Source organism: Panicum virgatum, chromosome 3K, assembly GCF_016808335.1.
Source record: "Panicum virgatum strain AP13 chromosome 3K, P.virgatum_v5, whole genome shotgun sequence".
Taxonomy (NCBI): Eukaryota; Viridiplantae; Streptophyta; class Magnoliopsida; order Poales; family Poaceae; genus Panicum; species Panicum virgatum.
In genome coordinates, this window is record NC_053138.1 from 33133313 (window position 1) to 33203754 (window position 70442).

At 46.1% G+C, this 70442-nt stretch overlaps 5 protein-coding genes across 13 annotated transcripts; 4 read left to right on the forward strand and 1 right to left on the reverse strand.

Moving 5' to 3' along the window:
• The first annotated feature begins 19560 nt into the window (after positions 1-19560).
• LOC120699046 (cactin-like) lies at positions 19561-28347 on the forward strand. Of its 6 annotated transcripts, none has more exons than XR_005685175.1 (9): positions 19561-20173; positions 23830-23963; positions 24029-24097; positions 24208-24355; positions 25486-25610; positions 25778-26051; positions 26236-26323; positions 26402-26469; positions 26574-26720. XR_005685175.1 is itself a non-coding variant. In XM_039982911.1 (7 exons), exons 3-7 carry the CDS (start codon positions 23849-23851, stop codon positions 28270-28272), a joined length of 723 nt encoding a protein of 240 aa, XP_039838845.1. In that variant the 5' UTR covers positions 19601-19843; positions 19877-20173; positions 23830-23848; the 3' UTR covers positions 28273-28347. The 6 variants fall into 6 exon arrangements, 1 of the variants encoding a protein (XP_039838845.1); XR_005685172.1 differs by having other exon boundaries at positions 19563-20173; positions 25759-26051; XR_005685173.1 differs by having other exon boundaries at positions 19563-20173; positions 25500-25610; positions 25759-26051.
• A 667-nt stretch (positions 28348-29014) lies between these two features.
• On the forward strand, positions 29015-31918 carry LOC120700860. Its single transcript, XM_039985069.1, has 5 exons — positions 29015-29084; positions 29554-29860; positions 29951-30190; positions 30376-30491; positions 30642-31918. Exons 1-5 carry the CDS (start codon positions 29015-29017, stop codon positions 31916-31918), a joined length of 2010 nt encoding a protein of 669 aa, XP_039841003.1.
• A 255-nt stretch (positions 31919-32173) lies between these two features.
• Positions 32174-34010, forward strand: LOC120700861 (ATP-dependent DNA helicase PIF1-like). Its single transcript, XM_039985070.1, has 2 exons — positions 32174-33520; positions 33573-34010. Exons 1-2 carry the CDS (start codon positions 32174-32176, stop codon positions 34008-34010), a joined length of 1785 nt encoding a protein of 594 aa, XP_039841004.1.
• Positions 34011-37512: 3502 nt separating this feature from the next.
• Positions 37513-42396, reverse strand: LOC120699047 (SAGA-associated factor 11-like). The gene is made up of 3 exons (XM_039982912.1): positions 42255-42396; positions 41827-42168; positions 37513-38137 (listed from the first exon to the last, which is right to left on the reverse strand). The coding sequence occupies exons 1-3, from the start codon at positions 42294-42296 to the stop codon at positions 37949-37951; spliced, it is 573 nt and encodes a 190-aa protein (XP_039838846.1). The 5' UTR covers positions 42297-42396; the 3' UTR covers positions 37513-37948.
• Positions 42397-45047: 2651 nt separating this feature from the next.
• On the forward strand, positions 45048-48505 carry LOC120699048 (TATA box-binding protein-associated factor RNA polymerase I subunit B-like). Of its 4 annotated transcripts, none has more exons than XM_039982913.1 (6): positions 45048-45738; positions 45828-46438; positions 46525-46681; positions 46848-46994; positions 47424-47548; positions 47933-48505. In XM_039982913.1, exons 1-6 carry the CDS (start codon positions 45114-45116, stop codon positions 48392-48394), a joined length of 2127 nt encoding a protein of 708 aa, XP_039838847.1. In that variant the 5' UTR covers positions 45048-45113; the 3' UTR covers positions 48395-48505. The 4 variants fall into 4 exon arrangements, with proteins under 4 accessions (XP_039838847.1, XP_039838848.1, XP_039838849.1 ...); XM_039982914.1 differs by having other exon boundaries at positions 46528-46681; XM_039982915.1 differs by lacking the exon at positions 46848-46994.
• Positions 48506-70442: the final 21937 nt, after the last annotated feature.

Below are 70442 nucleotides of genomic sequence, written 5' to 3' on the forward strand. Positions count from 1 at the left end.
GTTCTGTGCCAGTCAGAGTGCTATTTGTCTCACCAAAGATCAGATGTTCTATGAGAGAACAAAATATATTGATGTCAAGTACCATTATGTTCGTGATGTCATCTCATAAGGTAAATTAAAGGTATGCAAGATTAGTACTCATGATAATCCTGCTGATATGATGACAAAGCCAGTTCATGTTGCTAAGTTTGAGCTTTACTCAAGCTTAGTTGGTTTGACAGCTTAGCCCAAGAGGCTATTTGGCGCCAGAAGTTTTGTTCTTTGTTGTGTTCCGGTGATGGTTTGATTTGTGCTACAACAGAGAATTTGTCTCAAGGTGGAGTATGTTATATTGTGATCCAAATTCATTACACAAGAAAAGGCTCTCTAAATGGGCATTTGAGATCTGGTGAGAGATTGTTGGAATTTGGGTTTGGCCGATTAAGTATTTCAGTTATTCTAAATAAATCCCTAAGGCCCATGTGGTGCAAACTTTTAATTCCACATTGCTAGTGGAAGTTGAGGAGACCATGTGACTCTCCTATATATCGAACCCATAGGCTGCACTAGAGAATATCAATCCGATTTATATACCCTTTAGGGCTTGCACCTTATTTGTCGCTAGGCGTTGTAAACACACACCCGATATATTGAAGATTTGCTGGCTGGCGCCCGTGTCTCTTGTGATTTGATCTTGTTGTTCTTCGCCATTTCTTCGTCGTCATTTATAACAATATATGACGTAATTCCGCCATTGCGAAAGGGCCTCTAGCCTAGCGGTTTGAGCATCCGAGTAGCACTAGCAGGTTCGGGGTCAAATTCTAGATGGGGTGAATTTACGGGACTGGTGTTAAAAAAATCCCTTGCTGGCAAAAGTCAGGGTTCAAAGATTTTCTTGATCCGCAATCAAGATTGTCTTCTATCTTAATTACAATACTTTCAGGGTGGTCTTCTCCTGGCTGATCAAGTTTTTTTAGGTGCTTCCTCCATCCATGCAAGAAACATTTTATTTTGAAAATAAAGCCCAACCTTACACAATTTAACCAACGATAATTATATGCATTTCAGTGTACAAATTTTGCCTAATTAATAGTATTTGAACTACTATTATGGATGGTTATGTTGATTCTATAGCAATTGACATATAATGAAGATAAAATTAATAGTCAAAATCTAACTTCGGAAAGCTCTCTTTTAGACAAATTAGCAAGGACTCTGCTTTTCAATTAAGATAGCAAATAGAGAGAGCCATCGACCACATGCCAAAGATCGGGATGAAAGAAGTTCCACAATAGTGGTAGGCGACGTTCCCGTCGACAGCGAGGCGCATGTGGTGACTTCGTTAATCTTGAGGATTTTATTTGTCGGCTTAGTCTTTGAAGATACTCATACAATAGGATTTGCGTACGCCTGTTCATAAAGGTGAGTGTGTGCGCGTTGTGAGTGTATTAATTGTATTGTGTAATCTAAAAAAAGACGACTGCTAAGCAACAATAGCCGATTTACAAGAATATCATTCTCGGTCCCCGCTAGAAAATCAAAAGAAAAAAGTTCAATTTAGTCCCCTCAACTATAGCTAAAGTCTGGATAACTCTCTAAACTATAACTTGATTCAATTTACCCTCTAAACTATACCATTTAGTTTATTTTATCCCCTAATACAATTTATCTTTTTTGTTTCTCCATACACAAATTGAATTTTAATTTTAAATTTTGCAGAGTAGTAGTGGACTTCGCAATGCATATTTAGAAATTTTTTTATAATTTTCCCTATTAGTTTTCATATAATTTTATACTCCAATGATTAATTTATTATTAAATATTGTAGCCTATCAAAATAAGAATAAAAATTATGATCTATTTTTTCTAACATGTGTTATAGTGCGTACTATTATGCTATAAAATTTAAACTCAAAACTCCACCTATACATGGAGAAATGAAAAAAATAAATTATAGTAGGGGGTAATTTGAACCAAATGGTATAGTTTAGGGGTAAAATGAACCAAACAATAGTTTAGGGGGTTATCCAGACTTTGGCTATAGTCTAAGGGGTAATTTAGACTTTTTCCAAATCAAAATGACAACATGGCACATCTTCTTTGCATAATGCAATCTTAGGTTCAGTTAGAGTTCCCCGAATGCATTTTGCTTTTTATGCTACCACTTTTGTAATATTCTAGAATGCCCTTATTGACAGTGGCGGAGCACTCGATATGGCAAGGTGTGGCCACTGCCATACCTTGATTTTTGTGAGAGTATGTTCTCCTCTTTTTCATCCTTGTTTTCTCCTATGTTTTTCAACTAGTAGACTGAGGGAGAAATGGAGTGTTGCTTTATCATCACAATGCACCAAACCTTAATTTCAATCCGTCCTCCGCTACTGTTCGATCCAACAAGCCCGATGGGCAGAGCTTCCTTTGTAAGACTGACTCCAACAGCAGAGATGCATTTTGGAGAGGCAAACCGAGTTTGCCTCATGTGAACAGTAACGAGAAGAAGCAAATTTTGTAGACGACTCCAACAGCCGTGCCAATTCGGAGAGGCAAATCGACCTCCGCCACCAGCGCCGCTCGCCCTCCGCCTCGACTTGGCCTCCGTGCGCGTCGGCCCGCCTCCATCCGCGCCGGCCCCGCCTCCCTCCTGCGCGCGCAGGGCTCGGGCTCTGCCTCCGTCGCCGGGAGGCCCCGTCGTCGCAGGGCTCGGCCTCCGCCGCCGCCCCTGGGAGGCCCGCGCAGGCGGCCTCGCCCCCCGCCGTCGGGAGGCCGCGCCACCACCTCTCCTGCTTCCCCACTGGTGAGCCGCGGCCCACGTCGCCCCATCCCCTGCATCCCCCGCCGGCGAGCCGCGGGCCGCACCGCCTCCTCCCATGCATCCCATCGCGTGCGTGGCGGCAGCGTCGGGCGAGCACGCGTGGCGGTGGCTGTGGCAGTGTCGAGCGCACGCGTGGTGATGGCGGCGAGCGCGCGGGCGGGCCGGAGACGCGCGGAGGAGGAGGCAGAGGACCGCGCGGTGCACGGGGCGGGCGGAGCAGCGTGGACCGCGGCGGGGCAGCCAGACGTGGGGTGGGCGGGGCGGCGCGGACGCGGGCGGGGAGTTCCAGGTGACGGTCGCGCGGCAAGGCACGCGGCGGAGGCCATGGCCGAGCTCGGGCTCGGATCTGGTCGGAGCCGCGCCCTCCCTTCCCCTGCTCGGAGGCGGTGGAGGGGCGGCGGGTGCGGGAGGAGACGTCAGCGGAGCCCCGTCCTCCTCCAGCGCTCTCCTCTGCCGGAGCTCCCCGGACCCCTCTCCTCCACTCCCCTCCCGCCGCCGGCGGCGCATCGAGCGGCTCGGCGAACGCTGGACCAGGCCGGCGGTGCTCAACCTGTGTGCCGCCGCCCCCGCCTCCGTCCATTTGCATTCGAGGAGAGATGGAGTGTATATTTGCACCTTCTCTCTCCAGCGACGGCATTCTGCCTTCGTTTTTGCCTCGCCTGTTGGAGAAAGTGTAGGACATGCACAGTAGCTACCAAAGATATATTTTGCTTTTGCCTCGCGTGTTGCCTCGCTTGTTGGGGTTAGTCTAATACCAATTGCCAAGGACGCGAGATAGAGAGAAGCAATAAAAAACGGGAGAGTACATGACGACGACAAGCAAGCATGGCCCTGACTTGCTCCCTTGCAACCGGTCACGTGAAGCAACGGGTTAGTACGGTTACCGATACGTGGCTACCTTTACGGCAAACTCCGCTTTGGAAGCGTACGCCGGGTCATCATATTCAAAGCAGAAAGATACTCTAGCGGCATTGTGCAAACTGAGAAGTTGAGAAGAAAGCACATGCCCCTGGTGTTGGCCTTTGGATCAGGTCCCTGTGCCTCATGCATCATGCATGACAAGCAACCGGTCATGTGCGCGTATTTTTTAAGGGTTAATTTGTTTCGTGCCATTACAAATATTCAAGTTCGGAGTTCTACCATTACAATTCAGCTATTTGGAACCGTGCCATTATAATTCACGGATACATCGAGTACTGCCATTTTCTACGTCTTATGGGTGCCTAGGCCCACTGCCAGGCTACTGTATGCATACGCATCTTCCGTATGGACTAAAACACCCCTACTGTTTCTGTTCCTCCACTCGCTAACATGTGGACCCCACACGTCAGTTTCTCCTTCAACCTCTAGCCATCCTCCAGTTCTCCACCGCGAGCTCGGCCCCTGCGCGGCAGCCCTCTGTGGACGGGCCGCAGGCCGCCGGCGCCGGATCGACCGAGCCGCCAGCGTCTCCTCCTCTCTCTCGCCTTCGGCCCTCTCTGCTTCCTCCTCTGGACAGAGCGCATCCGCTCGAGCAGAGCCTCCACCCTCCAGTCCCCGGCCAAATTAACCGGCTACACCCCGATGCGCCTCAATTCCTCCCACGACCACCTTCCCAAACCCCAGCCGAGATCCGGACTGGCCGAATCGACGGGAATCAGCCCAGCCAACCACCAGCCGCCATTAACACCGCTCGAAGCTTCGGCCTTCCTGTCGAACTCCACCCTCTGGCCACCATTCCGCCCACCCAACGGCTCAAATCGAACGTAAGCAACCTCCTAAAGCTCGTGCTCTCCTTGTTCCGTCCCATTCATGTCGTTTCCGCGGCCGTTCCCAAGCCACGCCGCCGCCGTCATGCAGTGGCACGCCTTGGCGAACGTCGGCCAACGCAGCGAGGTCCTCAAGCGCGTCGTGCAGGCGGCACCGACGTGGGCCTCGCAGGCGCGGCGCGCGCGGAGCATGGGCAGAGGCGTGGCACGTCGACGCCGGCGCGGGCTCGCAGGCGTGGCGCAGAGCGCGTCCTGGTGGCGCGCACGCGGAGCAGTGGCGGAAGTGAGGCATGTCGTTGCACGTGCGGAGCAGGGGTGGCGGCGCGTTCGGTCCCCGGCAGTTCGGTCGCGGAGCAGGGGCGGCGGCAGCGAGCTCCGCTCCAAGCGGCATGCCCACGGCGGTGCGGCGAGGCTCCCCGCGCCGGCGGGCAGCACCGACGCAAGCAACGGCCGCGACTCCCTGCGCGCCTGCGGTGGGCGAGGCTCGGCGCGGCCCTGCGTGCACCCGGCAGGTGCGGCTCCCCGCGGCGGCGAGCTGGCTCCCGGGAGGCGGTGAGCGGCTCCAGGCGGCGGCGGCGGCGCGGCTCCAGTGGCCGGCGGCGGCGGGTTTCTGGGCTAGGATTACGGGATGGAGCTCATGGAGATGCGGCCGCCTGTATGTGCGCGAGATCGAGAAGGAAGAGGAGTACTGCGCAGGGATGAATGGATGGACAGACGTAGGGGATGACATGTGGGACCGACTGTCTGAGTGGAGTGAGAGATTCATAGTAGAGGCAATTTGGTCTGTACGGTAATATGGACACCTGCACGTGGGTCCGAGGGCATCAAATACGTATAAAATGGCATGACTCAGAGAAGCGAAGAATTGTAATGGCATCATTCGAAATAGGTGAATTGTAATGACAGATCACAAAACTTGAAAAATTGTAATGGCATGGATACAATTAACCCTTCTTTTAAGGATTCAGGTTATATACTATCTGATTCGTGTTGGTGAATTCGCAGCCAGGACTATCTTGCTGGGAACTGGCGGACATCTTCAGAGAGTAGTACCGCCGCCGCGAGCATGGACACAGAAATGAGATACGGAATGCATAGTGTTAGTTAGTCATAAATGTAGCGATCACATCCAACGATTCTAAAATATAAGTTGTTTAAGTTTTACCTTAAGTCAACTTTTCTAATTTTAACAAATTTATTACTAAAAATATATTAACAACTACAATTCTGAATAAATGCACTTTAAATATATATTTTTGATGGATTTAAAAAAACTAATTTGATTTCAACAAAATTATAGAAATTTGGCTTTAACCTATGAGATAGTTGTGGATGAACTTTCAAAGCCACTTCGTGAGCAACTTGCCTGCCATCAAACCCCACCAACCACTAGCTTGAATGCTGCTCTAGCCCACATATATAGGTCCTGTTTGGTAGGGCTCCACGAGCGGCTCCGCGAGCGGCTCCGGCCGGAGCCTTGCCAAATGGGTGGGCGCGCGTCGGCTCCGTCCGTGAAGCAGCACGTGAAGCCAAAAACGGCTTTCACTTGGGAGGCGAAGCCACGGGAACGTGGCTCCGCGCGGCTCCTCCTCGCTCTTCCTACCTCTGCCCCTGGGCGCGCGGCCGCGTGGCCGATGGCTGCAGCAGGGGCGCGGCCCATCCGGGAGGAGCAGGCGCGGGCTGCCGCCGCCGCCGCCGCCGGGAGGAGCAGGCGCGGGCCGCCGCCGGGAGGAGCAGGCGCGAGCTGCCGCCGCCGCCGCCGGGAGGAGCAGATGCAGGCCGCCGCCGCAGGGCGAAGGAGATGCGGGCCGCCGCTGCAGTCGTGAGGAGCGGAGGAGGCCGGCGGCAGCCGCGGGCAGCAACAGGGAGGAGGCTGAGGCGGCCGACCACGGCGGAGATGGCTGGCCGGCGGCCGGTAGGGGACGCAGGGAGGAGGTGGCCGGCCGGCGACCGCGGCCCGCGGGGAGGACGGGGGCGAGGTGGCCGACGGCGCTGGGGATTGGGGAGGAGGAGGAGCGAGCGGGATTGGGGAGGAGAAGGAACGAGCGACGGGAGAAAGGAGATGAGGAGGAAAGAGAAAGAGAGAAAGAAAAATAAAAGAAATGAAAAAAAGAAAAAAAGAAAATGGAAAAGGAAGGGTGTTATGGACATTTCACCTTTCCTATGTATTTTAAACAAACTAGAGAAGCCGTTTTTCCAAATGTTTTCCAAAACGGCTCCAACTCCACCAGAGAAGCCGCTTCACCAGAGAAGCCGGATCTAAAGCTATTTTTGAAGGAGCCGGAGCCCTGCCAAACACGCCCATACTACCGGACCTAGCTAGCTACCATCCCCGCTCCTAAATCTTTGCTTCCTTTAACCCAAGGTATCTATTCTTTGAAGATGGTCCTGGTTCTCTTCTCGTCTCTTCTTCCTCTGCTACGGTTGAGAGAAGGAGAAAAGAGGGCGACTAGCCTCCGGAGTGGATTTCCTTCGTTCCCCCTCGCCCCTCCCGCGGCCAGATTGGTGTCGGAGAGGGTGAGGAATGGGGATTGAAGCTGCTAGTGTACATATCTCATCCTAGTCTAAATCTACACAGGGTAGATTGTGCTCTCCTCGGCATGTTTGTTCTCTGTTCCTCCAGCTGTGGCGGTGACCTCGACGTCATGTCCGGTGGTGGTAGAAGCGGAAGGTTAATTATGCTCTTGTGCTTCGTCGCGGTGGGGATTGGTTACTGGGTCGTGGATTTTCTCACCGGCTTTGGTTTTGGTTTCCGGTTGGCTTGCTTGCGTTTCCACGGCAAGCCGGCGCAAATTTGTAGTTTGTTGCGGTGCTCCGACTAGATTTGGTGTCAACAGCTCACTGCAGAGGGATGGCTAGCTGGTGGGTTGGTGCTCATCTAGAGGGTGGACTCGCGCTCCGTTCTTGCCACTTGCCAGCATAGTGTGCAGGTCCACGGCCGCCGAAGTATGGGGTGCGTCTACCGATGTTCCTCATGAAGGGAATCGGGTAGGCTACGCTAGCATGACTACCGCATATATCCAAAATATTTGCGAGTAGAAGATCATAGATCGTTACAACTAGACGCGCAGCGCAGCGGAAGAAATCGCGCGTCGATGTAGAGGAAGTAGTCGATCACGTCCCACGAACCGAACTCCTCTTACTTGATCCCAGCAGCCGATCAGCGCAGCAGTCGCAGCAGCGCCTCCACGGAGTCCACACGTACGTGGATGAAACGCCGGGCGTCGGTGTGCTAGCACCGCACGCACGGCATGGGCGGCGGCCGAGAGAGAGGGAGGGGAGGTGGCGCAGCTCTCAGGTCGTCGCCCCCTTAGCCCCTCCCTCGTATATATAGGGCGTACTAATGAGCTTCTATCTCATAGGCCCATTAGTAACTCTAATCCCTCTTGGATCAATATCCTCTTGGGCCTTTAAACCGTATTGTGATGATGAGCTCTTGGGCATATCACCAACACCTCATCTGTATGTTTCCTTTGCGGCTCATTTCAAAGCCTATGTGCGATGATACTTCGCCTGGTTTAGATGGTCTTGCTATTCTTCTCCTGCTCCGGTGGTGGCTTCGACGACAAGAGCGGTGGGAGACAAGCAGTGTGCATGGCAAGCACAAAATATCCTACAGGCCTCATAGTAATTTTTCCTCTTTCTAGGGTCTTTTGTGTAAGTTTGGTTGGACAACTGTCGGATCGGATGTGTATGTTCCTTTATCATATTAATGCAGATATGTTTTAAAAAAATATTGATTCTTTTATATAAATTGCTAAATCGACTGCAGAACTCAGGTTCCCAGGCTCCCATACGAGCCGTCTCCACCTCCGCACAATCTCGAATGGGAACCTCATGTTTTAATTGAATGGTTTGGAACAAGTTGATCCGCACAATCTTGATCCGCTCACATCCCATTCCATGTTTCATGACACACTTGTAAGCTGCTTTTGTAACTACCCAGTCACGGAGTAGCGTTTAGCAGCCCCAAGATGCACCACTACACACAGTGAGAAACAATGGCGATCTCAGGTCTAAGGATCCAGTAGGTATAACACTCAAGAACAACTGATGGCACATACAAAATAACAATCCCAATATTGTCTTGGAGTGGGTCAATCCAACACCATGTTCACCAACATGTGTCCACATCATTAATCCGATATCTCCATATCCATGATCCGTGAAACATGATCATCAATTAATGCATGTGCTAGTCTCAACGTCGTTGTTGTCCCACACAACGACATAAACTAGGGATAATTTAGAATCATATCATTGTCAACATAGAGTTTCATGAACAAGTCACATACTTCATAATCAATGTAAAAAATAATCATCCATGGAACAAATAATAATTATTTATCATTACATAAACATACTCATGACACAAAAATCTCCCACGCACACCAGAATCACTGATGTAAGTATCTAATACCCATAGATCTCATGTGCACCTCATGCTTTGGTTGTGGGAGAGGCTTCGTCAACGGATCAGCAACGTTTGAATCCGTGTGCACCTTGCAAACCTTCACATCACCTCTCTCAACAAAGTTACGGATGAGGTGATACTTCCGCAGTATATGTCTGGACTTCTTAGTTGTTCTAGGCTCCTTTGCTAATGCAACGACACCACTATTATCACAATAGAGATCCACTGGACTGGACGCACTAGGAACAACACCCAAGTCAGAAACAAACTTTCTGATCTAAACAGCTTCTTTTGCAGCTTCGGAAGCTGCAATATACTCGGCCTCTGTCGTCGAATCAGCCACCGTATCTTGCTTGGAACTCTTCCAGCTCACTGCCCCACCATTGAGGCAGAAAACAAAACCGGATTGCGATTTGGAGTCATCTTTGTCTGTTTTAAAACTAGCATCGGTGTAACCCTTTACAAGGAGCTCATCTTCACCTCCAAATATTAGGAACATATCCTTAGTTCTTCTCAAGTACTTAAGGATACTCTTTACAATTGTCCAGTGAGGTTCACCGAAATCTGACTGATACCTGCTCGTCACACTTAGAGCAAAGGAACATCTGGGCGCGTGCAAAGTATAGCATACATGATCGACCATATGGCTGAAGTATAAGGAATCGTACTCATCCTCTTTTGCTCATCAGGTGTCATAGCACACTGACTCTTGCTAAGAGTATTGCCATGTGACATTGGCAAGAAACCTTTCTTGGAATCTTGCATATTGAACCGATTCAATATCTTGTCAATGTACGTGTCTTGGCTTAATCCAATTAGCCTTTTTTGATCTATCTCTATATATCCTAATACCCAGAATATAAGCCGTCTCTCCTAAATCCTTCATCGAAAAACTCTTTTTCAATGAGGTTTTAACGCCTTCAAGCATTGGAATATCATTTCCGATCAGTAATATGTCATCCACATATAGGACCAGAAACACAAGTGCGCTCCCACTAGCCTTTTTATAAACACAAGGCTCATCTTCATTCTTGATGAAGCCAAACCCTTTGACTATTTCATCAAAACGAATATTCCAAATCCGAGATGTTTGCTTCAATTCATAGATGAACCTCTGAAGCTTACATATTTTCCCAGCATTTTTAGGATCGACAAAACCTTCAGGCTGTGTCATATACACATCCTCACTTAGATGTCCATTAAGGAAAGCGGTTTTGACATTCATTTGCCATATCTCATAGTCATAATATGCGGCAATTGCTAGGAGAATCCGAACAGACTTTAGCATTGCGACGGGCGAAAAGGTTTCCTCATAGTCAACACCTTGAATTTGTCGGAAACCTTTAGCCACCAATCGTGCCTTATAGATGTGAACATTTCCATCCATGTCTAATTTTTTCTTAAAAATTCACTTACAGTCGACAGGTCTTACACTGTCAATCTGATCGACCAAGTTCCAAACTTGATTATCATGCATGGATTTTAACTCGGATTCCATGGCTTCAAGCCATTTGTCGGAGTCGGGTCCCATCATTGCTTCTTTGTAGGTCAAGGGCTCATCATTTTCCATCAATAATACATGGCGCTCCTCCGTAATAAGGAGGTTGAGCTTGTCAGTAGCGCGACGTGCCTTTATAGACCTTCGTGGGGTTGGTGCCTCAACTATGGGTTGTGCAACATCTTGCACATCCCGTGGATCTTCAGTGGGTGCTGAAACAGTTTCGGATGTTTCCTGAATTTCTTCAAGTTGCACCTTGGTCCCACTAAATACTTTTAAGGGAAACTCCTTTTCTAAGAAAACACCATTGCGAGCGACAAACATTTTGCCTTCCGCCTTATTGTAAAAATAATATCCTTTGGTTTCCCTAGGATACCCCACAAAGAAACATTTGTCTGACTTTGGAGTGAGCTTATCTGACATCAAACGTTTGACATAAGCCTCACATCCCCAAATTTTGAGAAAAGATAATCCGGGACGCTTCCCAGTCCATATCTCATATGGTGTCTTCTCAACAGACTTACTTGGAACCCTATTCAGTGTGAACGCAGCAGTTTCAAGAGCATAACCCCAAAATGACAATGGAAGATCAGCTTGGCTCATCATGGACCTAACCATGTCCAACAAGGTTCGGTTCCTCCGTTCGGATACCCCATTCCATTGAGGTGTTCCGGGCGGAGTTAGCTGCGAAATAATTCCACATTGCTTCAAATGATCACCAAATTCAAGGCTTAAATATTCTCCTCCACGATTAGATCGCAGAAATTTAACTGTCTTGCCTAATTGATTTTGTACTTCATTCTGAAATTCTTTGAACTTTTCAAACGATTCAGATTTGTGCCTCATTAAGTAGATATAGCCATATCTACTAAATTCATTAGTGAAAGTAATGAAGTACTGAAAACCACCTCTGGCTATTGAGCTCATTGGTCCACATACATCGGTATGTACAAGTCCCAATAAGTCACTCGCCCTCTCACTATGACCAGTGAAAGGCGCTTTGGTCATCTTTCCAAACAAACAAGACTCACATGTGTCAAATGATTTAAAATCAAATGAGCTTAACAATCCATCTTTATGGAGTTGTTCAATGCGTTTCTCATTTATATGACCTAAGCGACAATGCCAAATAAAAGTGGGATTCAAATCATTTGGTCTAAGCCTCTTAGTATTAATGTTACAGACAGATTTATCCTCAAGATCAAGAACATATAATCCATTCACCAATGGACAATGAGCATAAAAAATACCATTGCAAAAGATAAAACAGCGTTTGTTCTCTATTACAATCTTAAAATCACCAACTTCTTCCAAACATGAAGAAGAAATAATGTTCTTGCTCAAAGCAGGAATGCAATAACAATTATTTAATTCCAAAACTAATCCGGAGGGTAGAGACAAGTGGTAGGTGCCGACCGCCAACACCGCAACCTTTGCGCCATTGCCGACACGAACGTCCAACTCGCCTCTTGCAAATCTTCTAGTCTCACTTAGACCCTGCAACGATTTGCAAGTGTGAATCATCGATCCAGTATCAAATACTCATGATTCACTAGAAGATAATGCAATATTTATTTCTAGTTCTTGCAGTTTATACCTGAAGTGGAAGTCTCACTTCCCTTCTTCTTTTCTTCCAAGTACTTTTTGCAGTTCCTAGACCAATGTCCCTTTTCATGACAGTGGAAGCATTCATCTTCAGAAGTAGGGCCAGATTTGGCCTTGGATGCTGGCTTTAGCTTAGAGCCCGAGGACTCACCACCGGAACTCTTTTCCTTGCCTTTACCTTTGGGATTAGGAGGCGTCCAACGCTTTCTCTTTTTGTTCCCCTTCTGAATCATCATCGCATGATTGGGATTCTTCTTAATGCTCTCCTCTGCTGTCTTTAGCATCCCATGCAACTCACTCAATGTTTTATCCAAGCCATTCATCTGAAAGTTCATGATAAAAGGCTCATAGCTCGCCAGGAGCGACTAGAGAATAACATCAGTAGCCAAGTCTTGGTGAAGTTCAGAACCAAGTCTGTCCAAAGTCTCAATGTAACCAATCATTTTGATCACATGAGGACTGACTGGGCTACCTTCTGCCAGCTTGCACGCAAACAAGGACTTTGAGATATTGAACCTCTCAGTCCTGGCTTGGTTCTGAAACATCCCACGCAGCCCCTCGATCATGGTATGAACATCCGCATGCTCATACTACTTCTGCAGATCAGGGGACATGGTGGCGAGCATCAGACAGCTGACATCAAGTGAGTCATTGCAGTGCTTCTCATAAGCTCTGCGGTCAGCATCAGTTGCATTGTTAGGGAGATCATCAGGATATGGCTGCTCAAGAACATACTCCTTTTTCTCTTGCCTGAGAACAATTCTCAGGTTGCGGTACCAATCAATAAAGTTTGTTCCATTCAATTTTTCTTTCTCAAGAACAGAACGCAAATTGAAAGCGGAATTGTTACTGGCAGACATGATCTACAACATTAAAGTAAAGCAAGATTTCAGCACTAAGTTTATGTAAAGACTTTCATTAACTGATTTAACAAAAGACAACCTACTATATCAAAGTCATCTTCCCTCTAATGACATATAGTGGTTCAAGATCCATAATCACTAAAATTCTAGTGAGCTTTAGCATCACGGCTAGAAAAGTAGTGATACAGGTAAGTAACAAATTACTAATCACATCTCTATGTGACTCTTGTTTGTTGGGTGGCATCCAATGCCCCGGCCCCAACCCTATGCCTTAAAGCCCAAAATTGTTTTGATAGCTTTGCTGAGTAAACCAATACTATGCTTGTGAATGTCCGACATCCACCCTATACAAAAGTGATAGCTGAGGGTACTCTATTTTGGTAAACCTACCACACAACGATCAAAATTTATAGGTGCAGCTATTGGTAAAAGGCATCAAAAATTCAACCTTTTCTGAGGGAAGCTATTCTATCATGATTAAAGCATCCACCATATGTAAAAGCATGAAAGAATAGTATGACAGGAAAATAAACATCACAGGCATATAATCATATTATATTGTGAATAGTATGGCCTCTTGCATCACAATGGGCTCCATCGCCATGGCTCCAAGGTGACCTCCATTGCCATCCGTCCTGTCTTGTGGTGATCATCATCACCATTATGATTGAAGCCTTCATGAAAAAATACTAAGCTACTACATCTAATAGCTAGTGAAATAATTACATGAGGATTCAAACATCACAAGTCGACGCGCAGGTCGTTATACAATAATGGTGCAACCTCAACCCGGTTGTGTTAACTTGCGACACGCAGGCCGCACAAATCATCACATAGATCATCACATGACATTGAGGTCATACCATTCCCATCACACCCTGCAAAAACAAGTTAGGTGTACGACGTGTTCTACCAAAGTAGCGCTTAGGAAGCCGCTACAGCGAGAAAGCAACGGCGGTCCCGGGTCTCAGGGCAGCGCCCTGAAAACCTCACGGAATTACACAGATCGCATCTATGGAATCCCTATGAAAATCTCATCAAAGTGATCGCATCACCTCAAATCCGAGCCATTCATAATGCCTCAATTTTCACTAGGACAATCACATTGACCGTGCAAACTTTGCACTTGAGAAGACTGCATCTACACATGACCTCGATCTGTTGGTCCAATCTGCTGATTTATGCACACAGTTAGTCCCGATGGTGATTCCAGCCGGTAGGGACATGTCGTATGCATAACAGAGAAAGAACACAAACTAATCTTTTGTCACATGCCGCGCAATCAACTCGCTCCAGTTTTAACCCTTTATGACCAATTGATCTAATCAAACCGTGCAAAAGTAATAGATCCAATCTACTACAACAACATATCACCTATATGCAAATGATCCAGATCAAAAACTACGCAAGGGAATCGGGTAGGCTACGCTAGCATCACTACCGCATATACCCAAGATACTTGCGAGTAGAAGATCATAAATCGTTACCACTAGACGCGCAGCGCAGCGGAAGAAGTCGCGCGTCGATGTAGAGGAAGTAGTCGATCACGTCCCACGAACCGAGCTCCTCTTACTTGATCCCAGCAGCCGATCAGCGCAGCAGTCGCAGCAGCGCCTCCACGGAGTCCCCACGTACGGGGATGAAACGCCGGGCGTCGGTGTGCTAGCACCGCACGCACGGCATGGGCGGCGACCGAGAGAGAGGGAGGGGCGGCGGCTAGGAGATGGCGCAGCTCTCAGGTCGTCGCCCCCTTAGCCCCTCCCTCGTATATATAGGGCGTACTAATGGGCTTCTATCTCATAGGCCCATTAGTAATCATAATCCCTCTTGGATAAATATCCTCTTGGGCCTTTAAACCGTATTGTGATGATGGGCTCTTGGGCATATCACCAACACCTCATCTGTATGTTTCCTTTGCGGCTCATTTCAAAGCCTATGTGCGATGATACTTCGCCTGGTTTAGATGGTCTTGCTATTCTTCTCCTGCTCCGGTGGTGGCTTCGACGACAAGAGCGGTGGGAGACAAGCAGTGTGCATGGCAAGCACAAAATATCCTACAGGCCTCATAGTAATTTTTCCTTTTTCTAGGGTCTTTTGTGTAAGTTTGGTTGGACAACTGTTCTCTCTGTATCCATCTAGAATGTGCCTGTATTCCGGATCGGATGTGTATGTTCCTTTATCATATTAATGCAGATATGTTTTAAAAAAATATTGATTATTTTATATAAGTTGCTAAATCGACTGCAGAACTCAGGTTCCCAGGCTCCCATACGAGCCGTCTCCACCTCCGCACAATCTCGAATGGGAACCTCATGTTTTAATTGAATGGTTTGGAACAAGTCCTCTCTAATCTCCACGTTGGATGCACAGGTTTAGTGCTTTCTAAATTCTAAAATCTAGAAGACGAACAATGAAATCTACATCCTAAAATGTGCATCCTAGTATATTACACTATCTTTTAATTTTTGCTTAGTTTATAAAAAAGAAGTGCATCACATGGATATTCTGAGGTACATCCCATATGTTCAATAATTTTGATGATTTTATTTGCACAAAAATATGTGCATGTCATTCCTCAAATATTTGTAATACTTTTATTACTTAACAAAATATGTTCATGTCATTCATTATTATAAAGCTTCAATCCGGATGAATTTATGTGCATCTTGAATAATAAATAGTTTTGCAATTGTAGGACCGTCCCGCGTTCTTAAAAAAATGTGCATTACTATGGATTTATTATCCTTTTATGTGAATGCATCTTGAACATTGAAAAGAAATATATGTACATTGGTAATATTTTTGTGCATCCTACTCTCTTACTATCGCTCCCGGAAATGGGCGACTCCTAATCTACTCGACTGTGTATTATCGTGCGTCTGATCGGATCTAGCCTAGCACACAATGACTCGAGATTTATACTGGTTCAGGCTTGAATGCCCTACGTCCAGTGGGGGGTTTTGCTACTTATATATATTGCTCGAGCCCAGGTGCTCAAGAGAGGGAGAGAGATGGGAAGTTACAACTGAGTGAGATGAACTAGAGTGCTAGAGCATGGAGTGAAAGAACTCCCTTTCCTATGTGAAGGACCCTCCCTTTTATAATCCAAGGGAGACCATGGTAAAGTAAAGCTATCATGTTGCCGAAGAAAGGGTGGAATGCAGTCTTTGTCGGTCAGGGTTTCCTATTCTCTCAGTCGGGGGCGTCGTTCTTGTCAGTCGGGGCGTATAGGTGGCGCTCGACCGGGTCCTTTATAATCAGTTCTTGTCCCTGTTCGTCGAGCCTCGTCAGTCGGAGCGGTCTCCCTGCAGGTGGATATAGCATGGCGGTCACACAAGGAGTGCCTTGTCACCTCACCTTGGTGATGGCATGCTGGTGGTATGGCATTGAGCTGACAGTTCCATGTGCCATCAATTTGTAAGCACGGGTGGATAGAATAGTATCCCCTTCTAGTGGTGTCAGTGAAAGGACGTCGGATGTCGCCTAGAGGGGGGTAAATAGGTGTTTCAACAAATTCTGCAAATTACCACACTTAAACACAGTATCAGCACACTAACTGGTCAGACCGGTCTAACACTTAGAATGGCTAACAAACCAGACAACCGATTAGACCGATGGGAGTGACCGGTCAGACTGGTCACAAACAGAACATGCACAAATCAGAGTAATTTTCCCTCCTCAAGCTCAGCACAGATACAACCTGGTGTGAAGCTTCAGCAGGTGATATCTAGTGCATTACAAGTCCCTGCACACACAGAAACAACACACCAAAGTAGATCGATGCGGAAATACAAATAAAATGCTAGAGCATAAGTTGTGAGGCAAACCACAAAGAAGACACGAGGATTTGTTTCCCGAAGTTCAGATTCACTAAAGTGAATCCTACATCTCCGTTGAGAAACTCGTTGGGCGTGAGTCTCTTTCAACTCGATCCTATGAGTTGGATCTCTTGCAACCACTTCTCGTTTTCACTATCTTGATTTTTTCCACCAAGAGGGCAAGATCACATCCGCACAGACTTGCCGCTGCTCACCACACCATTGGGAGCTAGCCGGCAATGCCTAGCCATCTAGGAGGCTCACCTCCAAAAGTAACAAATGCAAATTGAAACTTTGACGGAAAGAGTACTCAAGCTATGGTTGCTTACTGTAGCTCGAAATGGAGCTCTCACAATGCTCAACAATGTTACACACACTCCTCTCTCAAACCAACCAAAGAATAGGCAATCTAGTTAGCACAACTCACAAAGAGTGTTGGGGAGAGCTTGTTGGTCAAGAAAAATCTTTAGGAAGCACGAGAGAAGCTAGAAAACCAGCAGCCCACGCAATAGGGGGCTAAGGGGTATAAATACCTCGAATCCAAAAACTAGCAGTTGCTCCTGTTAGTACAGACCGGTCTCCCAGACTGGTCAGACCGGTATGTTCAAGAAACTAGCTGTTACACCCTGGACCGGTCAGACCGGTCCTCCCTGAAAACTATCTATTGGGGAGGACACCCGGATACTCCGAGTTCCGGTCCGAATACTCCGTAGAAAAGTTCGGACACCCAATCCCCCAGCCCGGATACTCCGGGATTAGGTCCGGATACTCTGGACTTCAGTTTGGACACTCGGTCCCTTGCACCGGTCAGATCAGTACCCCTAACAGGTCAGACCGGTCGAGGCCAGAGGACCCCAAACCCAAGTTTAGGTGATCCACTTGGTCCACCAAGTTTTCACTTGATCATCCAAGTAGCACAAGATTAGTTCTCAGGGGTTTTCTCTCAGGATTCTTACTTGGTGACCTATGAGCACTTTTGACCATGTCAAACAACCAATGTCGCATCTCTCTTGATAGTACGACACACCTACAATCAAGATAAAATGTAAATCACTACACAACTACTTGAGCTCTGAAAAACTTCAGCTTTGCCATAGTTTGACTTTGTCAACCTTAGGATTTCAACATTGCATAGTCTTTTTTTGAGCAAATCTATACTTGAGCTAGTGACTTAGAATTTCCTACGTGTTTACAAAACTGTCCTTAGAACCTTAAGTCACTCCAAAAATTATTTGATGCATTGCATTACTTTTTCTAACAAGACTTAGATATGATACTTCGAAAATCCCATGGATACTAGCAACTTCACCTTAACAACTCGCACATGTTAAGCCGTTGCTTCACTAAAGCTTTGCTTAATCTCTTGCACTAGTCGTCTCGGTTGGTTTCTTCACCACTTTCCCTTGCTACATTGAGTTAAGCTTTTCACATCAACAATGAATTCCATTTGAAGTTTTACTTTGATTGCTTTGAGCTTGATCTCTTAAGTGATATTCTATATCTCAAGCTTCCAACAAGATCAATGACTTGAATAAGAATATGCCCATATACTAATTGTTGTTATTGTATGAACACATGTTCCTTATTTCTCTTCACAATATACTTGACATTCGATAATAAACTCTCTTTTATTTGATCCCTTGATACATGAGTCAATACATAAATTGATACACACATAAATTTCTGCTCATGATGTCATTCAATTCACCAAAATCCATTAGAGACCTAGATGCACTTTCAGTGAGAGTGTACTATTACTCTCGGGGGGTGGAGTTACTGGTATGCATGACGGTTTTGACTAGGGTGCTCGTCGTTATCCACTCGTGCCTTCTCGAGTGGTCTTTGCCAAAGCTTTATGTGTGTGTAAAGTCTATCTTCCTTAGTTTTGACTGGTTGGGGCAGGTACGACCCTTCAAACTAGTTGGTTGGTGGGTTCTCATGGGCTCATGTGAGGTTTGGTGGGACGGAGGCTGTGTGCCATGTTCATTACTTATCTTGATTATGTTACGCTGATTATTTAAGTGGGCTTGCTGGGGACCCCAGGTTCCTAGACCCGTCACTTACACTACCACTTTATTTAGTTCTTAGTTTATAAAAGGAAAGTGCATCACAGTGTTGTTGGATATTCTTAGGTTTATCTGCATAAAAATATTTGCACACTATTCTAAAATATTCTTTATTCTTTAAAAAATATATTTATATTATTATTTGTAGTGCACCATTCATGATAAATATATGTGCATCGTTAATGATAACAACTTTGAAATTTTATTATCTACTATACAATTATAAGTTCATCGGATGGTCTTGGATAAAAATAGGCTTATGTGCATCATTCTTTTTCATATACATTACATTTTGACGTGTCAGCCTCTCTCTCTTCCAATGGTACAACAAGCTTCGGTTTCTATGAATGAGCTGATTCAGTTTCCGTGCCATCTCTATTCTGACATCCCACGAGCTTCTCTTCCCCCACCCCACCACTTGTCACAAATCTATCGTTCGAAAACTGCCCATCTGATGGTCGTCCACATGGGAGCCGCAGAATCCGAGTTCCACGTTGCCCCTTCCTATGGCCCTGTTTGGGACGGAGGGTGAGAAATGCGCGGCGCGTATACGCATAAGCGGCTCGGAGGCCGCTTTTGCGATTCTAGGTTGCGTAGTTGTTTTTCCTGCGTTTTGCGTTATGGGCGGCCGGCGGACGCGCGTTCGTCGCGAGGCGTTCGGCAGGATTTTTCCGCATTTCTCGCTCATGCGCGACGCAACGCGGTCCCAAACACGTCCTATATCAACCCAAATCTCGTACTAACTAAAAAGAACGAAGTGAGTCTACCTCTCCCGTGGGTCTGCCTCCGCCATGAGTCTGCCTGCACTCTGTGGGTCTTCCCCCTCCGTGCGTCGGTCCACCACTCCCGAGCGCGCAGAGCAGTTTCCACGGATCCGCTGCCCTCTACACCCCCGCCCACCACGCCCGACGGTTCCCCGTCGCCGCTCCCCCGCTCGACGGCTCATCCTCCTCCCCTGCGAATCCCTCAGACGCACGGTGTCCGTGGCCGCCGCCCTCCACGCCGCCGCCGCCCACGAAGCCACGCCGCCATCTCTATCCGCCCGCTCGTCGCCGTGCGCCACGCATTCGTCGGCCCCTTCCTCTGCGGCCGGGGCGCCCCTCCTCTCTTCAAGCCTGGTGCCGCCCTCCACACCGGCGGAGAGGAAGGCCGTCCCCCTCGCGCATCACCTTCCCCCCACCCGATGCGGCCTCCCTCCCCCAACTGAAGCTCGGACCCCTTCGCGCCTCCCTCCCGCCACTCGACGCCGGCTCCGGCGCGAGACCCCACGGCCTGCCGGCTCCGAGATCGCGGCGCCTCCAAGGATCGTCGGGCTCGGCGCCTTCCAGCTCGTGCTCGCCGTCAAGGATCGCTGCAACGGCATCCGCGAGGTACGTGTCCGCAAGATGGGTGTGCGCATTTGACACTGGTTCCGATTGTTTGGTTTGCCCTCTAATCTGTATGGGAATTTCGCGTTGCTCGATCTGCAGCCTGTATAGACGAATTTCGTAGTCAAGGTAATTCCACCTTCTGATGCTAATCTGTAGCCGCCTCCAATTCCACGTTCTGATGCTGATCTAACCGCCTCCAATTCCAATTGTTTGGTGAGCATGGTGTATGCTGTGGGTCTGTGTTGCAGTGTTGATCCACAGCCTGTATTGATGAATTGTGGTTTAACCGAGCAGATTCTATGGTTTGATGCCGATCTGTATCACAAATGCGTAGATGTAATTTACTTGAATAGCAGATCATCTTGTCATCAAAAAAATAAAACAGATTTAGTTAGCTTATGATATGCAGTAAGAAATTGATTTGTTTAGAGTTCAGGTGCGAACATGGTCATTGTTCAAATTTGTTTAAATTAATTTCTGCACTAGAAAAGTTTCAATTATTGGAGGTCTGTATCTGACATAATAGTATATCAACAACTTGGTCGTTGTTCAAATTTGTTTTCAGTGGTATCTGAGGGAATGTTGGCATGGCGTCACTGTCAGTTAACATGCATTATATAGAATTTGCAGTTGGGTCCATGTATGCTTGGAATGTAATTTCCTAATGGTCATTGTTGTATTTTATGAAATGAAAATAAAAGTTCAGACCTCAAATTGGTTCTAGGAATGCTTTTACAAGTACTGTAGGAGAAATAGGGTACTTTGGGTGAATTATGAGTAAAACATGAATCCATTATTAGCTTATTTATAAATTGCATTAATCTTATACCACAGCCCAGGAAGTGTAGAACGCTCTATAAGACAACAGAGGGTTACTTCAATGATTTTTTCAAAGACTTGAAATGCTGGCATTGCCCTGCTCCTGTATGGGCCCATTCAGCCATCTCCTATGCCCACGTTTTTTCATATTCAACATTGTAATTATTTTTGGAGTTGAGATCTTTGTAATTCAACATTGTAATTATTTTTGGAGTTAAGATCTTTGTAACACGCTGACGCATTCAGGCCCTTGAGCATCTGGATGAAGGCCACATAAATATATAAGTATGCTGTGAGGCCAAACCTGAAATATATAAGCATCTGGTTGTGTGCTTTAGACTATGATTGCAGTTTCTTGAAAGCAAAGGAGAGTATAACCTTGCTGTATTAAAATCTAGGCTGCACCGTTTTGTGATGATCGGAATGAAATTGAGTAGTCCATGATGGCCAGCATTGTTGCTATAAAACAAACAAATAATTCATTCTGGATGTTTTCTGGTGTGCAACCTGTATTCAGTACCCCACAGTTCTGCACCTGTTATCATCCCCATAGGCTTAAATTTTGGTAACACATTTCACAGTGAGTGTGAGTAGGGGAGGCAAATAGGAGGGGAAAGACACCTGGTGGTGCAACAATGAGGTGCAAAGGGCTATTAAGGAGAAGAAGGAGTGTTTCAAGCGCCTCCACCTTGACAAGAGTGCAGCCAACATCGAGGGCTATAAATTAGCGAAGAGGGTTGCAAAGCGAGCTGTGAGTGTAGCAAAGGATAAGGCGTATGATGACCTGTATCAGCGGCTAGGCACGAAAGAAGGGGAGAAGGACATTTATAGGATGGCTAGGATCCGCGAGCGGAAGACAAGGGACATCAACCAAATCAAATGCATTAAGGATGGGACAGATCGACTGCTAGTGAAGGATGAGGAGATCATGGATAGATGGAGAGAGTACTTCGACAAGTTGTTTAATGGGAAGAGTGAGAGCCCTACCCTTGAGTTAGATGACTCTTTTGACGATACCAACAGACGTTTTGTGAGGAGAATTCAGGAGGTAGAGATCGGGGAGGCTTTGAAGAGGATGAAGGGAGGTAAAGCGATGGGCCCTGATGATATTCCCATTGATATTCCCATAGGGAGCAGAAGAAGGACTTGCACATGGTCTTCATTGACCTTGAGAAGGCATATGACAAAGTACCGAGAAATGTCATGTGGTGAGCTTTGGAGAAGCACAAAGTCCCAACCAAGTACATTACCCTCATTAAGGATATGTACAAGGATGCGACGACGTTTGTCCGGACATGTGATGGCAACACCACTGACTTTCCTATTAACATAGGCCTACACTAGGGGTCAGCATTGAGCCCTTATTTATTTGCTTTAGTGATGGATGAGGTCACAAGGGATATACAAGATGAGATCCCTTGGTGTATGCTCTTTGCTGATGATGTGGTGCTAGTTGACGAGAGTAGGGCAGGGGTTAATAGGAAGTTAGAGCTGTGGAGACGCACGTTAGAGTCGAAAGGGTTCAGACTTAGTAGGACCAAGACCGAATACATGATGTGCGATTTCAGCGCGACTAGGCATGAGGGGGGAGACATTAGTCTAGATGGGCAAGTGGTGGTCCAGAAGGATACTTTTCGGTATTTAGGATCGGTGCTACAAAAGGATTGCGACATTGATTAAGATGTTAGACATAGAATTTCAGCTGGCTAGTTGAAATGACGGCAAGCTTCTGGCATCCTTTGTGACAAGAGGGTGCCACAAAAGCTAAAAGGCAAATTCTATATGACAGCAATTCGTCCGGCGCTGTTATACGGTGCTGAATGTTGGCCTACAAAAAGACGACATGTCCAGCAACTGAGTGTAGCAGAGATGCGGATGTTGCGGTGGTTTTGCAGGCACACAAGGAGGGATAGAGTCCGGATCGAAGTTATTCGGGATAGGGTCGGGGTGGCACCAATTGAGGAGAAACTTACCCAGCATCGGCTGAGATGGTTTGGACATGTCCAACGAAGGTCTCCTGAGGCGCCGGTGCGTAATGGGGTTCTTGAGCGGGTCGATAATGTAAAGAGGGGTAGAGGTAGATCTAAACTGACGTGGGATGAGTCGGTTAAGAGAGACCTTAAGGATTGGAATATCTCTAAAGAGATAGCTTTGGATAGAAGCGCTTGGAGACTAGCTATCAATGTGCCTGAATCTTGAACTTATTTCTTTCGGGTTTCATCTCTAGCCTACCCCAACTTGCTTGGGAAAAAATGCTATGTTGTTGTTGTTGTTGTTGTTTTTCACAGTGAGCAGTTATACTCGACCTGTATTGCTTTAAAAAGAGTATGATAATGTTTTCCACTAATATGAATCATTTGGAAGTTATGGGGTAAAAAGTGAGCTGTGTCAATGTTGTACTGCCCACCAGTAATGCAGCAAGGAGAACTGAGGTCATGATAGTTATTTTCTGATGGTGTAACCTGTGTGCATGGTTATTTAGACCTGCAACTACAACATAACAAAAATGTGTTATTGGCATGGAAGGAATATTAATTTTGAGTTGTTTTTAGAGTTCTGGCCTTCTGGTCTGCTGCCTCTTGATGGCTCTCATGATTTCACTCTGAGGCCATGGTTTTGTATGTGTTATTGCCGCGTACGCCGAAATACCTATCAAACTTGATGTATGAAAAACCCATCAGGATAACAGAAAAACTGAAATGAGCAGTAAGACATGCAATTGGAAAATTAGTAAAGAGTAGTCCATTTCCTCAAGATGCTCTTGCACAGCATGACCATTTTTTGTGTAGCAGTTCCTCTTTCTTCCCAAACCATCATGGTGACCACGATTTTTATAGGTATCAAAACAAGAGTGACATGACTGGACAACCAGCTGGACTTGATCTTGATGAGAATAGTGATTGGTTGCATACTAATGACTCCTACGTATGGGGAACTCCCCGACATGAGGGTATTGCATCGACGCCGACAGGTAAACAGTAGGTGATGTTGCATTTATTAGATATCACACTACACGCTAATCAAACTTTGTTGCAGTGCTTTCTCGAGATTGTGCTGCCTATGGAGATTCCGTATTGACCAATGCGGACTCACAAGATGTTCCAGGTTAGTGATTAGGTTAAACTTTACATATTCGTAATAAAATGATATTATAGATTGATTGCATTAGAAAAACAGATGCACTGAGTATATAGGTTGTGTTATTTATAACGTAGGGGCTGAGAGTGTACCCAATTCATCGTCAGCAAGCCATAATAATAAACAATGTAAGCGGGAAAGGGAAAGAGCAAGGTATGCAGCGATGTCTCAGGAAGAGAAAAATGCAAGAAATCTGAGGAAACGTGAAGCGCGTCAGAAAAAAAGGTGCTGCATAACAAGCTTTTGTTCGTTTCCTTTTTGCTGATTACCAATTCTGTAGTATGATAGTAATAAATGGCTCATATGCATGAACTGTGTATATGTTCTGTTACTATGGTTGTGTTATCAATATAATGGCTTCTTTTGACTTCCAGCGGATTAAGTTCATCCCTGCTTCCATCTTATGCGCGCTTCATCGATTTTACTGCTTTGAATTTCTGTTCAGCAATAAAATGACTTCTTTGCCTTGCACTATGTTTTGGTTGCATGCTAATTCGTGGGGAATCTCATGATGCCGATCATAAGCCCCTTGCAGCAATTTAACCTCCAAATTTAGGGTGTGTTGTGCTATAGGCCTTTGTTTCAGTTTGGATATCATTCATGTATTTCTACTTGTATTTACTATCGTATCTCTTACTACGATTCACGCACCAAAAGGTGGCACCACATCGTGCCACGTCATCAAAAAAATCGTGGCCGTCGATCCGGCGACCAACGGCCAGCGGCTGAGCGAGCCCCTCCTCTCCGCGGCCCGCTCCTCACGGCCGCTGGCCGAGGCCACCCCTGCATGCGCCGGCCGCCGCCTCCCGCCGGCCTCCGCCGCACGCCCCGCGGGCGCCTGCAGCTCGCAGCCGCCCTCCGCAGCCGGCCTCGCACGCCGCCGGCTGTCCTCGGCTCCGCCGCCAGGAGAGCGCAGGGGAATGGGGAGCGCCCCCACGAGCCGGCCGCCGCCGCCCGCGCGCCGCGGGGCCTCGCCCGCCGCCAGCCCGAGCTCCTGTTGCCTGCTCTCGGCTTGCTCCCCCCGGATCCGACCGGCGCAGGAGAGAGAGGGAGGGAGAGAGAGAGTGTGTGTGGGGAGGGACGGAACGAAGGGAGAGGCACAGGGCAGCACGGCGCCGCGCGCAGCCTTCGCCCCCGCTCCGCTGCCCTCTGCCCAGCTCTGCTGCTGCAGCGTGCGCATCACTGGAAAGATGGGCCTGTGGGGGATGGGCTCCCTCCTTCCTGCGCTGCGCCATGAATGAGTGATGCGCCTTTTCTTCCTCCCTTCCATCTGGCGCAGCTCACCTCCTTCCTTTCCGCGCTCCTCTATCCATTCCCTGCTGCCGGCCTCCTGCTTCTTGCTAACGGAGTAGTAGGTGTTCTTGGCTAGCGAGCAGCGCCGGCGTCGGCGGCGATGACGAAGGAGACGGAGTACTACGACGTGCTCGGCGTCTGTCCCGCCGCATCTGACGACGAGATCTGCAAGGCCTACTACATCAAGGTCCCCACTTAATCCTTTCCAACCGTCTTATCTTGCTCGTCTGATGCTGCTGCTGCTCAGCTTCTCCCATCAGAAACAGCAAATGCCTTTTGGTTCCTGCTTGTTTGGGAAATTTTCTTATGTGTTTAGATTCTGTTTCTATGTTCAGGCGAGGCAGGTGCATCCAGAATTCCAGACAAGAATCCCAACGACCCGCAGGCGGCCGAGAAGTTCCAAGTCCTCACTGCAGCTTGATTCAGTCCATGTTCTTGCTGGACAACGACTTGATTTAGCGGAGTGAATGTGTAGTGTGCTGACAAGCTGATGGTTCCCCTCTCGATGATGGTTCCCCTCTCGAAGTCTCGATGATGGTTCCCAGGCTCTTGGAGAGGCCTACCAGGTTCTGAGTGACCCTCTGCAGAGGAAGGCCTATGACGGCTATGGCAAGAACAGCATATCCAGGTAGGTACTACTACTAGGTACCAACTTGACATTTGATATTTTCCATAAAGAAAAATGAAAAATGAGAGGATGGTATAAAACAGCAGCAATTGGAACTTTAGAACTCCGAGAGTCGAGTAAATTGAGCTAATGTCTCTAGAATGGTCATATACAATGGATCAATCTCGGTTGTCAAATATTTCAGGGACAACATACTGGATGGCACTGTTGTTTTCACCCTCCTTTTCAGGAGCGAGCTGTTCGAGGACTACATTGGTCATCTTGCATTATGAGTAGTTTTCTATTCCAGATTCATCTGTTGAAACTATCTGCACATCGAGCTTATTTTATTTCATGGGGTTTTTATTTAGGTGCTTTACGAAAACAATGTCAATAAAGAGGATCTGAAGGCCCGAGCAACGGCCTTGAAAAATTTCAGGTAAACTATTTATATCGCGATGTGCTGCACCGCTGCATCTAGAGTTTAACCAGTGAAACTGACATTTACAAAATTCAATATTTGATCAAATGGAACATGAATAGAGGGACAAGGAGGCATTACCTGGGCCAGGGCCAGGGCCGTCAGGGCCATCAAAACGAACAGTTCTTGATGATGACAGCAGTTCAGATGACAGTTCAGATGATGACATAGCTCGGACGGTGCCATATCGAACTCCTGCATTTACTCAGGCAATTGTTCAATCACCACGCATATTTGTTTCATATCAATGATTTATGAATTGAAATCTTCAGTAAGAAATCAGTACATTTGCGGTGCAGGGAATCTGAAGGCTGTTCAGATGCTTATGCAACCCCGCTTATGATGTTGACGATGATTTTGAGCCCCCCAAATGAGTTCTAGAACCAAACACCAATAGATGTGTTCAAATGTTCGTGACTTTTTTTTCCAAGTATATGATTCAGAGCCATGTGAGTTCAGATCATACGTCGCCATCCTTTATCTTAAGGATACGCACGCAGATGCTACTTCAGCTCTGGTGAGCACAATGACAGTTCAGATTTCAGGGTTCCCTTTTTCTCTCCCAAGAACAGTAGCACTTCTATTCCCCCCTTTTTTTTGAAATAGATTCAGCTCGGTTGTGTTGTGCCTATGTAATTTGTTGTTATTGATGTTGTCGAAAAAAGAAAAAAGAACAAGATTATGTAAAAATCCATTTTCTGATCCTAAAGTGATATGGTAAATTCAGGTATGTTAACTTTTATTTAATACTGTTGTTGGCGCATCATATTCTATATCTGCAAACATTATGTAACTTCATATCGACAGTCTCATAGTCACTCTTGTCATTCCCAGAAACAGAAGATAGCGCATTGCTGTCTTACTCCTCTTTTTTGGTTGAGAATTAGAGAATGATGGCTTAACTTCTCCCTTCAAACATGGATGAAGATGGAAGTCATGCACAGAGCGAAATGCTGAAATGTTCACCAAGTGCCAAAGTGACCAATCAGAGATAGGCTGAACAGGTTACATGATTTTGGATGCAAAACAATGCAGATCAGATCATCAGGTAGCCCAATGCGCTGACGCCCTCAACAAAGCAGTCTGCAGCCTGCATTGCACAGAACCACTAGTCTGGTAGAGGCTTCTTATGAACTATACAACCACAGCTGTCACATGCATCAAACAAAGTTTCATATAATACAAATAAAAGGAAAAAAAATCAGGTCACGCGCAGCAAGGCTGCGCGGCCTTTCTAGTAAGACTAAATTTGGTTTTTGTTTATGTGTGGTTTACAGAATATCAGAGTCCCATGGAAATAAACGGTTCTCAAGATCGTGCTCCATTTAGCGATTTGACAAACTGCACTAATGGAGGTAACTAATGAATACACATGACAGAAGGTGTTACTTTAGTTAAAAATATAGATGCACTAACTACATATATGTTCTGCTATTTAAAACCGCAGGGGCTGAAGGTGAATCCAGGTTACAGATAGCAAACAATAGTACTGAGCAACGAAAGAGGGAAAGGGAAAGAACAAGATATGCAACAATGTCTCAGGAAGAGAAGAATGCAAGAAATCTGAGGAAACGTGAAGTGCGTCAAAAAAAAGAGAGGTGCTGCATGCATTTGGTTTTTGCGGTGTTACACAAATATATTACATGTAATCTGGATGTATCAATATTTCAGGATTGTTACAAATTAGTTGGATCTTTTAATACTTCGTACCATTTACTCATGTATATCTACTTTGGTTTTGTGCTTGTGTGGTCCTCATAATATCATGAAAAGAATATGATGCCAATTAGAGTTTCTGAAATTGCATTTGACAGTGCAGTTTTAGTTTGATTTTTACTACCTTTTGTTCTTATATTTGTACAAACTATTTGTAGAGGAGGCCGGTGCATTGAACGATGAAAATGTTGATCCTAATAAAAGTAATGACCGCCTCCAAATAAAAAATGAATATCAACCCTGCGATGTCGCCACTCAGGACCAATCCTTCCAATCTCCAAAGCTAGGTGACAAGTGTGCAGCTGGGGTGTCTCCTGAAGTCTCTAACAAGACCATAAGCAACCTTGATTTTGTATCCCATAAAATGACAAAAAAGTCAAAGAGCATGTACAGTAGGGAGTGGTACAAAAACTTGACTCCAGAGCAAAGGAAAGCTAGAATTGAGCGCAATAATATGGCATGGTTGGAGGGGAAGAGAGTGTGCAAATGAGCAAAAACAAAGTTGAGAAATAATATACGGCACCCTCACTCCATCGCCATGGAGAATCCACATTATGTCCCTGAACTTTTGGATCCAGCTAAGGATGGTGCAAAAGTAAGTGCAGCCGATGTGACTATACCCCAATTTGACTGGACGCCATTCTACGTACCACCATCACGTGAAGAACAATCACCTGATCTTGAGGCCCCAGAAATGCTTGCTGGCCGCTTAAATCATAGGCATCATGTTACACACGGAGAAAGACATTCATTATTAATACATCGGAATCAACATTTTGCGTCAAACATGGCAAGAAAATCTTGTCGAACAGTATATGGAGATCAAAGCATTTATGAAGATAATGAGGATGAAGTCGGTATACCGCAAACCCCGACTCAATCGACTGATACTATGGAAGGTAGTTACAATTACTACATTTTCATCCTCATACATCTATTATAACTTAAAACCTATCTTAACAAAAATCGTGTTATATGTTTTATAGATAGTCTTGGTCAAAGCCAACCAAAATATATGGGGGATCCAACATGTACAATTGTATAGATGATGGTAATTTCTTTATTTTCTTAGATTAAAATTATTATTTCTTTCGCACATGACAACATCCATTTCATTAACCCGTGTGCCTAATTCATAGCCGAGGATGATTGCGCCGAGGATGATTGCGATGAGGACGTGATATTCGAGGAGGACGACGAGGAGTTTGAAGGATACCGCTTTGCAGGACAAGATACTTATATTTCGGTATGAAGACAAATTCCAAGATGCTTTAATAGCATCGCTAAATATGTCTAACACATTACTGCTTAAATACTTCACTTTAGATGACGACACTGAAGAGGAAGTCCTACTCAATGATGCGGATGATGTATCAGATCCGTACGATGCAGTGTATGCCAATATGCCTGAGGATACCCATATGTTGGAGCCTGTTGAGAACTGCCCAGAATGCAACCCGAAGAAGTTTGAGTTCGAGCCCCCCGGATTCTGCTGCCGTAGTGGGAAGATTAAGCTATCCACACCTGATACACCACCCGAGCTCATGAGGCTGTGGTCAAGTTCAGATGCTGATGCTAGGCACTTTCGTGCGAATATCAGATTTTTCAATGGGCATTTCTCATTCACTTCACTGTATTGTCAGCTTGATCATATCACCACCAATATGAGGACTGCTGGGGTATACACATTTCATGCGCATGGCCAAATTTACCATAACGTTAGGTCGTTTGGTAAAGAAGATGGTAAGGAACCTAGACACCTGGAACTTTACTTCTATGATGACGACCCGAGCCTTGAGTATCGTTTCCAGAAGTGCCGGCAGAAGTGCATAGAGATGGACAAGGAGGTGATTCGGAAGTTGGTCGACATCATGAGTGGCATTCCGTACTCTGAACATCTCAGGAGTTTCGGGCAGAATGAAAATCTTGATGACTATCACATGGAATTGAACCTTGATCAGCGGTTAGACCAGAGAACATATAACACACCGCTCACATCCGAAGTGGCTGCTGTATGGGTAGAAGGGAGCGAGCATCGAGGTCAATTTGAGCATAGTGTTCTCCTGCAAGGGAAGAATAGGTCTATACATGGCATCCGGTCATATCATGGGTGCTACGACGCACTCTCGTACCCTCTGTTTTTCCAAGAGGTGAACTGGGGTGGCACTTCATGATTCCAAAGGCAGGTGTTACTATGGAAGAAGTGAATGACGCTCATGAGATACGCAGACAACGTGGGCAGGGTAATGGTGATGATGATCTAGGTAATTTTTTTTGACATAACTCATGCAGTGTATCTCATAGGACGTGCAATCATGGTCACTAATATAATATTCTTGTATGTGCAGATTCTGCCAGAAATTTATGTGTGTCTGTGCGTGATTACTACTGCTACAAGTTTTAGATGTGGCCAGGAATATTTAACCCAATATTGCATGGCAAGCGTCTTTTTCAGCAGTTTGCTGTGGACACATACGTCAAGATCGAGAGCTCTCGTTTAGATTACTTCCATAATAACCAGGATCAGATAAAGGCTGATCTATACCAAGGTCTTGTTGACAGTCTTCATGCTGGCGAGGGTCGAGCAGATGCAGTTGGCAAGAGTACTGTGCTGGGTACGTCATTCATCGGAGGGCCTCGGGATATGAGGCGGCGGTACATGGATGCTATGGCATTGGTGCGAAAGTATGGTAGACCTGATATATTTCTCACGATGACCTGCAATCCTGATTGGGATGAGATTAGGAGTTCACTTTACCCGGGCCAGACACCACAGGATCGTCCAGATCTCGTTGCCCGGGTCTTCAGGGCAAAACTTGAGGAGTTGAAGAAAAGTTTGCTCGAAGATCACATCCTTGGAGAGGTCCAGACCTATGTATATGTCATTGAATTCCAGAAGAGGGGATTGCCGCATGCCCATTGGTTGCTTATAATGCGCAACAAGTTCAAACTCATGTGTCCCGAGCAGTATGACCTTCTTATATCAGCTGAGCTACCGAATAAGAAGAAGTACCCGGAGCTGTACAAGATGGTCACCAAGCATATGATGCATGGGTCGTGCGGTTTGCTAAATATGAATTGCCCATGCACGAAGGGTCGTGGTTCATGCAAGAACTACTACCCGCGCCCTTTCTGTGAGGCCACCTCGCAAGGCAAGAATTCTTATCCCGTTTATAGGCGAAGTGATGATGGGCGTAAGGAAAAAATCCGGGGCCATGAGCTGGACAATCAATGGGTCGTCCCTTACAACCCTTACCTACTGCGGTTGTTCAACTACCACATCAATGTTGAGGCATGCGGGAGCATTAAGTCTATAAAATATTTGTTCAAATACATATACAAGGGGCGTGACCAAGCGTCCGTGGCTGTGAGAGAATCTGACAAGGAGGACGAAAAGGGAAACATCGACGAGATCAAGCAATACAAAGACGCCAGGTGGGTTACACCTCCAGAGGCGCTGTGGAGGATATACGGATTTGACTTGAGTAAGGTCCATCCGCTCGTGAAGCAGCTGCAGCTTCATCTTCCTGACATGCACATGGTCTCATTCCATCAACGCCAGAAGATCAAAGATGTGGTTAACCGTCCAGGGGTCGAACAGTCAATGCTGACGGCGTACCTCGAGGCAAATATGTTACACGAGAAAGCTCGTGGAATCCTGTACCGTGACTTCCCAGAGCATTTTACTTGACAATCTAATGGAAAGTTCTGGCAGGGGAGAAAATATAAAAACCGTGGCTAAGTTGGTAGAATTGTCTCGGCTCATTCGACTGAAGGTGAACGCTACTCTCTTCGTGTTCTCTTAAACCACGTCACCGGTGCTACCTCATATCAGCATTTGAGGACGGTAGACGGTGTGTTGCAGCTGACATTTCGAGAGGCCGCAGAAAAAAGGGGTTTGATCGAAGAAGACACCACACTTGATGATTGCCTTACAGAAGCCACAATGTACCAGATGCCGTCCTCATTGCGAAGGCTATTTGCAACGATTTTGGTATTCTGCGAGCTAAGTGATGTGTTCGGGCTATGGCAGAAACATCTAGATGCAATGTCAGGGGACTACCGATGCAACAGTCCTTCCCCCACGGCCGTGGAACAAATGGTGCTTATTGACCTTAGAAATATGTTGCAATCGATGGGGAAGGACATAAAGTTATTCCCACTACCCGATATCGACGACACCTATGACACAGCAAGCGGTATCCCATGTGAGATCTTTGAGGAGGCAATCATATCTCCCCGTGCGGATGATGTGGCATTGTCCGAGTCCTTGAATAGTGAGCAGAGGGCTGCATATGATGAGATCATGGCCGCGATTGACACGGATGAAGGCAGTTTGTTCTTTGTGCATGGACCTAGTGGAACTGGGAAGAATTTTCTTTACAGGGCCCTGCTCGCTAGAGTACGTAGTGAGAACAAGCTTGCTGTGGCGAATGCTACATCTGGTGTTGCCGGCTCCATCATGCCCGGTGGAAGAACCGCCCACTCACGCTTCAAAATACCACTTACTATTGAGGATGGTGGATTATGTAGCTTCACAAAACAAAGTGGTACTGCAAAGCTGCTGCGGGGAACATCTCTTATAATTTGGGATGAGGCTACAATGACAAAGAGGCAAGCGGTGGAGGCTCTTGACAAAAGCTTGAGAGATATAATGGATCGGCCGGAGCTGCCATTTGGTGGGAAGACTGTTGTTTTTGGTGGAGATTTCAGGCAGGTCCTCCCTGTTGTCCGGAAGGGGTCGAGGTTTCAAATAGTCGATGCTTTGCTGCGGAGGTCGTACCTTTGGGATTGGATGCGGCATCTAAAGTTGGTGCGCAACATGCGGGCACAGTGCGACCCATGGTTTGCAGATTATCTCTTGCGCATCGGTGGTGGAACAGAGGAGGTAAACGGTGATGGAGATGTCCGTCTCCCGGACGATATATGTGTGCCTTATACTGGAGATGGTAAGGATCTTGATAGATTGATTGAATGCATATTCCCAAAGCTGAATGAGAACATGGCAAGCAATGACTACATCACTTCGAGGGCGATTTTGTCAACACAAAATGAGCGGGTGGATATGATTAATATGAAGATGATCAGTAGTTTTCAAGGGGACGAGATGGTTTATCATAGCTTCGACTCTGCAATTGATGATCCACATAACTATTACCCCTCGGAGTTTTTTAACACCTTGACCCCAAATGGTTTACCTCCACACATGCTAAAGCTTAAGATCGGCTGCCCAATCATATTGCTTAGAAATATCGACCCTGCGAATGGACTCTGCAACGGAACGAGACTGATGGTACGAGGATTCGCAAAAAAACTCAATCAACGCTGAAATTGTATTGGGTCAGCATGCTGGAAAGCGGGTTTTCCTTCCTCGGATACCCTTATGCCCATCAGATGATGAGATGTTCCCGTTCCAGTTCAAGAGAAAGCAATTCCCTATTAGGCTCAGCTTTGCCATGACAGTTAACAAGGCACAAGGGCAAACTATTCCCAACGTGGGGGTGTACTTGCCCGAACCCGTGTTCGCACATGGTCAGTTGTACGTTGCGCTATCTAGAGCAACCGCCAGGTCAAACATTAAGATCCTCACACTCCCACCTAATGCTGACGAAGGCGACAAGGAAGATGAAAACAAGGATAAGAAGAAATCCCAGAAGAAGGACAAGAGAAAACCAAGTGTGAAGGAGAGGAAAAAAATGTTGGATAACCAGAAGAAAAAGACACCAATGAGAAACGGTACATACACAAAGAATATTGTGTATAAGGAGGTCCTAACGCTATAGATGAGAATCCACCTCCATCATCATTCTGTAATGTGCAGGTCCTGACTGCAATGTCCTTGCATGCTACTATCAGTTCTGTAAATTCTTCAATTGCTACCAAATAGTGTATCAAAAAGTTGTAAAGATTTTTATTGTGTTCTAAATTGACCTGGGATAATATCATGAATGAAATCCACAAAAGATATTGCTGATTACGGCAAGCTCATATGTCTGAACAAAATGTTGCATATTACTGCAAGTCTGCAACTTTCCTACGGGATTTGCATCTTTTTATAATTGAATTTTAGCTCAGAGTATTGGTATCCAGTTGGTTATTTGATTTGCATCATGATTTGTTCCTGTATACTCTCTTTCCGCGTTAAAAAGATTGACTCCCGTAGTAACGCACGGGCATTCAACTAGTACACACTAAAACTTGATGCTTTAATTTCTTAGTTCCTGCGCAATGAGGTTTATTGTTTTCTCAAAGAAAGGTCCTCTGTGCCCATAATGAAGCTCCGCCCTTGCACGACGTGGTCGTTGGTGCGGATTAGGGCATTAGGCTGGATCATGGCTGACCGGATCCGCTCATCGTACTCTGTGGGTCCACCGTCTTAGAACTCTGGTGTCCCCCCCCCCTCCCCACGCGCCTGGTGCTGCCGCCTGTGCAATGGTCGCCTATCCCCCCTAAACACGGAGGCGGTTAGGCGGGATCTTCTCAACTGCGTCCATGCAGATGTGCCCCCTCAACACGGTGGTCTACAACTCGCTGGCATCATGTTGCTTCTCTCTGTTTGTGTCCTAGTGGTTTTTTATACAAGAGTAAATTGCACCCCAGGTCCCCAAACTTATAGCGAAGTTCCGCTTAGGTCCCCAAACTTTCAGATTGTCTATCAGGATCCCTAAAGTACATTAAGTGTTTCACGAGGGGTCCCAAAACCGTCCCGTGCATCCGAAGCCGACGTGACATGCCACGTGGTGCCACGGTGGCGAACATTTGCAAAAAAAATCTTAAATTTATTTATCTTCTCATATTTTGTCCTTTCTCCCTCTCTTCCCCTCTCTCTCTCACACATCTCTCACCAGCTCATCCACCGGAACTGCCCGCCGTCGCGCCGCTCTCTCTCCCCCACGCGCCCGCCCGTCCCTGCCCCTCCTAACATCGGCAGCAAACGAGCTCCTCTCCGCCCTCTTCTACACCGGCACCACCACTCCCGGCCGGCAGCCGCGAGCCACGCGTAGCTCACCCATCGGAGGTGGCCGCCACCGTGCGGCTCTCTTTTCCCCACACGCCGCTCGTCCCTGCCCCTCCCCACCACGCCGCTCCGCCTCCGCACTCGCTCGCGCCCCGCCACCGCGCTCCACCTCCGCGCTCGCTCGGTGCCCCGGCTCCTCCCTTCCCTTGCCCCTTTCCCCTCTCGCCGCGGCATAGCAGGGCGCGGGGCACAGCGTCGCAGCGGGCACGCCGGAGCGCGCAGGCCTGCGGCTGCAACGGGCGCGCGCGGTTGCCATGGCGCCGCCTCCCTCCCTCCATACCTCCAGCTGCCTCGAGCTCGGCCCTTGCCGGCGCGGACAGCGGACGGAGGCGCTCGCCCCCCCTCCCTCTCTCGGCCCTCGCCGCCCCCTCCCTTGCCACAGTGGCGCACGGGACCGCGTGCGATGGCGGCGCCTCTCTTCCCCGCCCCTTTCCCCTCTCGCAGCAGGGCCGCGGCTGTGGCGGGTGGGCATGGCGAGCGTGCACGGCCGCCGATGCGGTGGGTGGGCGGTGCGGAGGAGGGTGGCGCGCCATGGCGTCCACACACCCCAGCTGCTCTGCCTCCTCGGCCGGCTCTCCCTACTTGATGGTGGGTCTCGGAGGGGGCGCGTGATGCGGCCGTGGGCGAGGCGCGGCGACGGCCAGTGTGGGCGAAGTGCGGCGGCGATGGCAGCCAGCGCGGGATGCGACCGTGGGCGAGCCGCGGCGACGGCCTGCGGGGCTGCAGCAGGGGCAGAAGGCAGCACGGCGGTGGGAGGGGATGGTGGCGCCGGGAGATGCGGAGAGAGAGAGAGAGAGAGATTGGTGAGGGAGAGAGAGAGAAAGGACCAAATATGAGAAGATAAAGAAATTTAGGGGTTTTTTGTAAATATTCACCCACATGACATGCCACATCGGCTTCGGATGCACGCGTGGCGCGTTTGGGACCCCCTGAAACACTTAATATACTTTAGGGACCCAGATGGATGATTTGAGAGTTTGAGGACCTAAGCGGAACTTCGCTACAAGTTTAGGGACCTCAGGTACAATTTACTCTTTGTGCAAAGTGAGGGCCCAGATGCCATGTGTGAAATCTATGCCCGGCTTCTCCCGGTGCCTACAACGGTCGCACTACAGTGCTAATTAGTCTACTTTTAGTCTCCAAATATCTATGGGATCCTAATTTATTAACTTGTGTTATTTATTTTTTGTAAATACCATCATAAGGTATAATTTTAGATATTACTAGCAAATTTGCACATACGTTGCATTTTTTGCTGAAAAGTTTTATGAAAAAACCTTGTATGTTATAAATAATATGTGACCGCACTCCTAATCAGCCTTTGCTGTTTGTGTAGTCAAAACACGTGAGTTCACATCCTAGCCGAAGACCTAGCAACACCGTACAACGCTCTAGCCACGCCATCACCACGAGGCGCGTGTGCAGTCAGTGCAAGCTGAAAAAGGATGTATGGGACCTAGACACGGAGATGCCACTGCAGGGCAGGCGCGCGGGTCATGAACTCATGACTGATTTTTTTTCTTTTTTGAGATTAATATATGACTTTTTTTCGACAATGCATTTTCTTGACTTTGTTGTGTGTTTATGTCCTTGTTGTACTTGAGTTATATATGCTTTGTCCACTGTCGAAGATGCGTATTGGACCAAATCAAAATTTCTTATGCAAACGTTGCGTACTTTAGAAATGGGTAAAAACTAGCATGTTTAAACCATTATATATTTATTAATATCATATTTAAATTTAACACTAATGTTGGATAATGCCCGGCTCGTAAGCCAAACGAGCCAACTCAAAACTTTTCGAACGAGCCAAGGCAAGTAAATTGACTTTAAGGCCATGTTTAATTTCCAAAAAATTTCCCATGTTGAATCTTGAGATAGATGCATGGAGCATTAAATGCAGTTAAAAAATATAATTAATTACACAATATAACTATTTCATACGAAATAAATCTTTTAAGCCTAATTAATTCATGATTAGACATTAATTGTCAAATAACAACAAAATGTGCTACAATATTAAAACCTAAACTTTTTCGCAAACTAAACACAGCCAAAACAAAATTTAAACGTGCACATTTTAGAATAGAGAAAAACCACAAAACGAGGTCCCTTCTTTTTATTTTTTGAATCCTCTACGATGGGGTTAATTTGGCTTGGTTTAGAATGTTGCAATGGAATACCAATCTACCACACTATTGAGAATCCTAGAAACCTAGTTTGTCCGGGCAGCAGTGACATCCCGTCTTGTGCTGCACCTGCACTGCAACAAAGGCAAACCGACGTTGCCAGGGGAAAAAAAAAGTTGAGCTCATACAGAGGTCTTGTTTGAGACTGCCTCTGCTTTGCTCTTTTCAGTAGGGGACAGGGGGAATGCAGGTACCCAGTGTTTTGCGACAAAGTAGCTCTCCTAAAAGCCTGCTATGGGATAGCAAGCGCTTGGCTGAATGAACTGTAACTACTGAAAACTAATAAAGCCTCAAAGCTATACAGAAGATGAAAAAACACTGACCAACAAGACATCAGGTGATCTTCTCAAACACTTGGTAACCCAAGCCTAATCCAAGGGAGATTCTATCTTCTCACAATCATGGACTAGCGGTTATCGGAGAGGTGCTCGCGGTTCATAGACCACATTTATCAACAGAACCTGCTTCATGCAGCCCATGGTGACGGCTCAAGTGCAGTCTTGAGTCAGGGCTCCTATGGCACATGGCTGCTGTGATCTCCACCAGTGCCGCAGCCACCATCAGTCACGCCATTAGGGACGTTCACCCTGTTAGTGTTGGCTGCATTGGAGTATGGAGAGTAGGATGAAGCAGTGATGCCATTGCTGCTTCTGGTCCGCCCAGCTGTACTGCTTCTTGTAATTTTCGCTCGAGCTTTCCGCCCCTGAAATACCAACAAACAGGCATGTTGTAATTTTTCCTGAAGTGACAGATATTAAGTTTGCTTTGTTTATGCAAGACTAGTTCCAACCAGAAAATAGGTGGAGACAACACATAATGATATGACGAAAATAAAATCATAAACACAATAAGAATAATGCATCTATATGAAGCTATCTCCAACTAGCAAACTAGATTAAATCAAGTTCAGAAACATAAAGGGCCAGATAGAAAAAAAAAGCAGAATGTTATAGTCCATCCCAATTGTACAGAAAGGGAAAAGGAATTATCCTAGCCACTGGACCCAGTTAAGATAAACAGCTTCCAAAAATTAATAAAAATAAGAGCCATGAATTTATCGGATGGGGCAGCAAAGGTAAAGTTCCCATCAATGGTTGAGAACTAGATGCATGTTAGGATTGATCCATGAGCCCCTTTCAAAAGCTAGTGAATGCATCATCCCTCAAACCTATTATTGAGATCTAAGAGAGTTTTTTTTAGATGCCGATGATATCAAGTTTTGTATGGATTTCTTTTAAGACCTCATCCTTACAGCTGAAGCATGCTAGAAGTTTTCATGCCAACATAAAAATATGGTAAAAATTACCATGAAAAATCATATTAGACCCTTCAACATGCTATGAAGAATGCAAATTTACCTATGAAATGTAAAGAAACTACAAGCCAATTCATATCAAATGCTTCATAAATTTGTGTCACCCCATTCCAATATCACGATTTCAATCAGCCTAATGCGATTTAACATATGCTTCTATTGCTTTAGACATTGTCATGACATAATACATATTTGCACTAAAAATCAAGCAAAACCCATAATCAATTTGCATCAGCAGGAAAAAAAATATAATGAAGCCTGAATTATCATGAATAAAATTGAATCAGGTACCCAAACTTCAGATTGATGAATGAATTACTGACAATGACCATAATTTTGTTTCAGCACAAAAACTTATTAATTAAAAGAAATTGCTTACTCAGAAGCCAATGTAATAGGAGTGGGGTCATCACAATTTTTTTTCTTGTCTTGAGTGAGAGACATCCCTGTTCCTTTCCAATTGACTTTTTTGTTAAATCCAACCCTTCCAACTATTTTTGTTTCTTCCATCAGCCAAAGAAGTAAACTAACTGAAAGTTTGCTATGTTGCAGCATTGCTTGTGCCATCTCGCCATACTTTTGGAGTCAGCAACCCAGTCAATGCCGATGTAGGCACATGCCTTTCAAAAGCCAAGGTTGTATTTTCAGCATGAGTACCTAACAGTAACAGCCTAACAGCCTAACAGCTGACCAACATCTGTTAGACAGAAATGCTTCCTGGAAGGGTAGGCCTAACAAAGTTTCGGGTCATGGTAAACAAGAAAACTAAGATTGAAGGTTGATAAGGATTGGCATTCAAAATAGTTGTATAGAAGGATTGCCTCTTTCTTTACAGAAATTTAGGAACAATAATAGAGTTTCAAAATATTTTAAGAGGATTTTACCCCCTATTAACATGTCATTCTACAAATGAGGCCACAACCTCACCATGATCTGCTAGAAAAAATATGATGTGGCCATAGTATTTCTTACATCGGGGCTAGTGATTTGTCCTACATGGCATAAATGACAGTTTGTAATGATGATTCTGCAGAGACTAAATACCACTCTCTTCATTCCTAATGGAAGTCACTTTAGAACTAGTGCAGCCAAACCTTATCTTTGGCTAACAATACATATATATTTGTTGAATTTAACACATGGTAATGATATCAATAATTTTATTATGAAACACCATTACTTTTTAGCAAATTTTTAGTAGAAATATATTTACTAAAAGTATGAGTTGGAGACTGTAACTGTCTTGCATGAAAAATTTAGGTGAGCAACCAATCATTAACCTGTTTAAGTGTAGAAATATTTTCAAATTATTACTTTTTTTTACTTGAAAAGTAAAAATGTCAAATTTAAATAGATTGAAATTAAATGGTTTGTAGTCTTGTAGCAAATAATTTTCATTAGTTGTGAAGTTAATGCAATGGCAGCTTGCACAACATAGCCATTTCCACAATAGCAGTATACTACAGCTATCCATAGAAGCAACTAATTACTTAGTCACATTGGCATAATACTAGAAAAGTGGTGGATGAACTTACTGATAGGCTCGAGACCTCGAGTCAACTCCGGGTTTACAGTTAGAATGAACAATAATACAGAGCTCAGAGGGTTGAACTAAACCGATTTTGTTTAGTCAAGGGCCCAATGTAAACAATTTAGTAGTTTAGGGGTTGAACCTAACATATAGGTTAATCGAAGGGCTTCACCAGTGCACCTATTATTTCACTTATCTCTGTGCCATTCTTTTGACTGGCTTTTTTATACTTTTTGATAATGATGTCTCAAAGGCAAAAAGCAATTTCAGTGACCACCTGCAGCAATCATCCCCACAAATCTTAAGGTGTTTAAAGCCTTTGTTCTGCCAACAACGAAAACCATGGAACAGCAAAGCAACTGTTGTCACCCAAATTAATTGCTAATCTCAAATCCATTATGGAACCAAAAAACTAGACATACTATCATCACTTATATCAATCACTCATATCAGCATAACCACGTGGCACAGAGCAGAAGCAGCACAATCCATTTAATTCCATGAAAAATTCAATTCGGCCCTTCTCTTTCAGTCTCAGTTCGACGGCCTAAGCACTAATTTAAATGAACACTAGGAGCAAAATGGACTTATTAAAAGTACGACCAGTAATTAAATGAGAAGCAAAAGTAGGTGAGCAACCAGTCATTAATCTGTTTAAGTGTAGAAATAATTTCACATTATTACTTTTTTTACTTGAAAGGTAAAATGCCTGATTGAAATAGCTTGAAATTAAATGTAGAGGTCAACTAGTAGATGATTTTCTATTAGTTGTGCAGTTAATTCAATGGCAGTTTGCACAACATAGCTATTTCCACAAGAACAGTATAGTACAGCTATCCATAGAAGCAACTAATTACTTAGCCACATTGGTTGATTGGCATGACACTCGAAAGAAGGTGCATGGCCTTACGAATAAGATCAAGACCTCAAGTCAACTCTAGGTTTATACAGTTAGAATGAACAGGAAGAATTCAGAGTTCAGTGGGCTGAACTAAATCGATTTTGTTTAGTCAAGAGCCCAATGCAACAATTTAGCTATTCAGGTTTTGAACCAGCCATTTCGGTTATATCAAAAGGGCTTTACAAGTACACCTATTAGTTTACTTATCTCCATGCCATTATGTTTTGCAACAGCTGCAAAACTGAACTGACTGTTTTTTATCCTTTTGGCAATGATGTCTCAGCTCACAGGCCAAAAGCAATTCCAGTGACCACCTGCAGCAATCATCCCCGTGATTTTAAGGGTTTTAAGAGCCTTTGTTCTGCCAACAACAAAAGCCCATGGAACAGCATATCAATTGTTCTCACCCAAATTAGTTGCTAATCTCATATCCATTATTGTGGAACCAAAGAAGTAGACGTACTGTCATCACTCATATCAGCACAACCACATGAAGAGCAGCAGCAACCCAAATTCGGCTCTCCGCCCCCAATCTTAGTTCGACGGCCTAAGAACTAATTGGAACAAATGCTAGGAGCAAAATGGACTAGATGTCAGGTAATGGGGATCCAAAGTGACCGGCAACAGTGGAGGGTATTGATTTACCTTGCCCATGCACTTCTCGAGGTGCGGGGCGAAGCGGCCCGCGACGACGGGGCGGCCGCAGTTCATGCACTTGATGACGTCGGCGGCGATGGCGGGGTGCGTCTGGCCGAACACGTCGACCCCGCCCTTGCTCCCGGCCCCGGCCCCGGCCTCCTCTGCGGCCCCGCCGCCGCCGGGGTGGTGGTGTTCGGCCCCGGCGGCCGCGCGCGCGGCCCAGACGCGGAGCTCCTCCTCCTCGGCGTCGACGCTGCGGTCCAGGCCGAGGCGCGCGATGCGGTGGCACTCCGACGCGACGTCCGCCACCGCGCAGTCGAGGAGCTCCTCGAAGCAGCAGAGCGCCAGCTGCCGGCGCGAGAGGCTGCCCGATCAGGTCGCGGATCCGGAGAGATTCGGAGTGAGATCGAGAGAGGAAGGGAGGGGGGACGTACCTGGGACCGAGGGCTCAGGGGAGCGTCGTTGGAGGACGACATTGCTGCTGCCCGCCGGTAACGCCGGCTTGTGACGCTCGTGTACAGGAGGGGGTTTTCCCCTTGCTCCCAGTCCTATCCCAGCCTCCCACCCAGATCCGTCTCAACCAACAAGGTTTCTGCTCTGCTGATGTTGAAAAGAAAAGTGTGAAATCTCTAAAATTTGTCTTTTTTTTTTTAACATCAGCAATTTTCAGAGCCAGAGACAGTGGGATCACACATATAAAATATACACAATTTAGAATATACTTGCAATCCATTCATCGCGCACGTTACTACGTGCGATGCTATCGCAAAGGCCTGTTCCTCTTCTTCCTCGAGCCAGGGGAGGGGGGAGTGGCCGCCGGCGAGCTAGGGGATGGGTAGAGCGGCCGCCAGCGAAGGGTGGGAGGTGGGGTAGCGGCCAGCGGCAGCCGGGGTGGTGGTCAAGGCGGTGGAGCTTAGGGTTCTGGGTTCTGGGGCTCCAATGGCCACCGGCCCTAGATGAGGTCGCTGGCGACGACGGCCTAGCAGTGGCGGCGGTTCGGCCGGCCGGGTCAGGACATTCGATGGGCGGTAGATGGCAGCGAGGCGAGGAGAAGGCAGTGGGCAGACGACGCAGCGGCGAGAGTGATTAGCAGTGGCGAAGGAGGCGCCAGGGAAATGCCGAGGGGGGAGGGGGCGCTCCTATGTGATTGGACGATTTCCAATCGTAGAGATTGAGGAATAGCAACCCCCCCCCACCCACCCACCTCATTTGAGAATCAGTGGGATCACACACATATGAAATATACATAATTATTAAGGTTTAAATTGACTTAGAGGGCAAGTTATAGCTTTAGATAATAGTTAAGTGGTACTAGTAGAGTCAACCTTATCTTTTCCATATGTAATTTATCTTCTGAAATACACTTGCAACTATGAAATTTCAATGGTCAAGTTCCTAAATATCACGTACACAAGGAGCATAGAGTAGAAACTAATTCAACAGTTCAGAGGATATAATGAACAAAAGAATGTAAAGTTGCACGCATGAAAAGAAATTTCTACTAGAGATTTTTGTACATAAATCTCTATCTTTACCTTTACTATTACTAAAGCAAGTAATATATTATTCCTTAGTCCGTCAATCAGAATCCTAATCGGAATCCAAGTGACCATATGTTGAGTTAAGGGTCCAAACCATTTAGAATTAACGCTTGACGATTAAATTGAAAAAGATTGAAGTCATCGACCAACACGTATTATGTTATTAAAATACATATGATGTATAATATATATATATGCTAATTAATATATTTATATGATTTTTTATAGCGATGCATGGGCATAGTTGCTAGTAATTAGTAAGCTAACCACGAAAACATAGACAACAGTCAGCAAAGACGTAGGAAAGTAATATACAGTTCCAATTTCAACATTTGTATTAATGGATAAGAAATTTCTGCAGGTAATAGGAGTAGGGCAAAGACCAATGGAAATGTTTTTTCGCCACCGTGCCTGAGCACGCTTCTCATTAAGAGGAGAAGAAACAAAGTACAAGAACTAGTTGGTTTCAGAGTGCGGAACCAACTAGGCTGCTGATTGTAACGTGATTATTAAAGACAAATGGAAATGTAATCCATGTAAAATTATCTACATGGACATACAACCCCTCTATATGAGGTAGACACTTCAAATGCCCAACTCCATTCATTCATATTTTCACACTCACTAATGCAAAGCATATAGAACAATCGTGTTTACTTGGCACAAAGAGGGGAAAAATCCCCCATAATTACCAAAGAGTGTCGATTTGGGAATTGATATATTAATTGAACCATCAATATATTGAGTATTTTGTAGGTATAGCTAGATTTTGTATGAGCAGCACTTCCATAATACTACATAATTTTTTATACATACTATGCTAGCAACTATACTGGATTATTGTTGGGATATGAGGAAGGATTTCTGTCATGCATGAGTACTGGTTGCTATAGAAATGTTGGCTTCTGTGCTCTCAATTCTTGTTGTTCATTATGGACTGTCTTGAAAATTCATAATGAACAAATGCCTTACGCTGCCGGTTTGTTAATCCTTTGGTGACACCTTCAGATAGTACAATCCGTATCTACTTTTTGCTTCACCACATACACATGTCAAATTGATGGGAGAACATTAATTAATTCCGATCCTTAAGACCTTAGCCCAATGGGAAAGGAACTTGATCATGTCAAATTGAACGAAGAAAAGAATATAAATCAGACATTAGTTTAATATTAAGGAAAAAAAGGTTTATCCTACTGTCTCAAATATTACACTTTGTCTGCCAAACTGTTGAAAAAAAATTAAGGATCTATTTACTCCATCAAACTATTTCATTAGTGCAATCTATCTCCTAATGAGAGTTTCTTTTTTTTTCTCCATACATGTTTTGGACTTTAAGTTCAAATGTTATGGGGTGCTGTACATTGGAAATTTATAGTAAAAATACCCCATGAAAATAATCATGAAAATCTACTAACACAATTTTTTAACATAGGGCATAATGTTCTTTACTGATCACAAATTTGGACTTACAACTTGCATGCGGAGAAAGGGAGAAGACAACTTGCTCGAATTGAAATAGTACGGGATGAACAAAGTGGAGATATAGTATAAAATGCCCTTTTTCCTCCATATTCAAAAGCCGATTATAATCAGAAGCAACCAAATTTTTGTACATCCCGTTGGCCCAGCGCACAGCCCAACTCAAGCCTTTTTAATACAACCGCCCCCCGGCCCCACGGCGGCGAGGCCTGGAGGTTGGAGGAGTGTGCTCGTGCCCCGGCATTGCCGCACCGAACCTTCGAGCCATGCATGGACTACAACCCGGGCGGCGCCTCCCCCGACACCTACGGCGGCGGCGGAAGTATCCACCTGGTGTGCCCAGGCTGCAAAATCGGCGACGACTACACAGCCGACGACGCGGAGGATGGCTTCTTCACGTGCCGCATGTGCTCTGCCGTCCACACCACGCAGGCAACCGTCGCCGACCCCCACGACTTCCAAGCCACCGGCAACATCTCCGTCCGCCGCGTCGACACCCAGCCCGGCCGCAAGCTCGGCATCCCCACCCCCTCCGCCTACCCGAGGACCCCTCACGCCACGCCAGGCTCCCGCCACGCGCCCGCCGCCGCGTTCGACGACTTCGTGAAGCAGAGCGAGCCGCGGGACTTCGCGCCCGTCGCCGGGGCGTGGAGGGAGCCCGAGGATTTGGCGGCGCGGGTGCGCTGGCGCTACGTGAGGGGGCTCCAGGTCATCCTGCAGCTGCAGCTGGAGGCGCTGGTGCAGCGGCACCGGGTCGGCGCGCTCGTGTGTGGCGTCGCCGGCACCATCTGGGTGCGGTGGGTCGCTGCATCCAAGGTGTTCGACGATATGTGGGCGCGCCAGGTGATCGCGGAACACGATGCCGCGGGGAGAGAGAAGCGTTCTGGTGGTGGAGGTGAGCCGTCTACGCTCGCCCTTGTTGAGGTATTGCCATTTGAAAGAACAGAAGAACAAACTTCACATGAATCTTTCTCTTGTTTGTAGATAACAATAATAAACCTGACGAGGTGAAGTCTGAATGGGAGGATGATATCTTTCCACGACAAAAAGACAGGCGAAGGGTTGAGTTTGCCATTCTGCGCTCACTGAGGATGTTGCTGCCCGTTTACTCAACACTAGCAGTCTGTTTCCTGGCCTGTCATATTGCCCGTGAAGCCATCCTACCTACTGACATTTACAAGTGGGCAATGGAAGGGAAGATCCCTTATCTGGCAGTGTTTACTGAAGTAGACAGGCTCCTTGGGAGCTCGCGGCAACTGCATGACTGCCCTTTGGATGCAGGGCAACTGTTCAGGCCGGTGCGAGTTATTGGAGCATGGCAATTGGAAGCTTCGGCTGGATCCATAGCACAAAGAGTAGGCTTGAGGCTTCCTTCAGTTAACTTCTATGCAATTTCTCAACGTTGCTTGAAGGACTTGTCTCTGCCTGTAGATAAAATCCTTCCTCAAGCATGCCGAATTTATGAGTGGGCAACGCCTGCAGAACTATGGTTGTCCAGTAATCCTGCTAGAGTCCCTACACGGGTTTATGTGATGGCTATACTAGTAGTGACTCTACGAGTTCTGTATAACATCAACAGTCAAGGGATATGGGAGGTGAGTTTTCCGCATAGATTCCGTTCCTTTATGCCATTTAAGTCCTTTGATAACTGCAAATAGACTGAAGTTATGTGTCTTTGCAGAAGATTTGTGAGGAAGGAAGAAACACAGGTAGATCTGATCCTGATGCAAATGCACCGACTTTCAAGAAACTTGATGACAGTAACAGTGAGGAGTTTGGCATGAGAGAACTATTATGTGCTATTGCAGATGCCTATGAAAAAATCATTGTTTCACATGGTAAGTTTGGATGGCTTTTGGTCTGTGCCTTGTGTCCGCATTAGCTTTCTCTTCTAGTACACACGTGTTAGTTTGTGTCATGCTTATGCTGACATTAGTTTATCTATGTTCAACTTGCTATACTAAATCAAGTACAAATGGTCGTTTGCTTATTTCGTGGACTTAGGTCTTGGTCCTCCTTCCTGCTTGGAAGTGAAAAAGCTAATGTTTGCTAAAACGAAGACTAGCACATGTGGTTACCGTACATCATTCTGTGTCTCAAATCTTCACAAACAAAGCACAAGTTTCTTACACTACGTGATTGTCACTCCTGGTAATGCCTTAATTTTGTACAATTATCATCAACTTATGCTTCCAAACACATAGAGGGAAGACTAATGGAGAACATTGGACCAGTTTAACATGTGCTTCAATTAAGACAGTTTTGCTTTGTCCTTTTTCTATAGATGGTGTCGAGTAACTTCATTTCAGCACTGAAATGGGAAGTATTAGATTTTTGTAAAATTTCTGCCAGTTAAAGAAACATGAGATTTTTACTTTGCAAATTCAATAAGATGTTGTACTGGCTGTTAGAAATTATTTTCATTTAATCGATTAAGAATTATGGGAGTATGCTATTATGAAAAGATTATTTGGTACTACCATCAATTTGTGTGTCAGTATAGATAGCTGACACTTTTGTTGCTAGTGGGAGTACTTCTTAATGGTAGGGCACCTGACTTGATGTTTTCTAATTTTACAGACTACTTGAGTGACCTCCAATCTTATCTCAAATACTGCAAGGAAGTTATTTTTACTGGGATTACAGTTTCAACGGAAAAGGAGCATCTAATAGAGATCTTTTCAGATATGTACAAAGCCAGAGAGGTATGTACTTTGCTTGACAATGTTTTCATGTATTTTCCTTTCGCATGAGGTGCCAAAAATATCATATTGTGTAACTTGAAGACTCTGGGGCAGTTCTTTCTCTATGTAAACTGTATTAACGGCTTAAAATACAGTGCAGGCGTGCAGCACATCCCAGGTTGTATCATGCCAAACTTGCAATTATAATTTTTTCTAGAAAATCTATAGTAGTCAATGCAGTCCATTGATTAAATTTGATCTTGAACCTCGATATTTTGTTATGGGTAGGGTCTCCATGTTGATTTTGTGGCTGATTAGTTGTTTTGACAGTATCATTCTAGTTGTGTTGCACAAAGTTTGCTCCCAACTACGAAATATTTAGATGGGTATGATATTGCATTCCAGGATGACAATCCAAAAGAGCATGTAAAATCCCAGTCTCAAGGTACTGAAGAAACTACAATTACAAAAGGAGTGAACAAGCGCTACCGAGATGGAACATTTGTTGAAGCAAGTTGTACTTCCTCATCTTCAGGTCATGACCCAATGCAAATCCTCGTGTCAGAGATGCAAGATCATGGATTTCATTATATGCCACCTAGGAAACCGAGGAAATCAGATGGTTATCTTCGTTATAGGAGGAGGAGACTAAGTGTTGGCTTTATGTATGTTGCGCATGCTGATTACTACATGTTGCTGCGTGCTTTTGCAAAGCTTGCAGAAATTGATGCTCGTATCATGCATATCAGTGTGTTGAAACTTGAGAGGGGTCTCGCATGTATTGAGGATCGAATTGAAAGAAGCTTGAACACCTTACAGAACCTTTCTAGCAGAACGAGAGATGAGCTAAGGTCCGTATCAGACTGAAGTTTTTAATGGAGTGTCATACACTGCCAACGTATTAAGTTTTTACATTTTCTTTTGAAAAGCAGAATTTCCCAAGCACTACTGCATTTTATATAAAAACATTTAGTATCATGCATTTATCACACCAGGAATACCATGTGATTTGGTCAGTATATCTGAATGTGTTTTGACTACTGATGGCACACGTGACACGAAAGAAGAAGGCAACGTATGCTATGCAAACCACGCAGAGAAGCCCCCTCCTCATGCATAGCGGTGGAGGGCGGGCAGTTAATTGTAAAATTACCACCCCCACCTCCTTATGCCCCTTGGATCTTGATCCGGTGGTTCAGATTGGAGTTTTCATAGTTTGCATACGAAGATGGTTTGCATAACATACGTTGCCAAAAAAGAAACCCCCCATTCCTTTTTTTTTCTGGCAAAACATGTGGTTTAAAAGGATGATTAGCTACTACCTCAGCAAAACAAATGGCTTGTGGGCATTGGAAAGCAAGCTGAGCACATAAAAAAAATGGCAGGTCTTTGTTTGCTGAAGCAAATCTGTCTTTTTTTTTTTGAGAAACGTATCTGTATTACTGGATAAGGACAATGTACAAAGACACATATGAGTACAGATACGGTAGAGTAGGATACAGTGACAGCTGTCCCGACAAACACGCAGAGAAGCCCCTAGGAAAAACAAGAAACACAAGCAAGTCCCTGGCCTCCGTTCGCTCCATCGTCGTCGGATAACTCCGCCACCGGTCATCACCGGCGCCAAGAGCAGCCGAGACCCAGATCAGGAGAAGCCCCATCGCTAAGAAGCTTTGAAACAAGCCGCAGTTGAATCCCGTCACCATGGGCGGGGTGCACCCCGAGCCTCTCCGATCTTGGATCAGCACTCGCCGTCGACAAACGCCGAGGGAAGGTCGAGGGCGATCCACTCTCCAAGCCGCCACAACACCCACAGCTGTCGCTACCTCCTTGACCAAACGCGCCGTGAGTAGCACCTCATCGCTGAGATGATGCCAACGCAGACTCCTGTACAGACTCCTCCACGCGCTCGTCGCCAACACCGGAGTAGAGCGTCGTCGAGGCGGGGAAGAGCACGAGAGGACCTTATTCCATGGTGGTGCCGCCGTCGCCACCGCCTCGGCCGCGTCGCTAGAAACCTACCCCTACATCTACTAGGACTACCACCGACCAGCGAGACGGCATCGGTCTCCACCACCTCGTGAATCCCCAGGGGCCATCGGAGACGGCAGAAAATCTGTCTTTATAATGAACAAAGACCCCAAAAAGCTTGTTCAGAGGTGTCATATAAGTCCCTAAACTCTCAAAATACATTTTCAGATATTCAGACATGTCATAATGTATCACCTAGGTCTCTAAACTCTCAAAATACATCTTCATCCATTAAACTTGTCCTAGGATGTCATTTAGGTCCTTAAACTCTTAAAATACACTATCAGATCTGCAAATTCATCACGTTCACCTTTACAAATTTGGAAACTAAAAATATATATTTTAAGAGTTTAGGAACCCAGATGACATCCAGTGATAAGTTCAGGGATTTCAATATGCATATTGAGAGTTTAGGGATGTCGATGACTTAGAGTTCGGGGACCTAGATAACACCTCACAATAAGTTTAGGAAGCGACAATGCATTTTTCTCTATATTTATTTACCAAACTAATAATTAACATTTTCTACATTTACACAAATTTATAATAGTTTGTTTCCCAAGATTTAGTGGTACAATAATTGGTTGGATTTTTTAGTTAGTATATGTTAACTTGAACTTTTCCAATATCTACACATATATAAAGTATATATTTATTTACCATTTATTTACCAAATTTGATGTGGACATCCCTACCCTTGGTACAACCACACATATGTTACAATAAGGACAACAAAGTCGCACAACTAGAGATCGAGAAACATGCCTAATTCTCAAGTAAATTCGTTTATACCTGTCCATACATATAGTTCTCAGAATTGGATGATCCTTAATCATGATGATGGTTTATTTATATTTACAAACAAAGGTGAAGAACCAATCAAATGTGTGGGTGCTGCCAGCAAATTCGAACATAGATAACATCCAGTAGTTCGGACCAACGTTTCGGACCACGCGTTCAGACCTGAAGGAAGCACCAGATTGAGATGGCCCTAACTCTTCACTCCAAGAGTTGTTTGGGCTTATGAGTACTTGTTGGAAAGGTCTTGAAGTCTACTTTCTGATGGATCCAACCTCATTATGAAATTCCTCTGTAGCTAAGTGGAATCACCAAAATGATGTTTGGATTTCCAGACATGGGCCGAGTTATTTGTATCTTGTCCAGCCCACTAAGGGCCCATTTTAAGTTAGGGTTTCGACCTCAACACCCTCATGGCTGCCTTTCCACCTATATAAACTAGTAGCAGCCACAAGGAAATGCTTGAATTTTGTTTAGATGAAAGTTTAGCTGCTGCTACTTCCTTATTTTTAATGTGTATCAAAGAATTGTTTTTGAAAAAAAAGGCCTTTCTTTTTGTTTATTTTATATCGGGCTACTAAATACTAAACAAATGGAAGAAATGAGAGAATTCAGAATAGCTACAAGAAAGACTAATCCAATCCATAATGATGTATCGGAAAATACAACATTTTTATTATTTGACCAACCATCGCGTGTGTCGATTAGACCACCCGATTTACTTGATTCAGAACCCCAAACTTGTGTGTACCAGATTCATCCTTTGGGCAAGATCGGTGTGCTGTTTGCTTGTCCCCTTGTTCTTTGATTTGATTGCAGGTTCAAGGTTGTTCTTGGCACAACAAAAGCAGTACAAATCAGAGATGGTGTAACTATCGCTAAGGCGCAGCCTCTTGTGGTGTTGTAGTCGGGCAACATAACGTCGATCCTCCAAATTGAGTTACCCCCCACTCTCATCGAAAGGTCATGAATCAAACCCTAGCAGGTTCTATCAAAATTAATAATTGACCTTTATATATTTATACAAATGCATGATAGTCTTTTCCCAAGATTTAGTTATATATTAATTGATCAGGTTTTGATTTTTAAATAGTACATATTAAATTGACCTTTTCAATATCTACGCATATATAAAAGTATATATTTATTTACAATTTATTTAATAAATTATTGAAGTAATTGTTTTAATACATTAAAATTTTTGTTTGCTGTTCGGAGATGAATACGATATGGATGTACAAAGTACGAAGGATGGAAGCTTACTTCCTTGGAGAACTTAATAAATTCATTCAAGCTGTAGAGAACACGCAAGAAATGAGAAGACACATATGATATCGTACCCATGCAAAACTTGCAAGAATAGTATTCAGCTGCCGCCAGTTCTGGGCCCGCTACCGACGGATCCGCGGGAGCCTGGAGGAGGCCGGGAGGAGGCGACACGCCGCCACCGGGCTTCGGGGAGGAGGTGGCCCACCTGCCAGATCCGGCCGCATCCACCGCCGCCGCCGCTGGAGGAGGCTGAGGAGGAGGTGACGCGCCGCCGCCGGGCTTCGAGGATGAGGTGGCCCGCTGCAGACTGCTCCCAGCCGCTGCTCCCGGTCGTGAGGGGCCCGCCGCTGACTGCTCCCGGCCGCTGCTCCTGGCCGCTAGCGCGGCCGTCGGACCCGCACTGCTGGAGAGGGGGAGGGAAGGAGAGAGGACCGGCGGGGAGGAGGGGAGAGGGCGCTGCGGCGCGCGTCATGAGAGAGTGGGAGGAGAGGGGTGGGCAGCCGGGAATTCGGGGGAGGAGTGGTGGAGGGGAAGTAAGCGGTGGCCAAACCGTAACTTACCGTATATATTGAAGTCTGTTACCAGGCTTTTTGGGCCTGTTTGGACGTTAGGTATCTTCCGAGACGGGCTTCATAGGATTGGCGCCTCGGTCAATCAATTAACCAAGGCGGGCATTTTAAAAATGAGTACCTTAACCGAGGTAGTTTCAATAACCGCCTCTTTTAATGAAAAATGACCGCCTCGATTAATGCTAGGTATTAACCGAGGCGGTTAAAAATTCTACTCGCCTCAAAGGTGTTTTCAAAAGGTCGTGGTTAATGTTTTTTTGGGTAGTAGTGGAGGGAGGTGATGCTCGCCGTGGCCAACGGGATCGGCTTCCTTAGGCAGCTTCCTCAAGGTGGCCGTCTGTTGACAACCAAATTTGGCACTTGCTGAGGTCGATCGATCAGACCGGTCTGGTCTGTACAGTCTAAGTAGAATTAGGATTTTGGTAAAGAGTCCTCATGTAATCATACTCGTGAAGGGGTACGTCTTCCCCGGACTATAAATATAAAGGCTAAGGCCGATTGAGGTTATTCCCAATCGAATCAATACAAAAAATCGCATTACTTTTATCTCTCAAACCTTAGCCTTTTCCAACCCTAGATTGCTTTCTTCCTTCGTCCCGGCGGCGTTTGAAGACGTTCTGACTGGGTTCATGAGCTCCGACGGGGTCCCTTCCGAGCTCGTTGTTCTAGATTTCCAGCGAGCCCCTGCCTGCACCGGTCAGACCGGTCGGCGGAATCGGTCAGACCGGTCCGCCCAGGGTTTCGCGGGTGTTGATCGTTTTGATGATCGTTCACGCGTTCTAGCGCATTCGAGTGTGTTGGCACGATTCTGTGTCAACACACTTTTTGGCGACTCCACTGGGGATAGATTAATCTGGTTTTAAAACCGATCTGATCTACTCCCTGAAGAAGATGGGCTCTTTAGAAATCAACAAAGAGAACATCATCACGGCTACCATGGAGGAGCTCACCGAGGAGGAACGCAAGGCCTACCTTCTTGTGGAGGAGCACGTCAAGGCACAATTCTTGAAGGGCTTCAAGAAGGATCGTGGTGGCCTCGTCAAAAGGGTGAAGGAGTTCGTGCTGCCGTCTCTCAAGCTTAACCAGGATAAGATTGAAGAGATCCCCAATGTAAACCTTTCTCCATCTGATATGTTTGATAGGATGTCATCTTTAATGGATCAGAAGATTATTGCTGCACAAGCTGCCATAGGTGACATTTTAGTTAAATTGAGTAGTGATGTTGATGCGCTTAAAGGTAAACAACCTATGTCAGATCCTAACTCATCAGATCCGAGTTCGGCTACCCCTGAGTTCACATCTCCACTTTATGGTATGCCGCCGAACTCGTTCCCAGGCCAAACCCCACCACCATCGACCGTGCACACAGCACCGGTCAGACCGGTCCCACAGATCGGTCAGACCGGTTACCCAACCAGTCAGACCGGTTACTCAGTGCTGTCACCAACACCTCTCGAGACAATTCCAGGTTCGGCTGCCCCTAGCCGAAGTAATGAATTGTCACTTTATACTCCGTCCCGCACTACTGCTGTAGCGGGAGGATCACATGGATCTGGACTTAATCAAGGACCGATCCCAACTTCTTTACAGATGATGGTGCATGGAAATCCTAATGCACATCGGTTTTCTGAGTTCTACACCAGCCAGCACTATCAAGCCGATCTTCTTAAGTTCAAAGAGGATCTGGAAAATGCGATTAAAAGTAAGCTTGGGGTGGATATGGGTACTACACGTTTATATCAAAAACCTTATCCCGCTGAGTTTGATTTTACTCCTTTTTCCTGCTGGTTGGCATATTCCTGAGTTTACTAAATTTAATGGTGATGATTCTCGTACAACTTGGGAACACGTTAGTCAATATGTGTTGCAGTTAGGAGAAGCTGGTTTTATTGATGCTTTATGTGTGCGTCTATTTTCTTTATCTTTGACTGGAACAGCTTTCTCTTGGTTTTCTTCACTTGCTCCTAATTCTATTCGCAATCGGGCTCAATTGGAGCGTAAATTTCATGATCACTTCTTTAGTGGGGAAACCGAAGCGAAATTGTTGGATTTAACATCGATTAGGCAAGGACGTGATGAATCTTCTTCGGATTATTTCAAAAGATTTAAAGAAATTAAAAATCGGTGTTTTAGTTTGATAATTTCCGAAAAGGATTTGGCGGATTTGGCATTTAATGGTTTACGTTCTTATTTGAAAGAGAAACTTGAGGGCTTTGAATATCATACCGTGAATTTCTTGCAAGTCAAAGTCATGGGTTTAGAATTTAAACTTAAAAATGCCAAAGATACTTTCAAGCCTCATCGGTCCAACACACACATTCTTGATCATGATTCGGATGGTTCGGACGATGATAGTAAGGAAGTATATGCCGCTGAATTTGTTTGGCCATCAAAGGCCAAACCCGGTTCGGTTCCGTCTCTCAAGCCGATTCAAAAGAATCGGCAAGAGGAGCCGAAGTTTACTTTTGATGTTTCTAAGTGTGATCGGATTTTTGATGAATTGTTTAAGAATGGTAACATCCAATTATCGCATGCTAGTCCATCTCCCGACGAGCTTAAACGACATGCATATTGTAAGTGGCATAACTCTACATCTCATGCTACTAATGATTGTAATGTTTTTCATCGACAGGTACAATCGGCCATTAATGAAGGACGATTAGTACTTTCTGAGATGCAGATTGACAAAGCTCCTTTCCCTGTTCATACGCTGGAATTGAACAATCCAAAGGTGCTCATTCGGCCGGAACAAGCCGAAGGAGCCAAGGGAAAGCATGTTGTCATCGGTGATCCAAGACCGATGAGCACAAGTGACAAGATCCTTGCCCGAGAAGTTATAAAAGAGAAAACTGATGATGGCAAGAGTACTCTGAAGATCATTGTCAAGAATCCCAGACTCGGGGGCAAGGGAGCTCTCCACCAGAAAATCGGTCTGCTGATCAGGCACGACCGGTCAGACCGGTGCCTCTGACCGGTCAGATCGGTCCGACAGGTCAGACCGGTTCTTCCAACCGGTCAGACTGCCCTGGTGACCGTCCCCGGACCTTCAAGCCAAAACGTCCGGAAGTGGGTACTTGAAAGACCAACGAAGTGAAGGTGCAGGGAAGAACTGCTAATCAGAAGCCCACCTTCAACCAGTTGTTGAACAAGTACACAAAGGCCGTTCAAAATGATCGGCCGTTAAAAAAGAGACCGCGTTCACCACCACATCAAGATCATCCAGCATCCCCAAGGAGGGAATCCAGCAGGCGCAGAGGTGATGTTGTCACGTTATATCCTCCTCAGAAGATGTATGCTACCATGGCGTGGATGCCACCGGCTTCAAATGCAACAAATCTGGCATGGGAGCATGGGGGGATGTGGATGCAGTGTTTCCTGATGCCTTATCCTCCACATTATCAAGGGGAAAGCACAAGGGCGCCAGTGCATGACCGATTGGGACCACGCCAATCCGGTCCAGTGCGGCAGGTTGCACTGGTCAGACCGGTACACACTGACCGGTCAGACTGGTCTCATCAGAGGCCGGGCCAAGCTCCTGTTCCAAAGTTCGAATATCGCATCAAGGAGAGGAAGGAGGAGCAGAAGCTTGTGGCCGACTCAGAGAAACTTAAAGCCGATTTTGTGGTTCAAATCGGTGAAATCAAAGTGCCCATAAAGGATATGGGCAAGAAACCGATGGATATAGATACATCGGTTGATGTTCCTTCACAAAAGCCGATCATGACCAATGATCATGAGGCCGGTAGCAGCAAGGGTGCAGCGGATAAGTACCATCAGCCTAGATGGTGCCCTTCGGGATTTAACTCATACGCAAAAAAGGAAATTGCAGCGCCTCCACAACAAGGAAAAGAAGGAATAGGAGAAGGAGAAGATGAGGGATGAGGAATTCAACAGATACAGGCCTATGTTCCCTCAAAGCAAGGTGTGGAAAGCTAAGACAGCTGACCGGCTAGACAGACCGGTCGAACCGCCACAGCCGACCGGTCAGACCGGTCAGGAGGACCGGTCAGACCGCTCTGACCAACCGATCAGACCGGTCGAGCCCAGTGCAGAGGCAATAGCTGAATTGGTGCCACCCGTTTTGGTTCCTTCTGTTGGTGAAGCCCCAGCAGTTCCTCCGACAGCAGAAGATGAGGAATTGGTGGATTATGAAGCATCTCCGGAGCGCACCAATATGGAGATAAATGTGGTGCACTTATCTTCGGATTACTTTGTGGTTCCGGAGGAGGATTTGGCTCATCTTCAGTTCAGGCCCCGTGAAGCTGTGTTCCAGAAGCCAAGCAAGAAAGACAATCATCTGAAGGCTCTTTATATGAAGGGACACATCAACGGGAAGCCGGTGACTCGCATGCTAATAGATGGTGGGGCCATTGTAAATCTTATGCCCTACTCGCTGTACAAGAAGCTCAGTGGCCAAGACGAAGACTTGATCAAGACGAACATGACCGTTAGTGGTGTTGGAGGGAGCGAGCCCCTTAGCGCCAAAGGAGTTGCTTCCATGGAGCTCACCATTGGAAGTAAGACGCTTGCTACAGCTTTCTTCGTCGCGGAAGTGCAAGGTAACTACAATTTGATTCTTGGGAGGGATTGGATTCATGCAAATCAGTGTGTTCCTTCTACCTTGCATCAGTTTCTTGTTCAGTGGATCGGCGATGAGGTTGAGATTGTCCATGGGGACACTTCATCCTTTGTTGCTTTAGCCGATTCAGATTCCATTAGTGCACACGACAACGTCAAGTGTTTATCGGGCGTTGACCTGTCCGATTATGATTTGATCAGTTGCACTAAGGATGGTTTTGTTTCTGCTGTATTAAAGCAGATGGATAATTGGCTAAATCAATTAATGTAAATCAGATGAGTACAACAGACACTCCAGAGGAGACCGGTCAGATCGCCAGTGCCGACCGGTCAGACCGGTCCTGTCCCGTTCGGCGCACAGGGCCGACCGGTCAGACCGGACACCCCGACCGGTCATACCGGTCCAACGCAGAATGGCTGCAGCAGAGGCTAGATCAATATCGGGCGCGTACGAACGATATGTGTGAAGCCATTGAAGATTCTGGTGATCTAGATAAGCTGGGACAAGAGTTTACATCAGCTGATCCTTTAGAGAAGGTAGATATTGGTGATGGAACTATTCCTAGGCCGACTTTTGTAAACAAAAATTTATCGGCTGAATATAAAGCCGATTTGGTTGATTTATTGAAGGAATATGTTGATTGTTTTGCTTGGGAATATCATGAAATGCCTGGTTTGAATCGTGATCTTGTTGAGCATCATTTACCAATTAAAGCCGGTTTTAGACCTTATAAACAACCGGTTAGGCGTTTCAATCCCCTTATTTATGACCGAATTAAAACTGAAATTAATTGTTTACTTGATGCTGGATTTATTCGGTCTTGTCGTTATGCTGATTGGATCTCTAATATTGTGTCCGTTGAGAAAAAGGATTCGGGGAAAATTAGAGTATGCATTGATTTTAGAGATCTTAATAAAGCTACTCCCAAGGATGAATATCCTATGCCTATAGTCGATATGTTGATCAACGAAGCTTCCGGACATCGTGTCATTAGTTTTCTTGATGGTAACGCCGGTTACAATCAAATATTTATGGCCGAAGAAGATATATCTAAAACGGCCTTTAGATGTCCAGGATTTGTCGGTTTGTTTGAGTGGGTGGTTATGACTTTCGGTTTGAAAAATGCGGGTGCTACTTATCAAAGAGCTATGAATTTAATCTTCCATGATTTGATTGGTGTCATCTTGGAAGTGTATATTGATGATATTGTCATTAAATCGGCTGGTTTAGATCATCATTTAGCTGATTTAAGAATTGCTCTTGAAAGGATGCGCCGGTATGGTTTAAAGATGAATCCACTCAAATGTGCTTTTGGTGTATCGGCTGGAAAGTTTCTTGGCTTCATTATTCATGAGAAGGAAATAAAGATTGATCCTAAGAGAGTTGAAGCCATGAAGAAGGTTGAAGCCCCTACATGCAAGAAGGATTTATAGAAGTTCTTGGGCAAGGTAAATTTCTTGAGAAGATTTATATTTAATTTGTCTGGGAAGATCGATGTTTTTACTCCTATTCTTCGGTTAAAAGATGAAACCGAATTTACTTGGGGGGCAAAACAGCAAGAAGCATTTGAGAAGATTAAGATTTATTTGTCTTCACCACCCGTACTCAAAGCGCCTAGGAGAGGAGTACCTTTCAGACTTTATGTGGCTGCTGAAGACAAGGTTATTGGGGCTGTTTTGACTCAAGAGACCGAAGGGAAGGAATATATTATTACATATTTAAGCCGGCGTCTTATTGATGCGGAGACGAGGTATACATTTATTGAGAAGTTATGTTTGTCTCTTTATTATACTTGTACCAAATTGAGACATTATCTATTATCTAGTACTTGCATAGTAGTATGTCAAACCGATGTGATCAAACATATGTTACAGAAACCGATTTTGAGTGGTAGAATCGGTAAGTGGGCTTATGCTTTGGTTGAGTATGATTTGGCTTGTGAACCTTTAAAATCTATGAGAGGCCAAATTGTAGCGGATTTTATTGTTGAGCATCGGATTAATGACAAACATGATTTAGAAGTCGGCTATATTACTTGCACACCATGGAAGTTGTACTTTGATGGATCGGTTTGTGATGATGGTCAAGGGATTGGTGCTGTTCTTATTTCTCCGAATGGTGCTGTTTTTGAATTTTCAAACCGATTGGAAGAAGAGTGCACAAATAATCAAGTTGAATATGAGGCTCTTCTATTTGGCTTGGAATTCTTGCAATCCATGGGCGTGAAGCATGTTGAAGCCTTTGGAGATTCTCTTCTGGTGGTGCAGCAAGTATCTAAGGTATGCCAGTGTTATAATGGTTCTCTAAATGCATATCTTGATAAATGCCTCGATATTATTTCCTCTTTCGATGGATTTATTATCAAACATATTCCGAGCGAGGAGAATGGAAAGGCAAATACTCTGGCGCAACAAGCATCTGGCTATAATGTTACGAAAAAATATTTCAACATTCACAAGCCGATGCAAACGAAAGCCGGGTGTCTGGTTCTGGACGCACCGGTCCGACCGGTCACACCGGTCTAGAGACCGGTCTGACCGGTGATGCCGTTGCTGGTTCTAATTCGGCCAAAAAAGATGATTTAATTGTCTCGGCCGAAGCCCAGGATTGGAGGGTTCCTCTTATATCGTATTTGAGAGATCCTGGTCGTGGCGCAGAGAGAAATATTCGGCGTTTGGCTTTCAAGTTTGTTTTGATTGACGATGAACTTTATCGTCGAACTGCCGAAGATTTGCTCCTCAAATGTTTAGACTCGGATCAGGCCCAGATTGCTTTGGGTGAGGTTCATGAAGGTATTTGTGGTACTCATCAATCGGCTCCTAAGATGAAGTGGTTACTTAGAAGAGCTAGTTTTTATTGGCCCACCATGCTATCCGATTGTTTCAAGTACTATAAAGGATGTGAAGAATGTCAGCGGTTTGGTGATTTGCAATTGGTGCCTGCTGCGTTGATGCATCCTATTATTAAACCATGGCCGTTCCGAGGTTGGGGGTTGGATTTCATTGGACAAATTAATTCTCCATCTTCAAAGGGGCATCGCTTCGTGTTAGTTGCTTCAGATTATTTTACTAAGTGGACCGAATCAGTTCCTTTGAAGAATATGACGCATAAAGAGGTAATTGAGTTTATTACTGATCATATTATTCATAAATTCGGCATTCCACAAACTTTGACAACGGATCAATGTACTTCATTTATATCAAAAGAGGTGCGTGCCTTTGCCGAATCTTACAAGATTAAATTGCTCAATTCATCTCCATACTATGGTCAGGACAATGGGTAGGCCGAGTCTAGTAATAAGATTTTGATCAAACTTGTCAAGAAGAAGATAGAAGAAAATCCTAGGAGGTGGCATGAAGTGTTATCCGAAGCATTATGAGCTCATCGTATATTTTGACATGGTGCTACTAAGGTTACTCCTTTTGAGCTTGTGTATGGTCAAGAGGCCGTTTTACCCGTTGAGGTGAATCTGGACGCATATAGATTAGCAAAATAAAATGACCTCTCCGCTGTTGATTATCATAATATGATGATGGATAATATTGATGAGGTGACCGACAAGCGTTTGAAGGCCTTGAAGGAAATTGAGAAGGACAAGCTTCGGGTGGCTAGAGCCTACAACAAGAAGGTAAAACTTAAGTCTTTTCAGGTTGGAGATCTAGTTTGGAAGACAATTTTGCCTCTTGGGATGAAAAACAGCAAGTTTGGCAAATGATCGCCAAGTTGGGAGGGTCCATACAAGATTGTCAAAGTTATCTCCGGAAATTCGTATATGGTGGAGACGGTGCAAGGTGAACGTCTACCCAGGGCTATCAATGGTAGATACTTGAAGAAATTCTATCCTAGCATTTGGCAAAGTGCGTGAAGACGAAGACGGCCGGTATTGGATATCGCCCTTAGTTTTATTTTTAGAGTTGTATGCTCTGTGTAAAACATTTACATCAAGATAGTTCTTGCTTTTTGGCTTGTGAAACTCACGAAAAAGCAGGGGGGCATATGTTGACAACCAAATTTGGCACCTGCTGAGGTCGACCGGTCTGACCGGTCTGGTCTGTACAGTCCGAGTAGAATTAGGGTTTTTGTAAAGAGTCCTCATGTAATCCTACTCGTGAAGGGGCACATCTTCCCCGGCCTATAAATATAAAGGCTAAGGCCGATTGAGGTTATTCCCAATCGAATCAATACAAAAAATCGCATTACTTTTATCTCTCAAACCTTAGCCTTTTCCAACCCTAGATTGCTTTCTTTCTTCGTCCCGGCGGCGTTTGAAGACGTTCTGAGTGGTCTGCCGATCTCAGAGCAACCCTACGTTCACGAGCTCCGACGGGGTCCCTCTCGAGCTCGCTGTTCTAGGTTTCCAGCGAGCCCCTGCCTGCACCGGTCAGACCGGTCGGCGGAACCGGTCAGACCGGTCCGCGGAACCGGTCAGACCGGTCCGCCCAGGGTTTCGCGGGTGTTGATCGTTTTGACGATCGTTCGCGCGTTCTAGCGCATTCGAGTGTGTTGGCGTGATTCTGTGTCAACACCGTCGACAGGGAGCTCGGCCAGCTCGCCAAAGCTGCATAAACCTCTACTAATTGCCTTGCCGACCACACACCATGCCTTACCTCGGCAGCGGATTTTTCGCATTTATTGTTTTTCCGTATTGGTAACTTCAGATATTGTATTGAAATACATCGTTGCTAATTATGCGCGTAATAGTTTTTTATTCTGAGGATGTAATAGTTGATAGTGAGATATACATTGGGTGCTACATTTTTTTAATAAGAATAATTTTTTTAAAAAGAAACTCGACAATGAGGGGAGATCCTAAGCTTTGTTCTAATCAAAGATGCCGGCGTTTCAATGGAACGGGAGGTCCAGGAATTGTCCAATCTTGATTTGTTGAATTTTTATGATTATAAACTCTGAAGTTACTGTTTGGCTAACTTGTCAGTCAACCAGCTAGCAGTGCTTTTCTCTCATACTAAATTAGCACTAGCCACTAGCCAGTGGTATTTTTATCTCACAATAAATCAACACCAGCCACAACCAGCCGAACAGAGCCGTATGCCATGAACCATAAGATCCAATTTTCTGCAAGTGCAAAAATCTTTTTCAATTGAAAAGAATATGGATGGGAATGTTGTTCGCGGTGGCTATAATTGTTTAAGCTTTTAGGATTTCCTGCGATAGCTTGGGAAGCTCAACCTTTTAGGGTCAAATTGACCAACTAAATTGCTAATAAAATGAACTTTTCAATTACTTTTTAAAACTCACTGATAAAAATTAATTTTTTTAAAGAAAAGATTTCCCCCACTTTATTAGAAGAAAAAAGTGTACAAGAAAAAGAATATTTTTGTATTAACTTCCTGTTCCTGCTTCTAAGCTTTAAGGGTACAGTTGATCAGAAAAATGAAGTTCACAAGCACATTTCACATTGCACAGTGTCTGCCTTGAATGTGAATCGATGGTTGCATAACAACCCATAGCTTATGCGTTGTTATGCAACCCATAGCTTATAGGTGCACTGCGTTTACTTCGTGGGTCGCGGGTCCGTCGTCAACAGTCAACACATGACTCACAGCACGAAGAACCATCTCCACTTGGAAGCTCTGGAAGAGTAGCTGACGTTTTCATAGTAGAAAGTGTATTTCGTTTCCTGGATAGGGTAAGATGGTTCACTACTGATCTCATGGTTTCCGTCGCCCGAATCCAGATGAGGGAACAGAACACAGACCCGGCCGCCGGCCCGCGGCGGTGCAGCATGAAAAGTACAAGGGTCCAATTCCATTTTGATGGCTAATAAAGTTACAAATTGGATCAAACAAGATGTCGAAGGTATGATTATCATAAAAGTTTTATCAAACTCAAACGCTCGTCTACATGGACACTCATTACATATTTACATGAGTACACGCAACAAGCGTATCTAACCTTTAAAAATGCATGTCAGAAAAACTATACAGCCTGATTTTAATATTGATAAAAATTACCACAAGTTCCTCTCTACATGTATCGCCAGGCATCCATGAACTAAGATATTACTATTCCACATGTACAATTGCACGCAGACCCGGCCATGAACCTCAACCAGTCAATGGGGCGGGGCGGGGCCGGGGGACGCCCTCCATCCCCGCCCCGTTCCCCGTTACGCATTCCCCGCACCGTCCCCGTAACTCTTAACGAGCCAAATCTCTTCCCCATCCCTATCCCCATCCCCGGCGGATCCCCGTTGGGGCCCGTGGGGATTGCTAAACAAGGTGAAAACACCTCATTATGTTCATCTCAATGCATGCATTTAAGATATAAATAATACAAGTCGATAACGATAACCACTAGGCCATTGAGCTATTAAATATCGATTGTTAGAGTTTCTTTTGTTGGATTTGGATTATTTTTGGCTACATATTATATGAGCCATGATGCATTTTTTCTTTTTTCGGGCTACCACAGATCTCCATGGGGCAAAATGCCCCGTGCCCCCACCCGCCTCCGGCTCGGGGCCCCGCCCCGCCAGCCCTGGGGGGACGCCCCCCGTCCCCATTGTTCGTGGGGCGGATTCCCGTTGATCCCCGGCCCCACGGGGAAAATTGACAGCTTGAAATGGAGCAAAGACGGACACTGCCCGGCCCCTTTGCAGGTTGAATGCATCCTGATCGTCCAAGGCCTCTAAGCTCAACACTACCTACATACACAGATTGACAGCCACACATCCCGGTTCAGAATAGAATAGAACGATGTGTACTCTGGCCAGCGGCCGCAGCAGCCTCGAACATCGCGTTGCCCGGCTGCCAGAGCAAATGCGGCGAGCTAGACATCCCTTACCCCTTCGGGACAACCGCCGGCTGCTCCCGACCGGTCTTCAAGGTGACCTGCAACACCAAGGCCGCCGGAGCTGGCGGCACAAAGCAGGTTGATGCTGGGGGACGCCGCCGGACCGGTAGTGCTGGAGATATCCGTGCCCAGAAGCACAGTGTACATCCGCACCGACACATGGTTCTTTGCCGTCGGCAATACAAGCATGACATGGCTCGCCGTCGTCCCCGACGCCGACTGTGAGCCACACTCGTATGTGCTAAACCTGGCGCGGAATGCCCTCATCCACTTCGGCTGTGGCTTCTGCGCCTCCTCGTGGATGACCGCGCATGGAGCACGCCCCTTCAGCAACGGCTCTTGCTCCTGCCACAAGGACGACCGGCGGGTGCGCTTGTAGCGGTGCCATGGCACCGGCTGCTACGTAAGGATGGCAATGGGTCGGGTTCGGATTGGGTGGAGTGCTTGGGCCCCCAAAATCAAAACCCGAACTTAAAAACCGAATCCGCCCGAACACTGATTCAGGTGAAAATCTATCCCTGAAATCGAAACCCGCGCATCCCCAAAATGCGACAGATAATCCAAAACCCAAAATAAATTCACAACCAACTCGTTAACCTCCAAAATTTGGGGGGGGGGGGGGGTAGGGTGAGGCCGGCGTGCAGGCGTGTGGCGCGGCCGTCGTGTGGGGCGCCTCCCGCCTCCGCCTCTGATGGAGCTGGGTGCGGCCACGGTGGTGCGGCCTTCATGCAGCGTGCGAGGCGCCGACGGCCTCCCGCTCTTGCCCTCCCCTCTCAGCCATGCCGTGCGCCTATGGTGAGGCCAGCGTGGGGGCGGATAGCACGACCTTCGTGCGCGGCGCTGGTGCGGCTGTCGCGGCGCGGCCTTCGTGCGGGGTGCAGGTGGCCTCTAGCTCCGGCCCTCCCCGCTCTGCCGTGTGGTGCACCCGTGCGGTCGCTGGGTGCAGCGCAGGCGCCGGGCGGGTGGGTGCCTGCGTGAGCGCGAGCGGCCGAGGAGCCGAGAGTGATGCCTGGCTGCCACTGCCGAGATTGATGAGAGAGAGAGAGAGAGAGAGAGAGAGAGAGAGACTTAGGAGTGAGGGAGAGGGAGACAGCGAGGGGGTGATGGCTTACGAAGCGAGGTAGATGGACCGAGGGTTTGGATGAGGGTAAGGGGCATTTCAGGTTACATACCTAGGGTTGCTAGATGGTTTTCTATTGGATTGATTGTTTTGGTGGCCCGATGGAGCTCCGCAGGTAAAATTTAGAATCTGCCCCAAGCACGAAGTGTCTCGAGTATCTGAACCCGTAAATCCGTTGGTAAAAATCAAAACCCGAACTCGCAAACTCGCAAACTCGAAATTTGCGGATATCTGTCCCGAACCCCACCCCGCTGCCATCTTTACTGCTGCGAGGCGTGTCACGACCCAAGAATTTTAAACATGATTAAAACTTAACCAACATCATCATGAGCATCATTAAGACATAATGGAGCATCATGTGTATGTGCATGCTTGGTTGTAATTCAATTTTGTGTATGTTTGAATTTGTGCTTGTTATCGAAATTCAAAATGTGTTATGCAACTTGGCCTCCAAAAATTTTATTTAAATACTAGGTTTCAAATGTCGATTTAAAATATTTTTTGTAGGATTTTATGACCTTTGAGCCGAGCTACAAAATTTGTGGAAATTTCAAAAACAGTCATTTTGTTCTTTTTGCTGCAACCAAACTACAAGAGATATTCCAGTGATTCTTGTTGCATTGTGTTCTTTGTGGTTTTATCTTTCTCCAGAAAAAATTTGTTTATTGTTGAGCCCGGAACGCCTTCGTTTTGATTTTCAAACTTCAATCGTTTTCCACCGTTGTTAGGCCCACTCGTCAGCTTCTTCCCCCCTCTTCTTCCTGGCCGGCGCGCCTTCGCGGGTTGGCCAGCGTGGCCATGGCCACCAGGGTGCCGCGCTCGACCGCCCGCTCCCCCTCCCTTTAAAATCTCGGCCCTCTTCCTCCCCCAAACCCTAGCCTCTTTTCCCTAATCCTCCATTGCTGCCGCCGTCGATTCGTCACCTCCGGTGAGCCGTGGTTCGATTCCTCATGTAGGGAGCATCTCCTCCCTCCCCTCGACCGATTCAGGCCCTCACCTCTCTTCTTACCTTCTCTCCAGGCTTCCCGGCGAGCTGCTCCGCCCGCGTTCGCCTCTGCTCACCGCGCCACCTCCCTGCAGCACCGCGCGCCCGTCTTCTCCTTGGGTGAGCTTCGCCTAGCCTTGGAGCACGCCATGCTCGTGCTCCGCTGGCCCTGTGTTGGCGCCTACCAACGTCACCAGTGATGACGCCCGCAGACACCAATTTGGGGTGGCAGTATTATATGAACCACGAATAAATCCGCAAGCGCACGAAATACCGCTGTAGCATTTTACCCGGGAGTATACCGGGGTGTCATTTATATTTCCGCAGGGAATGCAGTGAGTGAGAAGATATATAGATTAGTTGGTGAACTCTATCTAGATTGGATATTCTCATGCATAAACAGGGGTAAGATAATAACATGGTAGGAGGTAGTGTGACACACACACAAACTACCCTCTTGGATAAATAAAAGATAAAAGAAAGATAAAAGATGCTTTAGGCCAGGAGCAAGGTAAAAGTCAGAGCTCGAGTCAGCTGTGCTAGGCTAGCTATATCTACACTTTCTCATTGGTTAGCTCGTCAGAGATTAAACTACAAAACAGGGAGATCGCTATCGAAGTAACGGGAGGAGCCCGTATACCCCGGCGACTTTATGTACCTCCTACCCCCCATACCGAACATGGAGGATTACTCGGGCTCGGACAGGGCTGTCACCACCTGCCGGCTACCTCTACAAACCGTGGGTATAGTTGACATCCAGCAACACTTAGCTAATCTAGACACCATGTCTACACTAGTAAGGGATACTCTAGTGTCCCGCATGGAGCCCCCACCCTCCGGATGGACAGACATCACACTAGAGCAATCATACGAATACTGGAGCAGTTGATAGAGTTCTAAGAACAAAAGACTAACCATCTCTAGCACAGGACGATCATACAATGCAAGCATGGAATGATAACACAACCATATCAAGAAGCATATATCCGATAACTCAGAACATACTTCAAGCAGATATCGGTAACCATAGTCTAATTGTATTACAAACGACCAAATATTACAAGAGAGAGAGAGCTAGAGATGAACCCATACCAGAACTCTCGAGCAACTCCGGCGACTCGTTGTCTCCTAGACTTCTCCTAAACTCCACTAAGCATAAAGACTATGCAAGGAATGCAAGAGAGGATAGATGTGAGGTGTGTGGTGTGTGTGTGTGTTCTAATCTCTACCGATGTAGGGGACCAATGGGGAGACACCACGTGCCCTGGTTGAGGTGGTGGAGCCCACGGCGCCACGTCAGCCAACTAGGTAGGTCGGTCGGCCTGCCCGTGCCACCAACCGCCCCCAACTTCTCCTGGCAGGCTGTCTTGGGCCTCCTTATCTGATCCACATTGGGGTTGGCCTGTCTTGACTTGTTTGAATTGGGTTCTTGCATCACTTTTGGTCTATCTGAGATTGAATCGGTGCTCTGATAATTTTTGTGATTTTATGTCGGGCTAAAGTGTGCTTGTAACTTGCATATTAGCTTGAAAACACAACTTGCATATTCTAAGAGGTAAAGTGTGGTTTAGGGACTTTATTGGATAAGGATGCGTGTAAGAAATGCAAACTCTCATGATTTTCCATTGCTCGCCGTCGCCACCGCGTCGCGCTGGCCGCACGCCTTGCTCACGCGCACGCGCGTTGTGGGCGCGTCCTGGCTGCGAGTCAAGGCCAGGTGGCTGCCTTGACCCGGCCTAGGTCTGCCTGGCCCTGGGCCCCGCCTGTCGGCACCTGGGAGTCTTGTATCCGGGTGGATCTAGCGGTTTAGGGTGGTTTTGCACTACGGGAGACGCCCCAAAGCACATGGCAAAGCCCTAAAAGCCCACGGCAAAGGGTTTGCCGTGTGCCACACACGGCAAAGGGCACATGGCAACCAGCCGTCAGCAAAGGGTACCTTTGCCGTGTGCTATTTTTCGGGCACACGGCCAAGGGTTTGCCGTGTGCCTTTTCTAACCCTCAGCAAAATTTTCGGGCACACGTGGCACACCTCCTTTGCCGTGTGCTTTCCTGGCCTGGCACATGGCAAAGGCTTAGTGTTTGCCGTGTGCCGTGGCATAAGCACACGGCAAAGCCCTGTTCTTTGCCTTGTGCCAGTGCATTTGCACACCGCAAATAATGGTCCAGGGCACTGTTTTGTGGGTTTCTTTGCCGTGTGCCATGGTAAATGCACACGACAAAGGGCCCAATTTCGATTTGTTTTTTTGTCGGTTACGTATATGGTACCCCAAGCATTACAGGCATTTCATATATATCGCAATAAGCATTTCATGTATCCCAAGAAGCATCGCAGGCATTTTATATTATCCAGAAATGCACAGATGCAAAGAAACTCTAGTATCGTTCATCGACAACCACAAGTAGTACATACAAGTCCATACAATAGTCCATACAAGTTCATGTCCCTACTAATCAAATCCATAGAACTCACGGGGCCGACGGCGGCAGTGGCGGCAGTGGGGGGTGCTGCGGCCACATTGGCGGGGGTGGCCATGTAGGCGTCTGCGACCAAGCTTGCTGCTGCTGCTGCTACTGAATCCAAGCCACCCATTGAGGCGGTGGCCACACAACCTGCTGAGGCTGCTACATCGGAGGTGAGAAGTTAGGATTTACTGGCCCCATCATTGGATGCCGCCGACTGATTCTGCACATAAGCGAATATATATATATATATATATATATATATATATATATATATATATATATATATTGCATGTGTTACATAAGAATTAAGTTATGGGCATTCAAACTTAGTCATTCCAGCTGTATCCTAAGTTGCGATCATGTGTATTGTGAGAAATGAAACTACAAGTATTAGCCTAAGTTTTAAGTCATTGTAGATGTATCATAAGGCATTAGTTCTAAGTCATTCTAGATTATTGCTAAGTCACTAAGACGAATGAAACTCGATAGGAGTCAAAGCCACTTACGGTAGGAGGAGTTTCTGCCCGAGGAGCAAGTGGGGCCGGAGGGAATTGTGGAGGCGAAAGACCCATCGCCGAGCCCAGGCTTTGCATATATGTTAGAGCTTGATCCAATTTTTGTTGTATCTCGTCCTGCTCGGCCCGCCACCTCTCCTCCACCTCCTCCTGCCGTGCTTGAAAATCTGCTTTCATCTGGGCCTACAGGATTTGATCTTAGGGTGAGAATTCAAAGCAAATGTATATAAAAATCAAGGAACGACGGATGAAACAGAAATAACCTTGATAGCCTCAATCTGAGTCTGTGTAGTGTCTGGCTGTGGGCGTATGGCCGGGCTTGAGCTGGTACTCCTAGCTTGAATCTGCGAGAGAGTGGGAGTAGTGGCCGTGTCGACTAAGCTGTAGCCAAACTAGTACCATCCATGCTTCTTGCCTCCTCCCGCCCTCATGACGACTTCTCCATCAATGGGCTCATTGATCGGATCAAACTCCGGCCCATGAACTTCTTGTGCCATCGAGGTGGACCCACTGAGGCAGCTGTGGATGCTTGCATTGCTGTACGCTTTGAGTAGATACTGTGGGTTGAAGGTGACATCGGACGTCGCCTTCTCTTTGTGGGCCAAACAGTATGCCTGGACTTGGGAGCGTGGCACACCACCATGTGTCGCCGACTGCGAAAAAAGGAAGATGATTAGAAATTATGCAGAATTGAGAGTTAGAATAAAGAAATTAATTCACATACATATCTAGCCGCGTACGCCTTGAGGTTACGGTTGCCCTGATGGTGCGATGCACCTGGCATCATCAAACACCGCTGCCGGGCAGCCTCGTGCATCTCCAGCCATTCTTGCGAGCACCATCAGTCCACTATCATTTCCCAGCACGGATGATCCGAGGCAATCCACCACGGAGGCACCTGCACATCATCAAGTTAAGACATGTAAGAAGAACAAATGGAGCATAGTTGATTTAAGAAAGATTGAGTATTTACCCGTAAGTATTATCCCCGGGTGAGTCTGATGTCTCTCGCAGGTCTTTTGTAGATCCTCACTTTTTCGATCTTAGCCTTGTAGTCGTTGACGGCCTGGATGCGTGCCTCGTAAAGCATATCCGCCACCAGCTTGTAACATGCTTTGCTAGCCACTTGCATCGCCCTGGGCATCATTCCCTCCTCGCATCTATAGAAATCCTGCACAAAAACGTGAACAAAGTCATTATTTAAAAAATGTGCAATGAATATGATGTATTCGTAAATGTAGTGCCATGAAGACTTACCCATAGTTCGCTCAACACCTGATGTGCCTTATTGTCGTATGCCCTGCCTTCCATATCTGGTGCATCCGGTGCGACGATGTAGTGCTCCCACGAAGACGCCGGCTGACGTACCCCAGCAATATCCATGCAGCCTGGGTAGTGCCACTTGCAGAGCAGTCCTAGGATGCCATTGGCCATGCGGTTGTGAGCAACACCTGGAACAACTATCACAAAGTTCCTGCGCAAGTTATTGAGAGATAATATTAGTGTTAATTGTGATTCTGAATATATCAAAAGAAAACGTATTGAAATCTTCTAAACTTACTTACCTTTTCCCGTCAGGTCGGAGGACCGGTCGGTGCTCTAGAGGTATCGGACAATCCGGGAGCCTCGAGGGGCCTCGCTGCCTGACGGCATGTACGGCCACGTCCTCCTCCTCCTCCTCGGCCGCCCCTCCTTCTTCTCCTCCTCCTCCTCCTCCTCAGCACCCACCTCCTGCTCCTCCTCCTCCTCCTCAGGAGGGGCACCTCTCCT

Excerpts from the sequence above, each read along its gene's own strand:
- LOC120699046 (XM_039982911.1), top strand. The coding sequence starts at position 23,849 with ATGACTGGACAACCAGCTGGACTTGATCTTGATGAGAATAGTGATTGG. Across the intron at positions 23,964-24,028 it reads TATTGCATCGACGCCGACAG|TGCTTTCTCGAGATTGTGCT; the intron begins GTAAACAGTAGG and ends ACTTTGTTGCAG. Across the intron at positions 27,867-27,958 it reads GACAAACTGCACTAATGGAG|GGGCTGAAGGTGAATCCAGG; the intron begins GTAACTAATGAA and ends TTAAAACCGCAG.
- LOC120700860 (XM_039985069.1), top strand. The coding sequence starts at position 29,015 with ATGGCAAGAAAATCTTGTCGAACAGTATATGGAGATCAAAGCATTTAT. Across the intron at positions 30,191-30,375 it reads GAATTGAACCTTGATCAGCG|AGGTGAACTGGGGTGGCACT; the intron begins GTTAGACCAGAG and ends TGTTTTTCCAAG. Across the intron at positions 30,492-30,641 it reads TAATGGTGATGATGATCTAG|GAATATTTAACCCAATATTG; the intron begins GTAATTTTTTTT and ends AGATGTGGCCAG.
- LOC120700861 (XM_039985070.1), top strand. The coding sequence starts at position 32,174 with ATGTACCAGATGCCGTCCTCATTGCGAAGGCTATTTGCAACGATTTTG. Across the intron at positions 33,521-33,572 it reads GCAACGGAACGAGACTGATG|CATGCTGGAAAGCGGGTTTT; the intron begins GTACGAGGATTC and ends GTATTGGGTCAG.
- LOC120699047 (XM_039982912.1), bottom strand. The coding sequence starts at position 42,296 with ATGTCGTCCTCCAACGACGCTCCCCTGAGCCCTCGGTCCCAG. Across the intron at positions 42,169-42,254 it reads CCCTGAGCCCTCGGTCCCAG|CTGGCGCTCTGCTGCTTCGA; the intron begins GTACGTCCCCCC and ends TCGCGCCGGCAG. Across the intron at positions 38,138-41,826 it reads TCGAGAAGTGCATGGGCAAG|GGGCGGAAAGCTCGAGCGAA; the intron begins GTAAATCAATAC and ends TTGGTATTTCAG.
- LOC120699048 (XM_039982913.1), top strand. The coding sequence starts at position 45,114 with ATGGACTACAACCCGGGCGGCGCCTCCCCCGACACCTACGGCGGCGGC. Across the intron at positions 46,439-46,524 it reads ACAGTCAAGGGATATGGGAG|AAGATTTGTGAGGAAGGAAG; the intron begins GTGAGTTTTCCG and ends GTGTCTTTGCAG. Across the intron at positions 46,995-47,423 it reads CTACGTGATTGTCACTCCTG|ACTACTTGAGTGACCTCCAA; the intron begins GTAATGCCTTAA and ends CTAATTTTACAG.